The following is a 72,089-nucleotide window of genomic DNA, read 5'->3' as shown; positions in this document are numbered from 1 at the left end:
CTGGGGACTCGAACCTAGAATCTCTGGTTCAGGGTTCAAGAATTCGAGCTTAGAATAATTGTTATAGTTGGGTTTATTCATTATCTGATTTTGTTACATGATTTGGGCCTAATGTGCTAACTGATTACTTTTACCGCTTTGATATTCCGTGAACTGTATATAAATTATTGCGAAATCTCTCTTCTCTCTGAGCCTTCTAAATCATGAAGAAGTGTGCACTTCGTGTGACTTCTTTTCTGTTAGAGTCATATCCCAAATTTAGAACGAGGTTCGGACAAGTTGCAAAGCTGGTGAAGCTTCTGTATTCCCGGTATGCTGCCCCCCCTGGCTCGAGCTGTCCGCTCGGGTAAGCCAGGTCTAGAACAATAAACCCAGGTTTTGAACCTAGTACAACAAGACCTCATGTCGGATCCCTAGTAGGAACGTTTGTTTGCATCATGTGCATTTAACTTTGGAGACTCAACACAGGGGTTGGGTCTGTCTAGGACAAGTATACCAAAAATGAAAAAGACCATCCTGATGCATCTTATGTGCTACATGTTGCATTTAGTCAAGGGTAAAAGGGTCATTTGGCGGACCAATGATAACTGAGGGTAAATGAAGAAATGAAAAAAAAGAAAAAAAAAGCAAAAAAAAACAAAGAAAAAAGAAAAAAAGAGAAGGGGAAGTGTGAGAATAATGTAAGTAGGGTCTAGTTAGGTTTTTTGTTACATTTTTAAGAAAAAAGACAAAAACAAACATGAAAAATTCAAAAAAAAAATTGCACTTTTTCATCATTTTTCAAAAATCAAAAATCAAAACAAAAAGAGAAAAAAAGAAAATCCAAAAAGATTTTGCATGTTTCGTCATTTTTCAAGATAAGCAAGAAAAAATGTGATTTCTATGAATTAGTGGTTTTTTTATTATTCTCGCTCGTATCCAATTTGCCCAAACTACGCGAACCTGATTCTCGTCTCTCGGGGCGGGATACGTAGGCAACCCACATAGGGTCCGGTCTTCCTAGTAAATCTTAGGTTCTTGGCTTTGCGGGGTCTTAGCCAAATTTTGCACTTCTTGCCACCTTTTGGCCAAATAAGCCATTTTGCAAAAATAGCCTCAATCGTGTCTTGCATGTGTCTTAGGGAATGTTATTGTCTCACATAGTGTTGGTTTAAAGTTTTCTCATACAGGTGTGGATTTATTTACCGAAGTTTGAGCATGACAGACACCCTGTGACCATCCGGTCAGGATCGCTCAGGCAGGAGTTGCTTAAGAAGATTTGTTTTATTTTTATGTTTTGAGTCGGTTCTTCATTTTATGTCGTCTTTTACTTTCTAGTTTTGTACAGTAATGTCAAGCCTTTTGTTATTGTATTTTCTGCTTTATATTTGAAAAAATATGCTGTAACTCAAAATCCAAAAAAAAAAAAAGAAATGTTGCATTTTATATTTCGTTATAAATTTTCTTTAGAATACTAATTCTAGAAATGAAAAAATGTTGAGGTTTTTTTTTCTTTTTTCTTAAGCAATTAATATCTAGGACTTAAAATGAATTGTTTTTATTCAAAAGAGAATTTTCTTTTAGTACTTCTTTAAAAGCTTTCTTTAAGGTGTTAATTCCAAAATCCAAAAAGATTCTCTTTGAGGTGTTTCTTTGGGAAATTAGTAAAAAAAAAAAAAAATCTTTTATTAGAACTTTAGGATATTGTACATGAAAAAAAATACTTTATCTTTTGTTTATCATTAGAATTTCTTTTTAGGTAATCAAAATTGAAATCCAAAAATATTTTGTTTTATTTTGTTTATTGCTTGTTTCGAAATCTTGCGTCAGGATATCAAATGAAGATTCAAAATGTTTTTCTGTGCTTTTATTCCTTAGATTTCCTTCACAAAAAAAAAGAGAAAGAATCAAAAAATATTTTTCTCTTTTAGGGTTTTTCCTTGATAATTTCTCATAGAATATCTGTTTAAAAAAAAAAGAGAATGAAAATGTTAGTTTGTTCACTTTATTCCCGATCTTCCAGAACTACGCAAAGATCTGATTCATGCGGCGTCATGATACGTAGGCAACCTACATAGGGTTCGATCGAATTATTATTATTATTTATTAAAAGAAAAAAAGAAAGAAAAAAAAAGAAAAAAAAAAGAGAAAAAAAAAAAGAAAGAAAAAAAGATGAAATTATGGGATGTGAGAAATGAGAGAAGGAAAAGAGTGATGGTTAAAAAAATAGGAGAAGAGGAAGGAAAATGAGCAAGCTAAGAAGTGTTAGAAAAGAAAATAGAAGATTCAAATGGAGAAATTGGGATGATGCCAAGTGACCTTATGACCCTCGAAGTCATTCTATAACCATTAATTGTTGCTAGGCGCATTGCACGCAATGTAATATTTTTTGCTGTTAAATGCTCTAACACTAACGGGATGACCCCATTTCGTTCTTTTGATATCTTCAAACAGAAAGGTGGTTGGTTTGTGGTTCTCGAAGTAGTAACTCCTCTCCACAACATAAAGTCAAAAGGCAATGGCAGACAACAACAAAACTGAGTTGGTTGATACAAGTGCCCAAAGGCAATTGGTCGAACAGGACAATGGGTTGGTTGAAGAGGTAAAGATGCTAAGACAACACATGACGGACATGTATCAGGCCTGAATGACTGGGAAGGCACTACCCCCGCCACCACCTAGCTTTCTAAATGCTGCCCTTACCCAAACACCGGTCACAGTGCCAGATGATACCCCATACTCTCCAGATTCACCCGCTTACCATGGCTTTTCCAACCACCCCAGTAGCTCCGTTACTCATCTTCCAATTATCTTTCCCAAAAATTGCCCTCCTGACTTATCCATCATCCCTAACAATGAACACCCACTCAAAGCTCATGATGCCCAATATTACCCCTCAGAGGTTGCCCACAAGGTTCCCAACTCATACAAGCAGGTCCCTCGGGATAAGTTTCATATTGAAAATGAAAGGTTCACAGGAAGAGAAGGGAAAGATGGGATACTCAGGAGGCTGAAAGGCATAGAACAATCCTTGAAAAACAAACAAGGAAGGGAAGACCAAGGTAGCATGACTTACAAAGAACTGTCTGTGTCCCCTGACGTTCGCCTGCCCGCGGGGTACAAAGTGCCAAAATTTAACTTGTATGATGGGTGTGGAGATTCGGTAGCCCACCTGAGGGTCTATTGCGGTGAAATGAGAAGCGTTGGAGAGAAAGATAACCTGTTGATGGCATATTTCAGTAAGAGCCCGACTGGGGCAGCTTTGGACTGGTATATTCGTCAAGATGTTGGTAAGTGGCTTACATTGGTGACATGGCTCAAGATTTTGTTCGATACTTTCAGTACAGATCAGGCGTTACCCCAGACCACTCCTCCCTATCTAGAATGGAAAAGAAGCCGGAGGAAAGCTTTAGAGAGTTTGGGCTCAGATGGAGGGAACAGGCTTCTCGAGTCAATACCCCAATTGGTGAAGAAGAAATGGTTGAGCTTTTCCTACGAGCCCAAGGGCCCACCTACTTCAGTCATTTGATCCCGGCCTTGGGAAAGCCTTTCAAAGATGTGTTAAAAATGGGGGAGCTAGTAGAAGAGGGAATCAAGTCAGGCAAAATCATGAGTTGTTCGAAAGACATTCAGAACATCCCAGTAAGCTTGGGTGGAAGAAAGAGAAACAGAAAAAATGATCCGATGGGCTTTCCCGATCAACACTTCCAACCTCGACTTCATCCTCGTGGATATCCCTGTGAACCAGATGATCCTCCCCAATACCACTTCTCTCCACAGAACTCCCAAAGCCGTACGTCATTTTCCCAGTACCCAGCTCCACGAAATGCCTATCCACCCCCATGAGCCTACCTAAAACCCCCTGGATCAGGTTTCCGGCCCAATCAAGCATTTAAGAATGAGAGGTTGCTGAAAAAAGAAAAAGGCTTTCACCCCTATTGGAGAATCATATGCCAGTTTATTCCAAAAGTTGAAGCAATTGGACATGTTGAAGTCGATTCATATAAAAATGCCAAACCCTCTGTCAAAGAAGTTGGATTTTTCTTAAAGGTGCGCATATTGCTCAGATGCCCCGGGGCATGACATAGAGAAGTGTTGGAATTTGAATAAAGCAATTCAGAAGCTTATTGATGCAGGTGACATTGTCGTGCAAAATCCAGATGCAGCAGGCACTAGCCAAAGTCCATCGCCTGTTCATAATGAGACGCATATGGTGAGTATGATTTGTTTTGAAAAAGAATATGAGAATTCTTCTGAGATCCTCGAAGGTCCACGCGCTGTAAAGTTTTCAGTGCTCTCAGAGGTTGATCTTAAGAATGAGCCAGCAAAGGGAACCCAAAAGCAATTTGTTAAGAGCAATGTGATGGAAGTTTGTGAAGGTCCTAGTAATGTTGATGCAGAATTCAGTGGCTAAGATGCCGAGCTTGGCAATTGGAAAGATGCTCCTGTCTTGGTTAGCCAGGGAGGAGTTTTGGTGGTTTATTTTGTTGTCATTTCTGTTGTCCGGGTTATTTCAGAGTTGTAATCCAGACATTGTCTCGTCGCTCAAACTCTTCTATCCTTTTATCTTGCCTAGTTTGTTTAGTCATAGTAGCCCGTCTAGTGTTGTCTAGGTTTGTTCTAGGTTTGTGACCCCAATTTAGTTTGTTTGTTTTGTTCAAACCCTTTCACCATCTGTCTAATGCAATTTTCTGTTTTCTGTAATTTCTAGTCATTTTCATTTAGTTCTATTTTCTTTTTATAGTTCTTTTCCTGATTGACTCTAGTGACATGACATGCACGCGTAATTCTCGGCCTGGTTTTAAAAGTTAGTTTAATCACGAAGCAATGAAACAATGTTAAAGATGTAGGGACATTTGAGGGAAATAAGTAAAGGCATTTTGAGATCACTTCAAGCCCGAATTATGTGAAACTGGGGCAGATAGAGCATAAAGAAACCTTATTGAAATATATCATGCCGCATCGGATTGAAGCTAAAGGCAAGTTTGCCCAAATTGACAGGAGCCGTTCGTGGTAATGAGAGTGAGAGTGTTGTCCAATGGTGCTTTGTGTGTAACAAATGTAGAAGGCGAATGTGTGGATATGGTCATCAAGTCTGGCGCAATCAAAAGATGTTACGAATGTTTTCTTTGGTTTGTTTAATTGGGTTGTTTGTACTTGGCATGTTTTGAAGATTGGAATGACGAAGGCATTTTGTTCTGCTATCTAAACACCTTATCCTTCGTTACCCCTTTGAGCTTTGTTTATTTTCTTTCATACCCCTCTTTCGGGATCAGTAACAAAGATCAGAAACACAAGCGTGAAAGATAAGTAAAGGAAAAGGAGAAAAGAATAGAACGAAAAGGGAGAGAAGAAAAATGAAAATTGAACAAAAAAAAGAAGAGAAAAGAAGAAAAGGAAAAAAAGAGGAAAAAGAAGAAAGAAAAAACAACAAAACAACAAAAAGAGAAAAAGGAAGAAAGAAAAGAAAAGAAAAGAAGAAAAAGAAAAGAAAAATCACAACAATAGAGCAATTCCTATGTCATGAACTACGTTCGACCTGATTCCTTTTAAGGATACGTAGGCATCCTCACGGTTCGGTCCCATCAAAATAAAATCCAAAAATCCCCAAGCAAGAAACTGAGGCAGAAGTTGTGGTTGTTGTGAGAAATCTGATTCCGAAAGTTGTAATTTTAACACATTTTTGAATTGTTTTGAGCCTTTTATACCCTTTCTTTCTAACCCCATCCAAAAGCCCACGTTGCGGTCCAAAGAAAGACCTTCTGATCAGTCTTCGAGAAATGCCAAGTCAAGCAGGTAAAAGTAATTCATGTCAGGGGCAACACTCTGATTCAAGCAGAAAAATCAAAAATGAGAGAGTCTTATTGGTGAAAACCTTCACGGGCACCGTAAGGCGACGGGAGCTGAGAGAAATAAAAAATGAGAGTCTTATGGTGGAAACCCTCGCGGGCACCGTAAGGTGACAGTAAGTTGAGAGAAAGAACAAAATGAGAGAGGCTTGATGGTAAAAACCCTTCGGGCACTACAAGTCGAATAAGGATTGTGAATCAGATTGGATAATCGGAGCATTGAAGCCCAGTTTCATGGTTTAAGGGGGTATAACAGGAGTTGAACATCAGACTTGCTCAACAGAATAGGCCACAGGTGCATGTCATGGTCATTAGAGTTAGTGTCCACATCTGATAGGTTTCTACTTTGTAGTTTTCTTGTTAGGAATCATCTCTTTCCTTTGTCCTTTACTCTTGTTTACTTCCTCTTCCTGAGTCTGTTTGGTCAAAATAAGTGAGAAATGATTTCAAAATTCGCCACCAGCTTCCCAATTGCACAAAACGGGATCTAGCCAGCACATCAGTGTCATAAGTCAAGAAAGAACAACAAGCGCACTGAGTTGGTAACAATAAACATGCTTTGGGGTCCATCAGAAACACAAAGATTTGGTATATTTCAATTCGTGAACAGTACAACAGATAGAGGATGTTGGGTGAACGGGTCAAAGGTATTCTCTGTGATAAGACAAAAAAAGTGGTTAACCAGTGACAAGCGAGGTCTTCCAAGCAGAAATCAAAGTTATCGTGACAAGTGAGGGAACAGTAGACTTCAAGGACAAGGCCAGTGATTTAAGTCAGGAAAAAACAGCATGCCCACTGAGTGGATAGAAATTAACGTGCTTTGGAATTCATGAGAAACACAAAGGTGCAGTACACGTCAACACAAGAGCACGATGCAACAGGTGGAGGGTGTTAGGTGGACTGATCAAAGGTATTTTCGGTGAAACACAAAGGTTAGTAAATGTCAGTTCATGAGCAATGGAACAGATAAAGGGAATTGGGTCTGAAGGGAGAAGGGGTATTTTCTGTGATAAAGATGACAGAGAAAGTGGGTAGTCCATAAGCAAGCAAGGTTCTCGAGTGGAAATCAATTATCATGGGAAGTGAAGGAGCAATCGCCCTCAAAGTCAAGGCCACAAACCAACCACCATATTTTCAAACTGACAAGATATTTCTTTGATTTGAAACAAGGGTAGAAAATTTCAGTTGTTCCGAAAAAACCCTCCGTGGAGAAAGGAAGTCACCAAACAGGTTTGATTTTTGATTTTTAGGACCCTCCTGAAAAATGGGACCTAGTTTAAAGTTCAAAAATAGCATAATCTAGCATAAATGTATCCCAAAGGAATATAAGCTGGCTTAGAAGTTTGCATGTTCGAAATAGGATTCAATTAGGAGTTTCTAGGGCCCTCCTGAATAATGGGACTTAGCTTTAAGATTTCGATTAAATAATAACATTTAGCGTAAATTCTGCTGTAGGGTAGTATAATTCAGCCATGAAAGTTGTCACCCTTAAGATAAAATTGGACCTTTGATTTTTAGGATCCTCATGGATAATGGGGAGTAGTTTAAGACCCTTTTAGATAACAGGATTTAGCGGAAGTAATACCTTTACAAGATACAACTTAGATTTATAATTGTTGTTTACTTAAGAGTTGTCAGGACTCTCCTGGATAATGGGATGTAGTTTTAAAACTTGCCTGGATAGCAAAACTTAGCATAAGTCACACCTTTAGAAGATATAACTTAGATTTAAAATTGTCATTTAATTAAGAGTTGTCAGGACCCCCCTGGATAATGGGACCTAGCTTTCAAATTCTTAGTAATATTTGGTAATATGATTCAGTTTAACACTCACATATGTGCCCAGTTACCAAACTGGGGCAGAAAATTTTCTTTGTTTTGTCTATTTTTATTTTTCTTGTTGAAATCAGTTACCTACTTGGAGAATAGGGAGAAGCAGTTCAAGTCTAGCAGTCAGGAGCCCGCCTGAAGAGAAGGGAATATATTTTAAGTTAAAGTTAGGAGCCCGCCTGGAGAGCAGGGAATACTTTAAAGCACAACAGTCAGGAGCCCGCCTGGAGAACAAGGGAGTACAATTTAAGTTTTAGCTTTCAAATTCTTTGTTTTGTCTATTTTTGAAGTCAGGAGCCCGCCTAGAGAGCAGGGAATACTTTCAAGTTGAAGTCAGGAGCCCGCCTGGAGAGCAGGGAATACTTTCAAGCGCAGCAGTTAGGAGCCCGCCTGGAGAACAAGGGAGTACAATTTAAGTTTTAGCTTTCAAATTCTTTGTTTTGTCTATTTTTGAAGTCTGGAGCCTACCTGGAGAGCAGGGAATACTTTCAAGTTGAAGTCAGGAGCCCGTCTGGAAAGCAGGGAATACATTCAAGCGTAGCAGTCAGGAGCCCGCCTGGAGAACAAAGGAGTACAATTTAAGCTTTAGCTTTCAAATTCTTTGTTTTATCTATTTTGCTGAAGTCAGGAGCCTGCCTAAAGAGCAGGGAATACATTTTAAGTCAGCAGTCAGGAGCCTGCCTGGAGAGTAGGGAATACATTTCAAGTCAGCAGTCAGGAGCCCTCCTGGAAAGCAGGGAATACATTTCAAGTTTAGTAGTCAGGAGCCCGCCTGGAGAGCAGGGAATACATTTCAAGTCAGTAGTTAGGAGCCCGCCTGGAGAGCAGGGAATACATTTCAAGTCAGCAATCAGGAGCCCACCTGGAGAACAAGGGAGTACGATTCAAGTTTTAGCTTTCAAGTTCTTATTGATATTTGGTAATGTGATTCATTTTACACTTACATATGTGCCCAGATACCCAAACGAGGGCAGAAAATTTTCTTTGTTTTGTCTATTTTGTTGAAATCGGGCGCCCACCTGGAGAGCAAGGGAATACATTTCAAGTGTAGCAGTCAGGAGCCCGCCTGGAGAGCATGGGAATATAATTCAAGTTCAGTAGTCAGGCGCCCACCTGGAGAGCAAGGGAATACAATTCGAGTTCAACAATCAGGCGTCCACCTGAAGAAAAGGAAAAGCATCTCAAATTGCAATTCAAGTCAGCAACCAAAGAAGCTCGCGACAAGAATGCGAGTCAATAGTTCGAGGTGATCAACAGAAGTTAGTCACAATAAAGAAAAAAAGAAAGGCAAGAAGTGAATCCAAATACAGAAGTTGATGGAAGACGTGAACTGCTTAAGACACGACTGAAGTCACAAGCATGGTGTGGTGTCCAGGTTTGGTCCGAAAAGCTGAGGAAGAATGAATTAGCACCTGCAACTAGCAAGCGTCAAGGTTCAAATCCAAAGTCTGCATGAAGAACCATTCAAGACTCGAGATCAAGCTTCAGAAGACTTATAGATAGGAATCTTGTAACTCATAGTTGACAGGCTTAGCTAGTCTTTCTTATTTTTGATTTTTGATGTAATAACAGGACCACGGACCGGAACCTCGACAAAACGGCACCTCGACCAGCTCTCCACCTCGGCATACTCCATCATTTCACTAACCTCTGAACTACACGGAGCCTGATTCCTTTATAGCCAAGGATATGTAGGCAGCTCAGACACTAGGGCTCGGTCACACTCTCCTTTCTCTTAGTTTTAGTCTCTCCAAATAAGGGTCGGGTCAAAAACCTGTCTAGTCAGTCTTTGTCTGAAAACTCTGCGCGTTTCTAGTCAAAGAGGGGCAACTGTAGACATGTGATTTTTGACCCTCCCCAAGATATTTTATATATTAGCGTAAAATATTTAATTTAGGCATAATATAGATATTTTAAGTAATTTTGACTCTTTTACTTTATTTTATTATAAGAAAACAAAAATTACAAAAATAGGTTCATTAATATTTTGTAGTCATTTTTAATCTTAAAAAAAATACAAAAAATAGTATCATATTTTTATTTTAATATGATATTTGAAAATACCAAAAATAGATTTGTTTTAATGGTTAGTTTTATTTTAATAATTATTTGAATAGTAGGATTAATTAATAAATGGGCTCGTATTTTTAATCTCGGAAAGAATAGAACTTAGGCCCGAGCAACCCATTTTTAGGCCTAATTTTGGACCTAGCCCATAATTTTCAAGCCCATAATTCCTAGGCCCATACCCCTTAACCTAAAAACTCTACCAAAAACCTAGACTCTACAATATAAAAACAAGGCTAAGACTAAAAAGAAAGGGAGGAACGCTAAAAAAACGAAAACAAAAGCTGCGCAGCTTTGACAGGACCCCCCCCCCGCGCGCGCGCGATATTGCTTAAATCCCCCCCTCTTTCGTCATTTTCCCAGCGAACCAGACGACCGACCCCCGTCCCCATTCTTCATATTCTCCGACGCCTGAGCGTAGCAGCCATAGCCATCGTGCTTTTGCTTCTTCCCATTAACAACGAACCAGCCGACCCTTCTTCATCCTCTCCTTCAGTATATAGTACCCCATCTCCGTCGTCAACCACCGGTCGACCACCCCATAAACATGGCCTCGACCCTTCTGCCATCTCCTTCGCTTGAGCTGTTGTTTCGCCGGAATTGATCACCGGCAAGTGACAACACCAACCAGCGACCAAAAAACTTAAACCAGTCGTTGTTCATCGGAAACCAGATGCACGACGTCACCGGCGACCACCATTGAAGCCGGCGAACACACACACACACTGCTACCGTTCCACCCTCCCACATCTGCCACTACCATAACTGGCCGGAAATGCAGCAAAAACAGTGACAGAAATGTGAGAAGTTTCCAGTCATCGTCCCGTTCGAGGTCGTCGAGTCAGTGTTTTGTCCGAGCTACTGTCAGATTCGAGTTCTTCCGGCGAAACTCGGTCAGTTCGTTGCTTGCCGAGGGTCTGTTCATGCTCAGCCATCATGTTGTATTCTTTTTGTAACCCGTTGAAAGATCTTTAATATATTGAGAGGCTTCAAAGGTCCGTTGTTTTCTTCTTTATCGTTTTGCTTGGATGGTTAAATTCCTATAATATGTTTTGTTTGAAATTAAATGGTGTTATTAATGTTGTTCATGTTGTTGATTCATTAGTGGCATTAAAATGCAGCATCCGTAGAGTTTAATCAATCATGACAGGCTTGGATTTTTTTGGAATAATATGAATGCTCATCGTTAAGTCCTGATGCATTTTAGTTTTCTTCTACCCTGTTGGTTCTCACGTTTTAGACTTGGTTCTTCTTCATGGATGGAATGATAATACTTGAGTCAAAATAATAGTTGGACCATTATTTGCTAATTTACGTGGGTTGTATGGTCACTTGGTCTAATTTAATTGAATAAGTAGTTGTACTGCATTTCTGGGCCACGGCCTGTTAGTCAAGGCAGTAGAGATGTTTGTTTGTCTTTAAAAATTAGAAATTGGATTAGATAGGAGTACCCGTAGGTGACTTTAGTTGAGTACAATATTTTAAAATAGTTGGCGGCGTGTCATGTTAAATAAGCTTAGCTATGGCCCTCGAATAATAAAATCCTTTGAAATTAGAAATCGAGATTTACCATTTAGCGAATTTTTATGGCCCTCGCAAAGTTAACAACGCGTTAGTTGTTTTAGGCGCGTTATTTTTAATAATATTACCTTCCTAAACTCCGGTGCGCATTTATGTGGCCCAAATCCAAATCTCGACAATGTTATATAAAATGTGTTGAGAACTGCGGGTGCATTTATGTGACGCGGTTCAAAACGCGTTTTATGTGACGTTGAATTTTTCTTAAAATCAAATGAAAGCGGTTTAAAGTTAAAATTGCACATAGGTTCAAAAATGTTTAAAATCAGATAATTAAGCCAATTATAACAGTTGAGCGACCGTGCTAGAACCACAGAATCCGGGAATGCCTAACACCTTCTCCCGGGTTAACAGAACTCCTTACTCGGATTTCTGGTTCGCGGACTGTAATATAGAGTCATTCTTTCCTCTTCAGAATTTGAATCAGTGACTTGGGACACCATAAAATTATCCCAAGTGGCGACTCTGAATTTTTTAAAACAATAAATCTCGTTTCGATTGTCTTTTAATTGGAAAAACTCCTTTATTTATACCCTTCCGGGGTGTAAGGAAAAAAGGAGGTGTGACACCAACCAAATCGCATGGCGAGCTAACTCGAAGAACCTCATCTCATACTGCGTCACAGTCATCTCTCCCTGACGCAACCACTCAAACTACCTGCGCAACTCCTCTCTACGAGACTGCGGCATATATTTCTCCAAAAAGAGAACGAAGAATTACTGCCAGGTAAGGGGTGTTGCATCAACAAGCCTATGCCTCTCAAAAGCCCCCCACCAAGTTAATGCAGCTCCAGAAAACTGATAAGTAGTGAAAGCGACCCCGCTGGTCTCTAGAATACCCGCTATACGAAGCATCCTCTAACACTTATCCAAGAAACCCTGGGAATCCTCGCCCTCTGCACCACTGAAAGTCGGAGGCTAAAGTCTACCAAACCTCTCCAACCTACGCTGCTCGTCCTCTAGCATGGCAGGAGCTACATAGTCCTGAGCAACTGCAACCGGTTGGGTTGGATGCGCCCCCGGTGTCTGAAATCCCTGCACGACAAACTCAGGTGTGTGAGTGGTGGAATTCTGAGTGCCTCCCCCGGCCTGAGAAGTAGTTGCGGCTGTAGTAAGTGAGACCGCCTGAGCTAGGCCAGTGCATATTGACAGAATCTGAGCCAAGGCCTCTTAAAGGCCCGAAATCATAATAGGCACAGCTGGTGCCTGAGCTGGTGTTGCTGGAGCATCCACAACTGGGACCTAATCCTGAATTGGGGGGCTGGTAGATCTACAGGTGCTGCCCTAGCTGTTGTACGGGCCACACCCCTGCCCCTACCGCGACCATGACCGCGTCCTCAGCCTCTAGTGGCCATAGCTGGTGGTACTGGTGGTCATCCATCCTGATCGGTAGCGCGTGTCCTCACCATCTGTGAGAGAATAGAATAACAGAACTTTATTACTCGGATCAACAGATTCACACAACAAGAATTTCAAGAATGTGAAGTTTTTCTAAAAGGTTTTGCAGCCTCTCGAGGATAAATACGGACGCCTCTACACCGATCCGCGAGACTCTACTAAACCTGTTCATGACTCGTGATACCTATGTAACCTAGGCTCTGATACCAACTTGTCACGACCCTAAACCCAGACCCGGTCATGATGGCGTCTCTCGTGAAGACAAGCCAACCGACACAACACCCAATTCTTTTTAAGCAATTAAAATAATACAAATTAAGTCTTTAACATAATAATAATCCCAAAATAAGCAGTGAAACAGTACAGTTTGCGGGAATAAAACTAACACATCCCGACATCGGGGTGTCACAAGTCATGAGTATCTACTAACCAATTAAAATCGAAAGAATCTACAAAGTCTATTACAGAACTAAAACAAGAGAAAATAAGATAGAGGGAGAAGCATTAGGCTGCGAACGCCGAGCAGCTACCTAGTGAATCTCCGAAATCTGCTGTAAGCTCTCAACCCTCGCAAGCAGGACCTAAAGCGCCTGAATGTACACACAGAGTGTAGGGAGTAAAGTGAGTACCTCAACTCAGTGAGTAATAATAATAAATGAAGACTGAGCGATAAGAAATCACGTAAAGGCACATCAATATGCTATAAAGAAGTAGTATAAAGCCAGTAAAAGCAATGAAACAGTGAAAACATGTAAAGTCACCTTAGTTCAATTTAAGCTTCTTTTAAAATACCTTTTTAACAGTGAAACAAGTAAATGACAGGTAGCTAGAAAGGATAAACACATAATGAACTGCCCCTCGGGCACAATACCGACAGAATCAGCCCTTCGGGCAACACATGGAACAACACTAGCCCCTCGGGCTATATCTCATATCACAATGGGTACCCGCGCTCACTGGGGGTGTGTTGACTCCAGGAGGGACCCCTTACGGCCCAAGTGCAATATCAAGTCATCTCGTGGCATAATCCATAGCTCTCGGCCTCATATTAACAAGCCACCTCGTGTCGTACAATTTTAGGCCCTCAGCCTCATAATCATAAATCAGTGTATCCTCACAATACATGCCCTCGGCCTTACTCAGTCAGAATCTCATAATCCACTCGGGCAACAGTAAAACATGATGCTCAACTCAAATTATCGTTTAGAATATCATTTAATGTGTTAAAACAGAGTAAACAAGGCTGAGTTATGAAAACAGTACAATATAGCATGACTGAGTATAAGTGTAAAGTTAAAACAATGAGGAAATATCAGTAAAAATTCCCTAAGGGTCCAAATAGTTGGCATGAGGCCCAAATATGGCATTCAACCCAAAATATGATGATAACAAATAATTTTCAGTCAAATACGCGGTAAAACAGTCATTCGGGATGGAATAAGTCATAATCCCCAACGATGCACGACCCCACGCTCGTCATCTAGCATGTGCGTCATCTCAATATAGCACAACGATGTAAAATCCGGGGTTTCATACCCTCAGGACAACATTTACAATCATTACTCACCACTATCCGGTCCAACTCTAGCCCGCGATGCCTTTGCCCCTTGAATCAGCCTCCACTCACGTCGAATCTATCCATAATCAGAATCACGACATCAAAATATGCTAAGGGAACGAAGCCCATGCAAAAATAATCAAGTTATAGCATAAATCCCAAAATTAACCAAAACCCGATCCCCGGGCCCACGTCTCGAAATTCGATAAAATTTATATTAATAGATTTTTTATCCCCCCACGATTTTTTATCTCCCCACAATTTCATACATATCAAAAGTCCCAAAATTCGACCACAAATGGCCCCTCAAATCCTCAAGTCAAATTCTCCAATACCAAGCCCTAATTTCCCAATTTTTAACCCTTAATTTCCATTAATTACAGCTCTAATCCGTGAAATAATACCATAGGATCGATTATTAGACTCAAAAATCTTACCTCCAGACGATATCCCTTGATTCCCTCTTCAAATTCTCCCAAAAAGCTCCAAAACCGACTTGAAATGGTGAAGAACAACTCAAATACTGCGAAGGAATGCTTTTATACCTTCTGGCCCAGGCTTTTCGCACCTGCGGTCTAGATCCAGCTCCTGCGAAACTGGTTCTGCGGTCCCAAGCGCCGCATCTGCAGTCCTCACTTAAGTGGCCAAAATCCGCATCTGAGATGCATAATTCGCACTTGCGCCATCGCAAGTGCGGTCCCTCAACCGCTTCTACGGTTTCTGCCTTCCTAGGCTCTTTCCGCTTATGCGAATCCAATCTCGCTTTTGCGAGACCGCACATGTGGTCCCCTAGCCGCATGTGCTATTATGACAACAATGGAACATCTTCAGCTGCCAAAACCAACTTCCAAACTTTCTGCCAATCATCCGAAATCACCCCGAGACCCCCGGGACCTCAACCAAAAGCACAAACACATCATATACCACCATCCAAATATATAGCAATCTTCAAAATACCTCAAACAACATTGAATCAATCAAAACACATCGGATTCAAGTCTAAGTTTTCAAAATCTTCCGAATTACGCTTTTGATCAAAAAGTATAGCAAACCACATTCGAATGACCTGAAATTTTGCACACTCATCCCAAATGACACAACGGGCCTACTGCAACTCCCTCAATTCCATTCTGACCCCTATATCAAAATCTCACCTATCAACCGGAAAATGCTAAAATACCAATTTCGCCAATTCAAGCCTAAATCTACTCCGGACCTCCAAAACAAATTCCGATCACTCTCATAAGTCCCAAATCATCTCCCGAAGCTATCCGAACCATCGGAACTCATATCCGATCCCTCTAACACATAAGTCAATATCCGATTGATTTTTCCAACTTAAGCTTCCTCAAAAGAGACTAAGTATCTCAAACCTAACCAAAACCTTTCCGAACCCGAGCCAACCAACCCAATCACACATTCAACCGATAAACAAAGTAATAAGAAGAAGAAATGGGGAAATAAAGTTGTAACTCATCAGACGACTGGTCGGGTCGTCACAGGTACTTGGACTTACCTATTAACAAATAAATCAAATGTCTTCATAGTTTTGAAATCCTACCTAGCTATGGTAGATAGACAATTTCACACAAAAGTCAAAACAATAAGATCAGATAATGCCTTTGAATTAGGAAGTGGGAATATGCAGTCAGAATTTTTTCAGTCTCAAGGAATCCTCCATCAAACAACTTGTGTCTCCACTCCACAACAAAATGGTATAGTGGAGAGGAAATACAAGCATATGTTAGAAACCTCAAGACCCTTGCTATTTCAATCACACTTACCTATATCATATTGGGGAGATTGTCTTTTAACAGCCACATATTTAATTAATAGATTTCCTTCAAAGGTATTGAGCCTAAAGACACCTTATGAAATACTATTCAAAACCAAGCCTAATTACTCTAACTTAAAGTGCTTTGGTTGTTTATGTTTTGCTTCCACTATTTCAAACCACAGAACCAAATTTGTGCCTAGGGCATTGCCTTGTGTTTTCTTAGGATATCCACATGGAAAGAAAGGTTATAAAGTACTTAATCTTCAAAGTTTCAAGACTTTTGTTTCTAGAGATGTTATATTCCATGAAGAATTTTTTCCTTTAAATTCTGATTGTTCTGATAAGTCATTTTTACCTGTTGCCTCTCTTCCCAAACCAGGTAGCCCTATACGTGATCCCACCATCTCTGTCTCCCCTTCTATTAGCCAACACAGTCATATTACTCCTTCTACCACTAATCTCCATTCTCCTAGTAAAATGCCTGTTCAAAGTCCAGTTTTCTCTCACAATCTTTCCCCTATATCTAGTTCACATTCCAGTCCATCCATTCCCCTGTTTTCTTCCCTAGGATCTGAGCCTATGATAGACACTCTTATCAGGAGATCTTCAAGACCCCACATAGCACCAACCTACCTCAAAGACTATATTTGCAATGTCATCCAACTCACAGATGTAAGTAGTACTTGCTTTCTAGCCCTAGTCACACCTAAGTCTATCTCTTTTAATGAATTGTGTTGTTCTAATCAACATATGCTCAACATTCTATCAAATATCCAAGAACCTATTAATTATGCTCATGCTACACATCACCTGGGATGGTAGGCTGCCATGGACAAGGAAATTGAAGCACTTGAGCTTAATAAAACATGGGATGTGGTAACATTGCTAGCGGGGAGGAAGGCTTTACCGTGCAAATGGGTTTACAAGGTTAAGCAACTATCAGATGGAAGTATAGAAAGACTGAAAGCAAGGTTGGTCATCAGGTGTGATATTTAGAAAGAAGGAATAGATTACAATAAAACCTTTTCCCCCGTAGTCAAAATGACCACCATCATATGCATTTTAGCTACAGCAGTAAAGAAAGGATAGGGACTCTACCAATTAGATGTCAATAATGCCTTTTTACATGGCGACCTGAGTGAGGAAGTATACATGAAGTTCCCACCTGGGATTATGCCTCATTCTCCTAATCATGTCTGTAAATTGAGGAAATCACTCTATAGACTTCGTTAGGCTTCGAGACAATGGTATGCAAGACTCACCAGTGCTCTTAATTTCAAGGGGTTCACTCATTCTCTAAATGATTATTCCATATTCTTCAAAAAGATAGAATCTTCTATACCTATAGTGGCAGTGTATGTGGACGACATCTTATTAACAGGAAATAACAATGAAGAGTTACATGCTTTAAAAGCTTTTCTCAACCAGGAATTTAAAATTAAGGATCTTGGCAACTTACATTTCTTCCTAGGCATGGAAGTAATTCGTGAACCTCGAGGTCTGATTCTTTCTCAAAGGAAATTCACATTGGATCTTCTACATGAATTTCATGTCCTAAATTCTTCACCTGTTTCCTCTCCTCTTGACCCAACTATACGGTTGCTTGCACATTCTGGGGAGCCTTTGAATGATCGTACTCTATATCGTTATCTCCTTGGCAAGTTGAACTATCTCATACACACTCGACCTGATTTGTCATTCACCGTCCAACATCTCACCCAATATATGCAGGACCCAAGGAAACCACATCTTGAAGCAGGTATTTGAGTCCTCCGATATCTTTTAAATGGCCCAGGTCTTGGGCTTTTTATGTCGCATTCATCTTCATTTCAGCTCTTAGCCTTTTGCGATTCTGATTGGGGGACTTGTCCGGACTCGAGAAAATCAGTTAGTGGTTTTTACATTTCCCTCGGTTCTTCTCCCATCTCATGGAAATCAAAAAAACAGACCTCTATCTCTCTTAGCTCTATCGAAGTAGAGTATCGCTCTATGAGGCGTGTAGTCGTTGAACTAACTTGGTTGGTTCGTCTATTTGATGATCTATCTATACCCATCTCATTACCAGTGCCTATTCATTCCGATAGCCAAGCCGCAATTCACATCGCAAAGAACCCCGTCTTCCACGAACGGACCAAGCATGTCGAAATTGACTGTCATTTTGCGCGACAACAATTCCTTGCCGGCTTGATTTCACTCTCTTTTGTCCGATCCTCTTCTCAGCTTGCAGATCTCTTTACCAAATCATTCCCAGGTCCTACTCATCTTGATTTATTGTGCAAGTTGGGGGTACTTTCATCCGCTCCAACTTGAGGGGGGTGTTGGTGTAGATGATAATGCTTATGAAAGAAAGGAAGAAAGCTATTGTCTTTCCCATGGTGATATGCACGAAGCAAGAAGAAGACACTCATGTGGCTAGGTTGTGTCCGAAAGAATTGGTCAGGCTTAAGTTTATTAGAGAATTGGGCCTTGCATTTTGGGTCACTAGTTTTGGGCAGCTAGACCGATACAAATTATACAGCTGAAGGCCTACACTTCTAGAAGCATGCAAATACAGCATAGATACACCCTGTAATTAGAATTCTTTATCCAAATATATTTATCCAATAAATCGTTATACAGTAGCATATAAAATAGTGCCACTTGACATAATTTGTTATAGGGTAGATTCCTTTTCTCTTGTATAAATATGGATACTGTACAGAATGTTACAACACAATCAATATACAAAGAAAATTTTCACAAAGTTTCTTCAATTCTGTCATATGTTTAGTTCTTCAATACTTGATAACTTGAACACGTACTTTTGATGGATTATAACCTTCGGGTGAATGCTTGACATTTTAACACGTTATACACACTTTTGGTGTTGCTTTCTTTTATGACAAGAGAGGTTGCTCTAATGGTAAGCAACCTCCACTTCCAATCAAGAGGTTGTGAGTTCGAGTCTTCCCAAGAGCAAGGTGAGAAGTTCTCACTATCCTCCCCAGATCCCACTAAGTGGTATTATACTGGGTTGGTGTTGTTTTCTTTTATATAGGACATCTCAAGTTTTCTATACTCAGTTTTTATATAATTTTTTCTTGATGAGATCACTAGATAACCTAATAAATAATTTGCTATTATATGTTAAATTTTACTATTATTGTAAACAAAAAACTACACAATTAATGAATATAACTTAAATTCAAATTATATTTGTACAGACATGAGAGAATCGTAGTAACTATAGGCTAGTTAGCCGGGTGAGCCTTACCCTTGTGGAATTCATGGACCGTAACGAGCTCTCCAACATGATACTAGTATTTTAGAGTGAAATAATTTTTCTTGTGGCCACAATCTTTTAACAATTTTTGAAAGCTTTTTATTATTAAAATTCAAATTATAATAGATCTTTGTGTATTTAAATATAAAATTTAAAAATATAAAAGAATTGGATGTCAAAAAAATCCGAAAATTAGATACATTGATTACTATATTCTGAATAATATTATATCTTAACGAAAGGGACTATTTCACAAAATGAAGCATCTTTCCAAACAAATAGTATTATAGTACTACATTTTTCCTTTCCCTATTTGTCTACATAATCACCACCAAACTAAAAGTTACTTCACCAACCTTCCAATTCCCCTCCTAATAAAATGGATCCAAAATCAAAATTTAACGAGTTAGATATTTCAAACTCATCTTATTTTTAAATTATGAGTTCGAATTTAATAAATTTCTTGAAGAAAAAAAAATACTGAATTCCAAGTTATTAGCTTAGAGCTACATGTGTGCCTCAGATAATTACTTGCAAGCAACAAGCAGCAACCTCTTTTCTTGAACGCAACAAACCAACTTTCCCATTTCAAAAAGACAAAAACTTAATCCCAAATATCCTTTCTCCAACATCAAAAATTCAAAACCATATTCATATTGGAAAAGGAGAAAAGGATGACGGGAGACATGCAAAACCAGTCTTACCTCCTATTGAGTATTTGATTACAATATATCTATTCTAAATTCATTAAATACTTGTCCCTTCTTCGCTTTAAAAATATTAGGTTCAATAAAATTCATTGCTAAAGGCCAGAACAGCTTATGTGCCTTACAGTTAGCTGCAGAGGGTATTCTTGAATATTACTACTCCTATTATTTTAGTAATAATAATATATTCAATCGTGCCTATCCATACTTCCTTAGCTGATACATTCATACGTCAGTTTTAACCATAGAGAACCATATCGTTATCTGATCCAAACTTCTGACTTTTTCTATTTTCCGAATCCCTATGTTTCTACTAATATCCATCTCTGCCATTGCAGTGATATATTAATTTTAGTGTTTGTTTTCACCTTCTTGATTTATTGTCCCCTCTCTGTTTTCCATATATTGAAGGAAAAAACATTAACTTTATGAAAATTTGTTGTTTTGCTGGTTGATTCCTACAACCCCTTTTGACATTGATTTTGTGGGATCCAAAAAAATTGAATCTTGATGTAAAAATTTGATCTTTCTATTTCTTTTTACATGGAAATTTGATTTCTGGGGGTATTAAGGATTCTTTTGTCGGTTGATTTGGTGCTTTTTTGCCAAGTTCTTGTCGGTCTCTGAGCTGATTTTTCATAATTTCACAAAAAGAGAAAGGCTAAAACAGAAAGGTTTGGAGTTTCTTTCTTTGACTTTCAGAAATTGAGGTATTTTCTTTGATCTAATTCTTGTTAATATCTGGTTCAATCTGATTCCCTTGAATCCTGTGAATAAACTTTGTTTCCCTATTGTCACAAAATTATATCCTTTTCACTTTCCTTGACTCTCAGAAGTTAGTACAATCTTTGTTCTGCTAAATCTTGTGAATAACCTTTAGCTTAGAGTTTTAGGTATGTGTATATTGGGTTCTCTTAACATTTAGCCGAGAAACCTTCTCTAGGATTAGTCCCCCTTTTCATTGAGATGGATATAAGTAATGAGGCTACTATTGACTTCTTTTCAATTGGACCTACTACGATATTGGGTCGAACAATCGCCTTTAGAGTGTTGTTCTGCAAATCAATTTCACAGTTGAGGCATCACCTGTTTCATTTCTTGATATATTACTTGTACAAGTTCAAGAATGGTTTGTCATACTACTTGACACCCTTAATTTCGTGGTTGCACCCTCGTAATCCACAAGGGATATTGGCATTGGTGACGCTTCTCGCCTTCTTGTTGAGGCGATACACGAATGTAAAAATCAAGGCTGAGATGGCCTATAGGAGGAAGTTTTGGAGGAATATGATGAGATCTGCATTGACTTATGAGGAGTGGGCTCATGCTGCCAAGATGCTAGATAAAGAGACCCCTAAAATGAATGAGGCAGATCTTTATGATGTAGAATTAGTTCGAAATAAACTCCAAGAGCTTCGACATCGTAGGCAAGAGGGTTCTCTGAGGGATATCATATTCTGTATGAGAGCTGACCTTGTTAGGAATCTTGGTAATATGTGCAATCCAGAACTTCACAAGGGAAGGCTTCATGTGCCTAGACTGATTAAGGATTATATTGATGAGGTTTCAACTCAGTTGAGAATGGTATGCGACTCTGATTCGGAGGAGCTTCTCTTGGAAGAGAAACTTGCTTTCATGCATGAAACAAGACATGCCTTTGGTAGGACAGCTTTGCTTTTAAGTGGAGGTGCTTCTTTAGGAGCTTTCCATGTGGGCGTGGTGAAAACACTTGTAGAACACAAGCTGATGCCACGGATAATTGCTGGTTCAAGTGTCGGCTCGATTATGTGCTCCATAGTTGCAACTCGATCTTGGCCTGAGCTCCAGAGTTTTTTCGAGGACTCCTGGCACTCTTTGCAATTTTTCGATCAGTTGGGTGGGATTTTTACTATTTTCAAGAGGGTCATGACCCAGGGTGCTGTACATGAAATCAGACAGCTGCAGGTGCTGTTACGTAATCTCACGAATAATCTTACTTTCCAAGAAGCCTATGACATGACTGGTAGAGTTCTGGGGATTACTGTTTGCTCGCCTAGGAAACATGAACCTCCTAGATGCTTGAACTACTTGACTTCACCTCATGTTGTTATATGGAGTGCTGTTACCGCTTCTTGTGCCTTTCCTGGTCTCTTCGAAGCTCAAGAACTTATGGCAAAGGATAGAAGTGGAGATCTTGTTCCATATCACCCACCATTTCATTTGGGTCCTGATGCCACTTCTAGTGCATCTTCTCGTCGTTGGAGGGATGGTAGCTTGGAGGTTGATTTGCCAATGATGCAGCTAAAGGAGCTCTTCAATGTCAATCACTTCATTGTGAGCCAGGCGAATCCGCACATCGCTCCACTGCTGAGGATCAAAGAGTTTGTAAGAGCTTATGGAGGCAACTTTGCTGCCAAGGTATGGACTTTTGTTTTCTTTGATATGATCTTGATCTCTTTGCTTTCAGTTGATGTTGATGCTTCCTCTAAGTCTTGTACATGTATTTGTGTCACTGCAACAAAATTTTAGAGCACTTTAAAATGCTTTCGGTCGTTGTTATATCTTGAGTTAGTTTTAACTAGTACTAATCTATTCTGTAAATATAGGTAGGGGCGGTATAGCTCAGGCCTAACTTCAGTAAGCCTTATTCTGTCATTTTTTCAATAAGGAGTTAGACTTCAAGCGTATGCTGATAAGGAGCTAGTCTTATTCCCTCATTAAGCTTCTTCAAGCATCTTCACTTGTTTGAACATTTGAACTAGGCTCTTTAGTTCAACCGAAGTTGCTAAAGGGACTAACTTGAAGGAATCGTATGCTGAATAATTTCTGTAGTTGTCACATACATCGCCGAGTAGCACTATGGGCACCTATGTGATTTTCTCCTTTATAGAGATATTGAATAGGCTTCGTATAAGTCATAGCGGTCAGTTTTCTAAGCAAGAATCTTTTTGATAGAAAATTCATTTAGCAGTTTGCAGCTCATAGTGGTTTTGAAAATATAATCAAGCAGGATTCATCTGTTGATGCTCTTTACTATATTTTAGGTGCTAGAGTAACGGAGTTAGTCTGTGAACCTATATATATAGCCTTTTTAAATGTACCCAACGTAATTGCCGGTGTTCCATGGACTCAGTTTCAGTTCTACGATTTAGAGTTTAGACACATCAAATGCTTAGGCTCTATAGATCTCGTTGGTGGTTGTAACTAAGAATTGCTAGTTCATAACTTACCCTTGCATGCTCCTAGTTTTGCTGCTATGTTTTTGTGGAGACAAAAGACTTAAGCAGAGACATTGTAACATCAAGTATTTGGCCATGCAGCTTGCTCAACTTACGGAAATGGAGGTGAAGCATAGATGCAATCAGGTATTAGAACTTGGTTTTCCCTTGGGAGGATTGGCAAAGCTTTTTGCTCAAGAATGGGAGGGTGACGTAACAGTTGTAATGCCTGCCACTCTAGCTCAGGTATGTCCACTATGAGCAATTTCTCTTTTTGCAAATAAGAAAAAAAGTTCTGTTTCGATGGCTATAAATGTGAATATGAAGCCCATTGAACTTACAGAGTAACAAATACTTCAATTCGTGTTGTTGATGCGTTTTGTGATTGCTATGCTGTTGAATGGAATAGGAAATAATTGCCTTGATGGAACTGAAAACACTGTAGTAAAAATGCTAAGTCCTGGGTGAATTTGATTCTGTCTAAAAGTTGCTTTCCGTTCCCAATTTGTGGAAATCTAGATGAGAATTGTCAAATCATGTTAAGTTCATAAGAATATTTTTGTCTTTTTCAAAATAAGTTCTACTATGAAGAACTGTAGGTTGGCTTGACATCTAACCTTTTCGCCAAATTTTGTTTGTGATACAGTACTCAAAAATCATACAGAATCCCTCTACTCTGGAGCTGCAAAAGGCAGCAAATCAAGGAAGAAGGTGCACTTGGGAAAAACTCTCAGCCATGAAAGCAAACTGTGGAATTGAGCTTGCACTTGATGAATGTGTTGCTATACTGAACCACATGCGTAGACTGAAAAGGAGTGCTGAGAGAGCGGCTGCTGCTTCACATGGCTTGGCAAGCACTGTCAGATTTAACGCTTCCAGAAGAATTCCTTCTTGGAACTGCATTGCACGAGAGAATTCAACAGGCTCCCTTGAAGATTTTCTTGCGGATGTTGCTGCTTCACATCATCAAGGAGGCAGTGGTTCGGGGGCGCATGTTAACCGTAATTGGCGAACACACCGGAATGCACATGATGGTAGTGACAGTGAGCCGGAAAATGTGGACCTTAATTCTTGGACAAGATCGGGTGGTCCTTTGATGAGGACAACATCAGCTGATAAGTTTATTGACTTTGTCCAGAACTTGGAAATTGGTTCGCGATTGAACAAAGGATTGACTATTGACCTCAACAATATTGTTCCTCAGATGGCAGGCAGGGACCATTTCTCCCCGAGCCCAAGGGTAACAACACCTGATAGAAGTTCAGATACAGAATTTGATCAAAGAGATTTTAGTTATAAGGTCCCTGCGAGTAGTTCAAGCATTATGGTAGGTGAAGGTGACCTTCTGCAGCCTGAAAGGACTAACAGCGGTATTGTCTTCAATGTGGTAAGGAAAGGAGACTTGACCCCATCGAACAGAAGCCTTGATTCAGAAAATAATAGTTCCGTGCAGGACGCAGTTGCTGAGTGCGTGCAACTTGAAAGTCCAGAAAAGGAGATGGATATTAGCTCAGTATCCGAGGATGGTGAGAATGATGTTGGGCAAGGAAGTAGGGTCAATGAAGTTGATTGTAGTGAAAATCGTTCATCAATCGGTGATGGCAACGATAAGCAAGTTATTGATACTTGAGAGTTTAGCTTTGATTATTCTACACAGGCCATTCAAATTCTTTTTTATACTCAATGGAGCTTCTTTCAGAGCTAACACACTCAGAATTGGGGTTGTAAGTAGTGCAAGTAGCAAATCTGTAATAATTGTTTAGTGTAAGTCATCACCCTTCTGCTAGTTCAAAGTGGCTCAGTTCAATTCTAATTCAGAACTTCGATAATTCATGTTATTTTTGCCTCCTTCCCTGTCTTCTTTGATTGTAGTATTGATCTCATGGTTTGCCTGTTCACTTATAAGTATTAGGCAGGAGGGAAGAAAAAAGAGAGATGACTTGACTTTTATTTGTTTATAGATATGCTATACATATAAACTACAAAATTGAGAATCTAACAAGAAGTCTGTGTTTCCCCCGAAAACAATTCTAAAACAATTGGAAAAGTACTTCTGCAATTTTTTCTGCGGACAAACTGAAGACAAAAAGAAATATCACGGATCTCTGGGAGGAAATTATGTTATCCTACGGAGTAAGGAGGTGCAGGTTTTAAAAGACTAGAAGATATATGCAAAGCTTTTAGTGCTAAAAGATGGTGGAGGTTTAGAGGAGATGATAACTAATGGTCACTCTTCCTAAAAGCAAAATATTATCAAAGAAGCCACCCTATGACAAGGATAGTACAATCAGAACATTCTGAGAGATCTTACTATGATAAGAAATAGTGTGGAATCACAGATACTATGGAAAATAAATGAAGCCAAAATATCCTTTTGGATGGATAATTGGACTGGTGAGGGACCATTGGCAACTCGTATGAACTTTGAAGGCAGATCAGGAAATCTAATGGTTGAAGATTGTATTATCAATAATAACTGGGACATGGATTTTAGTAACAACATAGTGCCAAATTACTTGGCACAGGTCATATTTAAAACCCCCATCGGAGATAGAAACATAAAGGATCAACAAGTATGACACCTTACCACTTCAAGAGCTTTCTCATGTAGTTCCGCTTAATATCTTCTTTGACAAAAAAAAAATGAAAAGTTGCAACTATGGAAAAAGTTGGAGAAAAGACATCCCTTTCAAGATGCCTTTTGTGTTATGAAAGCTGGTTAAAAGAAAAGTTTCTCTTGATGAAATTATTAGGGATTTTGGACAAGTTATTGTACCAAATTGTAGCTGTTGCAATCAACCCGAGGATGAAACTATTAAACATGTCTTTATCACTAGTGATATAGCTACTAATATATGGAATTTTTTTGCAGGTCATATGGGTGTCCATATGGGAGGTCGGAATGTAATCTCTATGATGCATACCTGGAATGGCACAAAGTGTAGGAATTCCCAACAGAGGCTGCTAGTTCAATCAGTCCCAATATTCATCTTCTGGGAATTATGGAAAACAAGATGCTCTGCCAGAAAAGAATAATATCTACATCTAGAATAATCAGCGAAGTTCTATTCCATACGAAAATTCTAATGAAGAAGAGAGGAATTGTCTTTGACTTTTCATGGGACTGGCAAAAGATTTGCAAGGAGATGGAGGTTATCACTGTTAATCTTATTTGTAGAATTGTAAATTGGAACAAACCTCCTAATTTTTGGTTGAGGATAAATAGTGATGGTAGCAACAATGGCACAAACAAGACATCAGGATTAAGAGGAGTTGTTAGGAATAGACATGGAGAGCTAATTCAGGCATTTGCTAAAGCTCTAATGTTCTGCACTAACAACTGTGCCGAAGTTGAAGCAGCTTCCTTTGGTGTAAATTGATGTATACTTATGAACAAGGAACATGTTATCCTAGAATTAAGTTCACAATTTCTGGTGTATATGTTACTAGGAAAGATCAGTATTCCATATATTCTTGAATATGCAGTCCAATTAATGAAAAAAGATATAATGAAGTAGAATATCAGGATTCAATATTGTTATAGAGAAACTAACCAAGTAGCTGATATGTTAGCTAAACATGGTGCAGCTTTAAGAACAATTCAACTCCCCAGATATCTATTACAAGAAGGAGGATATGCCAGCAGAGGCCAGAGGTCCATACACTTTAGACAAAGCAATCTTTAAAAATCAGGAAAGCTAAACATAGTTCCATATATATTTCCTCTTGCTTCTTAATGTATATGATGTTACAGTATAACGGGACGATCTTTTCCCATACTAATTTTTTGATACATAATGTAACCCTAGCTGTAGTATTAACACCCGGACCAAAATTTCTTGGCTGCTACTGGTACAGGGACAATGGTGCAGTCTTTTTCTGAGATTTGAGGAGGTAAGGTCTCATATCCCCTCCTTCATATGTTTAATTTTTGGATATAAATATATGAGGTAGGGGTCAATGCCAAACCCTCTAGCACCTACAGATCAATATAGCCTGAGGTGAAACTGGCTTCAATAATAAAAAAGAAAAAAAAATAGTTAAGGTCAGTATCTCTGGAGTTTTATATGGAAAAATTGATGAGTTAAGAGAATGGTCAATATTGATATGAATCTGTTGCTTTGTTACCAACTCTCGTTTCCTTTCTTCTTTAATTTTATTTTGGTACTACGTATGCTAGATTTTTGCGGACATTGGAGCTGGATCTGGTGGCTGTGTCTTGGAGAAAATGTTGCCATGGTTGTGTATGTTCGACTGGACACAGCACGTTTAATATTTTGAGTTGTATGAATATGCTGATCAATATATAATCTGAGGAAAATCAGTCTTGTACCCAAGGGCGGCCCGACTAATTTTGTGGTCTAAAACTAAACTTTATGAGGGGCCTTAATAGTTTAATTTTTTTTATTATTTATTTGAAGTCTATTTTTTTTTAGCTTTTTATCTAAAATCACAAGGTAGGGGTAAAGTCCGTATACACACTATCCTCGGCAGACCCCATGGTATGGGATAATACTGGGTATATTGTTGTATTTTTTTAACTTTTCTTAGATACAAAGTTATTGATAATTTTCTTATAATCGATAACTCCTAATAAATTTTTCTCAATTGACAATATAGCTAATCCATTTAATCTTTCTTGTGAGTTGTGACATTGTTGTTCTTAGGTAAGATTTTATCAATTTTAATTCTGAAAACTTCTTTTCGTTAAAGCAACGGTAACATGAGTTATGAACATTATTTGATGTTAGGCTAGAAACCCGTGTTTTAGCCGTAGTATTACATGCCAATGACTGCATTTTTTACGTGCGTTTGAGTTCAAATGATAGTGAATTGCACTTAGTACGTATTTTATGCCTTGCAGGAAGTGATCCTGAGCTCAAAAGTTAATTTGGAGCTAAATTGATCAATTTGGAGCTTTGAAGTCTGAGTAAAAGCCCAATACATTAAGCTGAGATCATGTTCGGAGGTCGTGTACCAAGTCCGGATGTTAAAAGAGGACGAAATAAGTTCACTCTGAGAAAATTACACTGCCGAGCCGCATGGAGCGCCGCAAGGCGCGGCGCAGCAGTGTAAAATGCTGCCTGATGCGAAAAGTTGAGGCTGCTGATAAAATGCACTAACGCGCCACATGGTGCGGTGCAGCCTGCGGCGCGGCTGTTCAACTTTTACAGAGCGAAGTCTTAGTTCGCACAGGAAAGGGTTTTTTCGTCTACGCCCGACCCTACTTGGTATAAATACATGTAAAAACGCTATTTTGAGAGGTTAGACATACTTTTGACATATTTTAGACCTAAGGAGGAGGTTGGACAGATTTGAGACACAGATTGGACCTAAGGAGGCAGAGACACAATAGGAGCAAGGCGTGGAATTCTTCTACGAGTTTTTCCTTCCTCTTCCTATTTTTCATTGTTGGTTATGACTTTTAGTATTGTAGTTTTACATACTATTATGAATAGCTAATTTGTTATCTAAGGTTTTGATGGAACCTTTTATAGGATAAATTCTTGTTATGTTTTTATATAATTGAGCCGTAGTATAATCTCTATTTGTTCAACTACGTTCTTGTTGTAGTTAATTGATAGGATCCTCAATTAGTTGTGCCTATTTAGTATGTATTACTCGGAAGAGAGTGCATATTTAGGTAGTTGTTGAACAACATCACTCCCGACGTATGTGAGGAATCAATAACCAAGGGTTTAAAGGTGGGATTAGGGATAACGAAACCTTGGGTGCGATCTAAGTGGGTTGTAATTAAAGCCAGCTAGCGTAACTCGGGAGAGTATGTCTAGTAAATTGTCGTAATTAATCGGAAAGAGAATTACAACACGCAGAGTGCTCATGATCGGTAAAGAATACTTAGGCAAAATTATAAAAGACATAGCGGGAAGAATTCCGACAATTGGAAAAATCATAACTCTAGACCTCCTTAATCTTTTCTCTAACCCTTAGTATCTTTAGTTGTTAATTTACTATTTTAATTTGTTAGTTAATTAGTTAAACACAAAAATCTAAATATCTATAAGTTAGGAATTGTTCAAGCTTGTCTCTTGGTAATAGTGAACAATTGTAGTTAAACCTTAGTTCTCTGTGGGATTCGACTCCGGACTTGTAAACCGGATTATATTTGCAACGACCGCTTAGTCCTTTTTATAAGGCATAATTGGGCGTAATCAAATTTTAGCGCCATTGCCGGGGAACTAACGGTGTAGTTGTAGGTGAACATATTGCTAGGTTTCAAGTTTGAACTTTTATTTTATTTTTTAGTATTTGATTTTTTTAATTTTTTTTATTTTAATTTTATTTGAGAAACATGGCATCATGGAATTATGGGAATTTTGATGTTGGTAATTCTCTTTTTAATCCTCCTTATGCATATTGTGAAGGAAACCTCCCAGGGCAAAATTATCAAAATATTCCCAAGAACGAGTTTTGTGCACCAACTCAATCTTATGCGCGGAATGTGTGTGATATGTGTGGTGGTCAAGATGGTCACTTTCACGGTTGTGCTTATATTTCTTACCTTCCCCCAACCCCTTACTTTGATGGTTCTTCTTTTTCTGGTGAAGTTAATAGGAACAAAGAACCCAAGGAAGCTGACCTAAAGAAGATCGAAGATATGTTAAAGTGCATTTTGGAATAACATAGTAAATTACAACTGCAGATAGAAAGGCAGGAGGAAACTATTCACAACTTGAACGTTCACATGAGTCAACTGGTTGAAGATTTTAATGCTCAACAAGTCAATATTGTGAATAGTATCCAAGAAGAGCGTGAATTAGATACAATAATTGAGGATCTAGAGGAGAAGACCAGAGTAAAACACCAACAATCAATCGAACTAGATTTTGAGTATGCTGATGTCATAGAAGAGATACTAGAGTCAACCAAGGATATTGAGGATACATACTTAGTTGACTCTATTGTCATTAGTGTTGAGAATGTAGACAGTCCCAATGTTTATGTAGTTGAGCGCATTGGTCCACACTCCAAGCATTTTTCCACATTGTGTTTGGATGATGATATGGAAATAGAGTCGTCCGAACCACTTGAGGAGTCAAGGAATGAGGAACAAGGTGCCTACATTCTGGAATGCTTCTTGCCAGAAAGTCGTGAATACACATCTCATCCAAAGGTCAAGAAGTGCAGAATACTACATTATTTTATTGGGCCAGTCAGATTCATTCTACCACCCCAGGAGCATGATCACAAAGCAGAATCAAAACTTGGGGTCCAATTCATAAGTTCAAAGTAGAGGCAGAAAATGATTCACGTCGTGTCGCGACGTTAAATTAAGCGCTTGTTGGGAGGCAACCCAGCTTTATTGCTTTCTTTTATTATTATTATTTTTTTATTAATTTTTTAATTGTATTATTTTTGTAGTGTCTATTTTTTATTTTTTAGGCGCTTGAAAAGCAAAGCTATTGAAAGGATGCAACAACAAACCAGATGGTTGGAATTAAGTGTGAGGTACCCGCACGAAGGACCAAGTCGGGGAGAAGTCTGAGTAACCTATGAGCTGCTAGTGCTTCGTCCTTTGGCCTACCAGGGAGTTTCTTTTACCCTCTTATTAGTATGGTGTGCATTGGGGACAATGCACAATTTTAAGTGTGGGGTGAGGAGAGTGTCTGGGTGACTTTCTATGATATTTTAGTTATGTTAGTTTAATTGAATATTTTTTTTAAAATAGTAAAGATTGGACTTTTCCCGACAATGGATATTCTAAAAAAAATTCTTGAGGGATTTAAGTCTAAAAAAATAAAATAATTTTCTTTTTGTTAGGTAGTGTAGCAATTACCTCTTGGTTTTTCTTTAAACCACGGTTCTTTTTCAAGAGTTTTGTTTGAACCGCGTGTAGTGAGTTTTTTTAGGAATATGAGTCATTGTGTTGTGCTTTGAATTGAAGCAATATCTCTTGACTTTGTTATGCCTTGAGAATAGTGAGTACTTTGGCTGTTACGCTTAGACTCAATTTTTGACTTTTGTATAAGTACCTTAAATTGTATGATTTTAACTTTGCTTAACTGCTTTGACTAGAGTGTCTTGATGAATCCAATCCTAAGTGAGTTATGTGTCGTGTGTGTGTTATTCTGTTCATTGCATTTGATGCCTAGAACTTGCCCTGTGTGTTTGCAAATCTAAATAGTAGTTTTGTTCAGTCTTGGAAGTTATATAGGCATTTCTTTGTTGAGCCAGATATGTATATTTTACGCACCTAATTGTTATGTATCGTAGTTACCCCATTTGAGCCTGTAATCTTGTGTCTTTGGCAACCACATTACAAGCCTTACCCATTTGTTTGAATTAATTATTTATTTGAATCTTTTAACCTCTCATGAGCACTTGAATTGTTATTAACTATGTAAAAGTTAAAGTGTGGGGGTGGTAGGTTTGGCTTTTGAGTGGAACTAATGAAATAAGGAGAAAGGTTCCTATTTTGAAAAAGTAAGAGCCACATGAATAAAAAGAGAAAGAGAAAAGGAAAAAAATAGTTGTATTGCTGTAAAAAAAATATTCTTTGATAGTGGTGACTCTTGATATAATTGTGCTTAAATAATTTGGGAGTTGATGTATATTGATGTGAAGGTGGAGTTTGGTTTGACATAAGTATGATGTTTGAATGTTAAAGTATATGTATTAAAGTGCTTAGGGAGGTGTAGTCACTCTTATATCTAAATATATCCAACCCGTCCCGTAGCCTACATTACAGCCAAATAAAGTCCTACTTGATCCTAAACTAAATAAGCTCGATTAGTAGAGTAGTACACTACGGGCAAGCCTATGGTGCATCTTTTGTGGCATATGAATATTATTTCTGAGAGTGAGTGAATTCTTTCTAGCTTGAGTTCCTAAGTGCTCTTAAATTTTATTGTGTGAAACTACTCTCTTTTGTTGTGTGAGGGCACTTGATTCATGAAGGAAAGGTAATGTCAATGATCTCTACGTTAGAGTAAGTGGGTGAGTTGTGAATAATGCGTGGTACTTGTGAGTCAAATCTTGAGGTGAAGATGTTACGCTTTTGTGCTTAGTCTATTTTAAATATTCTTGGTATGATGAGTTAGGAGAATTGTTTAAAAAGGTCGTGTCTATATAAAGTGTAGTTTGATTGCTCGAGGACGAGCAATGGTTTAAGTGTGGGGTGTTGATGTTAGGCTAGAAACCTGTATTTTAGCCGTAGTATTACATGCCAATGACTACATTTTTTACGTGCGTTTGAGTTCAAATGATAGTGAATTGCACTTAGTACGTGTTTTATGCCTTGCAGGAAGTGATCCTGAGCTCAAAAGTTAATTTGGAGCTAAATTGATCAATTTGGAGCTTTGAAGTCTGAGTAAAATCCCAATACATTAAGCTGGGATTGTGTTCGGAGGTCGTGTACCAAGTCCGGATGTTAAAAGAGGACGAAATAAGTTCACTCTAAGAAAATTACACTACCGCGCCGCATGGGGCGCCGCACGGCGCGGCGCAGCAGTGTAAAATGCTGCCTGATGCGAAAAGTTGAGGCTGCTGATAAAATGCACTAACGCGCCGCATGGTGCGGCACATCCTGCGGCGCGGCTGTTCAACTTTTACAGAGTGAAGTCCTAGTTCGCACAAGAAAGGGTTTTTTCGTTTGAGCCCGACCCTACTTGGTATAAATACATGTCAAAATGCTATTTTGAGAGATTGGACATACTTTTGACATATTTTAGACCTAAGGAGGAGGTTGGACAGATTTGAGACACAGATTGGACCTAAGGAGGCAGAGACACAATAGGAGCAAGGCGTGGAATTCTTCTACAAGTTTTTCCTTCCTCCTCCTAATTTTCATTGTTGGTTATGACTTTTAGTATTGTAGTTTTACATACTATTATGAATAGCTAATTTTTTATCTAGGGTTTTGATGGAACCTTTTGTAGGATAAATTTTTGTTATGTTTTTATATAATTGAGTCGTAGTATAATCTCTATTTATTCAACTACGTTCTTGTTATAGTTAATTGATAGGATCCTTTATTAGCTGTGCCTATTTAGTATGTATTACTCGGGAGAGAGTACATATTTAGGTAGTTGTTGAACAAAATCACTCCCGACGTATGTGAGGAATCAATAACCAAGGGTTTAAAGGTGGGATTAGGGATAACGAAACCTTGGGCGCGATCTAAGTGAGTTGTAATTAAAGCCAGCTAGCGTAACTCGGGAGAGTATGTGTAGTAAATTGTCGTAATTACTCGGAAGAGAATTACAACACGTAGAGCGCTCATGATCGGTAAAGAATACTTAGGAAAAATTATAAAAGACATAGCGGGAAGAATTCCGACAATTGGAAAAATCATAACTCTAGACCTCCTTAATCTTTTCTCAACCCTTAGTATCTTTAGTTGTTAATTTACAATTTTAATTTGTTAGTTAATTAGTTAAACACAAAAATCTAAATATCTATAAGTTAGGAATTGTTCAAACTTGTCTTCTTGGTAATAGTGAACAGCTGTAGCTAAACTTTAGTTCTTTGTGGGATTCGACTCCGGACTTGTAAACCGGATTATATTTGCAACGACCGCTTAGCCCTTTTTATAAGGCATAGTTGGGCGTAATCATTATTCCATAAGCAATTTAGGCATTTGGAAAAAATTAATTCTTTTTTATTCGATTAAGTGTATCAATTAAACTATTATCTTCTAAATGTACTATTTTCCTTAATACTTTTAATTCAGAAAATAAATCTAAACCATCAATATCGAATTGATTATTATGCTTTAAGGAACATTCAAGATTAATGCAATATTTTTTAAAATTTTCAACATCTAATGATCTTAGTTTTTATTGATAGAAAATCAAAAATATTTTCATATGCTTTGAATTGTTCAAATTTATTTTGAAGTGAAAAAATAGTCTTGTCTATTATGTATAAAATTAATCAACTCTAAAGGACTCTTCGAAAGATTTTGAGATTTTATTATCAACATTCGCATCAAATTGTTACTTTCTGTATATCACACGTTTCTTACGAAATTCAGGTTCGATATTTATTTTAAGTGCAATTTCCTTGGTAAAAATCATAGCAATTGCAAATCCTTCTTCTCTATATTTGTTAAAGAAAGAAATCAAACATTTTCACTTTACGGAAATACATAGTCTATTAGGTGTAACAAAAAATAGGACCCTCACAAATATAGAGTCTAAAGCGATTTCTTTACTTGCTTTATGGAATGACCGCCCCTGCTTGTACCTGTTATGAGCACGTGATTTTTGCTTCACGGAAATTACTCCAAAAGAAATCAAAAAAAAAACAAAACAAGTTACCTTTGGGTACAATTTTGAGAATTTACGTGACATTTTGGTAATTGTTTTGTCCGTAAATGTTTACCTTGTTGTAGTTAATTAAAAAATACAAAAATACAGGTCACATGCATATTTAGGATTTAATTGTGCATTTAGGAATTAATTAAACCATAATTTGGTTTTCAAGGGGAAAATCACAAAAATATGCATTTTTATTCTATCTGTCGTCATTGTGTGATTTTATTTTAACTAAACGTTTTAATTTGTGTGTTAATTATTGTTGAATGTTAATTAATATTTGTGTAGTTTAATTTTGGTTTTAATTTAATTAGGAATTTTTGTTTAAATTAAAAGAATGAAAAGGGAAGAAAATACCGGATTTGGGCCAAAAATTCAATTGAAAATCAGGCCCAATCCATTACATTGACCCAGTCCACGACCTGGGCTTCCAAACGACGTCGTTTAGGTGTATTTGATCTGAGCCGTTCATCTCACTTCATCTAACGGCTCCAGGCTTTCCCAGATACCCGACCCATTTCACCCAAAGACCGACCCAGTCTCCACGCGAGACCAAACGACGTCGTCCCCTTAAGTGAAAAGATCAAGGCCGTTGATCATCAATGATCCAACGGCCGAAATTCAGCTCCCCCGTCCCGTATATAAACCCTTATCTCTCACCCCACGCCTCCGTAACCAAACACCCCCTTGCACCCCTTCGTCTCTATCAACTCAGAGACGAAACCAATCAGCAAACCCTAGCCGTCGTTGAACCCCTAAGCCTGAAACCCGGCAGAAACGATGCCGGTGACCACCAAATTAACACCCCTAGTGCACCTTGACCCCTGGACACGAATCTACAAACCGTTTGGCTCGAATCAACCTACATCGTCTCGAATCTTCATCTGAAGATTCGAGCCAAACCTCAACCTATACTAACCGACCCCAAATTCACACCAGTTATTCCCCCGACCTCCCTCGTGACCAACCCAAGCCTGGTTTGGTTCGAATCGAACCAGAAAAGCTCGAACCCCTAATCTGAGCCCCAAGAACCCTAGAAATCCAAGAACCAGGAATTTGTTCAAATTAGCAGAGGGTGTGGGGTCTAATAGACCTTAGTCGAAGTGTTCTCCGTTGAGAACACTTGATTAAGGTCCATTCGACCTCAAAAAGGTCGAGTCTGAGTTCGGACCTGGGTCATCTAGTTTACTTGAGGTATTCTTTTTCCCTTTCTGTTTGTTCTAGTTTTTGTTTGTTTTGTTATTCGTTTGTGTGGTTAGAATGATTTTATTTCCAATTTCTGTGCTTTGTTGTTCTTCTTCTCCAAATCAGACCTTTATTTGGTCGAAATTTTCGCATGTTCGTTGTTAAGTGTATGTGTTAAACTATATAATCGATTGGAATGAGTTTGGTCGATTAATTAGTTTCCAGGGTAATTCCCTGTTTTGTCAGTACAACTTGAATCACCTGTGTGTACTGTTCAATTTTGATCATTAGCTATTGACTATATATGTTGTAATTCATATAGTCAATTGGATAAATGTCGTTAATTAGTTTTAACAGGTTGGGATATTAGAAACCTGCAAATTGTTCAGTTTTAATGGTCTGTCAGTTTAATACTAATATACCACTAAGCTAATGAATAAAATAGGGATCAATAGTGGGAGTGATAATATGTTAAGTGCCTTTAGTGGCTGGAAATCAGAAATAACATGGGGTTTAATTTTAAAAATAGAAATGGCCAGTTAAAAGACTGGCATGTTTTTGAATTAACTAGTGAAAAAGGTACTACTTGAGTTGGCTTAGTGACTTTACTAGTGGGAAATCAGTAACAGCATGGGTTTAATGATAAAAAGGTAGAAATGCACATGACGAGGGAATAAAATAGGCTGAAAGTGAAATGTTTGAATAAAAGAATGGCCAATTCTAGTCTTTAAATATACTGGATTTTGGACAAGAAAGGGGGGGAGGGAGTGGACTGAATTTTGAAAAATCAGAATTTGAGAGCAAAAAAAAAGAAAAAGAGGCTGAACTTTTACTTTAATAATATCAGGCTGCTTTTCTTTGAGTGTTGTTCAAAAATCAGTAAACTACTGTTGTCTTGTACCTGTCTCTCTTCTGCTTTGACTGTGATTGCATTTTGGTGTTGCTAGGTTTCAATCGGTTACTGGGTTATTCTACTGATCATTTACTGGATTCTGCTGGTTTTGCTGTGTTGCTGAACCTGTTGTTCCTGTGTATTTACACTACTGCTACTTCTACTGATCTTCATCTTCTTTCCTTGCTTTCCAAATACCAGGTACACAAACTGATACACTGGTACATCTTGTAAGCTACTTGAAGCATGAATGCAAAAAAAGATTTGAAGCTGTAGTTTAATGTAGTCTTTTCTTTCTTTTATTGTCTGTACTTAGAACATTCTATGCGCTGCCCATGTAAACTCTGGTTATATACTGAATCTCGGTTGTATATATGTTCGCTAGTTGCCTTCACTAGAATCAGGTAGTTGTTGGTTATGTATAACATGGGCATTATCCTATAGCAATTTAAGTTGTAAACTTCTTCCCCGTAGGCTTTTAGTTTAAAAGGACTAATAGTGTAGTTGTAACATTCTGCTAGTTCAATTTGTTCGATTAAACAGCATGTTCCAAATACACATCAGGCCTTAGGTTGATTACTCAATAGTTCAAACTATTTTAGTTAACAACTTGCTCATCTAAATTCGTAAAAAACGGGTTTCATTAGGTATCACTTTCATTTCGGATTCTTAAAGTTTGAACATGTGTAGAATCATTTAGCTAAGCCCAACATCTTAATAAGGATGGCACAGGTCCAGTTTTACCCCTTATACATTGGACCTGGGCCCACAATTGTTAACCGACTGCCCTTATTGTATCGTTTTTAGATTTAACGACTCACTTTCGAAACTCAACTATAATAACTCGTGAGCATGTAAATAAGTTAGAACTCTTTTTCTTTCATTATAGAGACGAACGAAATAGAAAACATAGTCACTATAAGTCAATCCTTTAAAAATAAAAATGAGGCGTGCCTTGCCAAACAAAAATGCACAAGCTGCGGGGCCCTCTATACGTGTTTGTAAAGTTGCTTAGACTCCGGGACGGGCCGTTTAGCAAAGTTTCACGGCCTTGCCCAAAATAACGATACGCCAATCGCTTAGGGCGCGTCTTTAATAAAATTACTTCCCTAAGTATGGGTGTGCATTTATGCAACCCAAATCCAAATCTCAACAGAGTCGAAACGTATCTATGACCACGGGTACATTGATTGTGACGAGGTTCGAGATACGTTTTCACGACGTTGCAATTCTATTAAAAAATAATAATAAAAGCGGTTTAAACTTAATAAAAGCACACAAGTTATAACATGTATTAAAATCATATATTTAGCCATTATAACAATTTAAGCGACCGTGCTAGAACCACGGGATCCATGGGTGCCTAACACCTTCCCTCGGGTCAACAGAATTCCTTACTTAGAATTTCTGGTTCGCAAACTTCATTTGGAAAGTCGAAAATTTCCTCGATTTGGGATTCAAGATAAACCGGTGACTTGGGACACCAAAAGCCAAACCTTTCCCAAGTGGCAACTCTGAAATAAATAAATAATCCCATTTTTGAATAATGTCACTTAAATTGGAAAAACTCTCTCACGCATTTATCCTTCGGGGTAGGCATGCAAAAAGGAGGTGTGACAGCTCTAGCGACTCTGCTAGGGAGCGAACCCAGAATCTCTAGTTCAGGGTTCAAGAATTCGAGCTTAGAATAATTGTTATATTTGGCTTTATTATCTGATCTTTATTACATGTTTGGGCATAACGTGCTAAATGTTGCCTTTTACCGCTTTGATATTATCTGAACTATATATAAACTGTGCTGAAACCCTCCTCTTCTCATCTTCGGGAATGTGCTTGCTGGTCGAGACTCCCTATTCTGTTAGTATCATACCCTGAAATAAGAAAGAGGTCGTACAAGTTACAAAGCCGGACGATCTCGCGGGTCCCCGGTACGTAGCCCCCTCCTCGACTCGAGTTGTCCGCTCGGGTACACAGTCTAGAACAAATACCCAGGTTACAAACCTAGAATAACTCAGCTTCATGTCGGATCCCTAGTAGGAACGTTTGTTTGCATCATGTGCATTTGACTTTGGAGGCTCAACACAGGGGTTGGGTCTGTCTAGGACAGATGTACCAAAATGACAAAAGACCATCCTGATGCATCCAACTTGCTACTTGTGCATTTGTTTGTTTCGAACTTGCATGCTGACCGGCTTTTGAATGTCTTGAGGAAAGGGATATAGAGGTAGTTAATCGCCTGCTTTAAAAAAAATCAACGTCCAAATAGTGTCGAAACTCTGCCGAATTTTTGAAAAAAAAAGAGTTTTGTTTATGAAAAATGGTTTTGTTTGCCAATGGAAAAAGAGTCTTGTTTTTCAAAAGAAGTTTGTTTTATCTGCCCAAACTAAGCCGGTTTGATTCTCACAGGGTGTGAGATACGTAGGCAACCCTCATCGGGTCCAACCTCCCCTTTTTCAGAAATAGCCAAAATGTCAGAATTTTAATTTCATCATAAATGAGTCGGGTGATGCCACTTTTGTCAAATGTAGCCGAATGTTCCGGAAAGGGACGCGTCGGAAGGCTGACTTTGCATAAATAACCGCTTTTGGTCATTTTTTGAATTTTGACCAATTTGCCCAACAGCCTTAGAATCCTCGTCCCCGAGGCTCTGTGAGGCCGTGTTCCCAATGTCGGGCCACTATTTTGAAAAAAAAAGAGTCATAAATAAATCAAGTGATGCTGTTTTTGTCAAAAACAACCAAATGTTCCCGAAAGGGACGGTGGAAGGCTGACTTTGCATAAACGGCCACTTTCAATCATCCTTTAGAGTTTTGATCGGTTGACCCTCACAGCCTTAAAATCGTCATCCCCGAAGTGCTGAAAGGCCGTGTTCAAAAGATCGGATCTTTCTTTCTAAAATATAGTCAAATCATTTTGAGTCAAATAATTTTTGCTTAAATCACCTTAATAAATGTGCAGGATGAGCACAATGCAAAATGAACACTTTTCGATAATGACTAAAGTCTCTGTCAAGTTGCGGCTATGGTGGGATGATCTAGGTGGTGAAGGGCAAGATGAGGTCAAGAAATATCTGAAAGGTCTCACGGGTTTATTGGAAATCCAGCCTCAAGGAGATATCATAAGAGCTTTGGTCACCTACTGGGACCCGGCACACAATGTCTTCCACTTCTCCGATTTTGAACTCACCCCGACTTTGGAGGAAATAGCCGGGTACATCGGAAATGCTGAAGTTCCATTAAGGCAAAAATACTTGGTCGCCCCAAGAGCTGTCACTGTGCATCGGTTTCTAGATTCATTAAAGATACCCAGGACGGTCCATAACCCAGATTTGGCCGTAGGTTTCTGTAGTCCGCGCTTCATATACGACAGATATGGTCATGTAGGAGGATTCAACAATTCGGGTAACAAGTTATGCAGCAAAGGTAACCGTCAGAAGTGGGATGAGCATAGACGAGTGGCTTTCATGATAACATTTTTGGGCCTTTTGGTGTTTCCAAGGAAAGACGGAAACATTGATCTGAAAATATCCGGGGTCGTCAGTACTTTGCTCACTCAAAATGAAAGCACTCTCGTGCCTATGGTAGTATCTGATATCTTTCGAGCTCTCACAGCCTGCAAAGCCAGAGGGAATTTTTTCGAGGGGTGTAATTTGCTGCTACAAATATGGATGACTGAACATCTCTGCCACCGTTCCGAGCTTTTGAGTTATGGTTCCTCGAAGAAGACTTGCATAGAAGAGTTTTACACGAGAATCAAGGAGGTCGGTCTACCCGAGGGAGTTACGGCATGGACGTCATTCTTTCAAACTCTCACCGCTAGCCAAATACAGTGGACACTGGGATGGTTGCCTGTTGATGAGATCATATATATGCCGGCAGCTAGGACCCACTTTCTATTGATGGGACTTAAGAGCATTCAGCCTTACGCGCCCTATCGAGTTTTGAGACAACTCGGGAGATGCCAGATAGTGCCACACAAGGAAGATCTTAGTGCTCAAGCAATTGAGATTAGCCCTGACGGACAATTTCCTGAAGCAAAAGTCCGCCAGATCTGGAATGAATGCCAATGTTTAAAAGCAGATACTTGCGTGCAGGATCGGGCCAAAGGTGAAGTAGCACCAGGGTACCTTGTGTGGTACAAAAGAGAACTTGAGCACAAAAGGCCGGCTAAAAGACCCCATATCCTGAATTTTGCCGAGTCATCACAGGAGCAATGGGATTGGTTAGCAAAAGAAAAAGGCTATCGGGCTGAAATCAGCAAGCTGAAACAACAAATTGAAGGTCTAAAATTTGAGAACAACGTGCAAGTTGCTACTGATCTGGGAGAAAAGAACAGGTTGGCCCGGAAAACGAGGCGCTTAGGGCCCAAATCCAGCAAATAAGGATAGCCACTGATAACCAACAAAGGAGCCGGTCGGATGAGCGACTGATAAAAGGTTTAAAAATGGAAATTAGTGAGTGCCGAAGTGAGTTGGAGAATTTTGAGAATACCATAGCAGGACTCGAGGCACACTGGGCAAAAATAACAGAGGAGCGCAACTGGTACCTGCAGCAGTTGAAAAGGGATCACGAGCAAACCATTGCCAATTTGAAGAGAAAGGTGGCCACTCTTGAGGACAAAGCGGCTAAGCAAGCCCGAACCTTTGAAGCTGAAAATAGACATTGCTATGATTTACTGGCCCAGATGGAAGTAGAAATTCAGCAGTGGCAGAATCAACATCTCCAGAATTCTCGGGTTTTGAAGGCCCGTAATGATCAAATAGAGCGCCTACTCATAGAAAAGGGGCAAACCAGGGATAAGATTAAGACCATTGCACATGCCATCATTAGGAGGTGTCTACGGTGCGAAGATATGACCCGCACTACCTTCTTCTCGGTAGTGATGATTTATGTCAAGCGAACCATGTATGAGCTAGAACAACTTGAAAGGGACCTCGCACCTAAGCCCGCAGCGAGGCCGAACGATGCCCCGCGGGCTCCAATTTTTAAAGCTTTAATGTATTTATAGGTCGAGTCTGTATTTTCCGTCTTGGCGTCTTTTGTTTGTCTTTTCGCATCAGGGTGTATCAGTAGTTTTTGAGTTTGTATTTATTTCAAGTCTGTTATTCTCCCTTTTTCAAAAATGTTTAGTTTGTAATAGAATGTTTTAGTAATAAAAAAATGTTTCTTTATTTTTGCACTTGTTTGTCACAAACTACGCTTGGTCTGATTCACGCGGGGCCGTGATACGTAGGCAATCTTCGTAAGATTCGACCGGAACCTTAAATAAGAAGAAAGGTTGTAAACCCAAAATAATAATAATAATGATAAAAATATATATATATATATAACAAATAAATAAATAATATAAATAAAGGGGAGCATAAAGAGAAGCTGGAATGACGCATGCCATCGATGTAAACATGTAAAAATTCATTTAACTGTATAGGTGCATCACACCCCAACGTGAGATTACCTGTCTGTTATTTGTTTCAAACTAACCGTTTGCTTGCTGCTAAGTCCAGGTTTTTAGAAAGGTGGTTTGGTTTTGTGGAGGTCTGGTCTCACATTCATACTTTACGAGGTCGAAAGGAAGTGTTCAGTTGCCCGTCACTGAGTCGAGAGGAAATATTCACACTTACTTCACGAGATCAAAGGGAAGTGTAGAGATGTCTTCAGAAATTCCTTTGCCAACGATTCCTATTTCCGAAGAGAGTTCAATCTCGGCCATCCCAACTTCTGAATCAGCAACTGCTAAAGAAAACAGAATCTTGTGGCTTCGCATGTTGGAAATGTTGGATGATTGGAACAATGGAAAAGAGCCGCCGAGTGTAATCCCTGGATTCCCCGAGCTGTTCTCTAGGACAAGTGGGACTTCCAACGTCCCCATAAGTTATCCAACTACCCTATTCGGGTATCCTACCATTTCAGCCCACTCCGCTGGATCACCCTCCGATTCTTATCCCCGGGTGTCAACGACAGATGTGGCTACAAACATATTCACTGCACCGCCCTGTCCAATTGCGGCACAACCCGCTATACACAGGCCTAATTTTGACTCTTCCTCATTCACATTTCAAGCACCATCCTTCTCGCTGGAACCAACTCGGTTTACCACCAATGCTCACCCTCAGTAGCCTCAATGCGAGCTTACGCCTGGGCAAGACCGAAATCCCAAAGCTCCTGAACAAGATGAAAAGGCGAGAAGAATGAGGAGCCTCGAGCAGAGCTTAAAAAATATGCAAGGCTTAAGCGGGCAGAAGAGTGTCTCCTATACTGATCTGTGCATGTTCCCTCACGTGCACCTGCCCGTAGGGTTCAAAACACCGAAGTTTGAGAAATATGATGGGCATGGCGATCCCATTGCTCACCTCAAAAATTATTGCAACCAATTGCGTAGGGCTGTCGGCAAAGAAGAATTGTTGATGGCATACTTCGGAGAAAGCTTGGTGGGCATAGCCTCAGAGTGGTATATGGATCAGGACATATCTCGATGGCACATTTGGGACGATCTTGCCAGAGATTTTGTAAGGCAGTTTCAGTATAATATTGACATCGCGCCAGACAGGAATTCTTTGTCAAACTTGAAGAAGAAACCCTCAGAAAGCTTCAGAGAATACGCTATTAAATGGCACGGGCAAGCATCAAGGGTAAAATCTCCCATGGATGAAATAGAAATGGTCACTACTTTCCTCCAGGCTCAAGAATCAGATTACTTCCAAAACATGATGTCGGCCATTGGAAAACCTTTCGCAGAAGCGATTAAGATCAGGGAAATGGTAGAGAATGGCTTGAAAACGGGTAGAATCTTGAGTCAGGCGGCCATAAGGGTGACCTCCCAAGCCATCCAAGGCGGGTCCGGAGGAATGGCAAGAGGGAAGAAAAAGGAAGAGACATCCATGGCGGCGTCAGAAGCAAGAGAATATCGTAATCCCAGGCCCCGTTTTCCAAAAAAAACCCACAACATTACTACCCCCACCAGGATATGGCCTATGCTTCTCAACCTTACATGGTCATGAATGCTCAACCTTACGGCCGACCACCGCAACAAGCCAATCGGAGCCAAGCTCCACCTCCCAGAAATCAGCCTCCTTACCGAAACCACTATAATCCACAACTACCCTAGAATAACTTTCGTCCTCAAGAACCACCCAGAAGACAAACTTTCACACCCATTGGTGAACCGTATTCTGCCCTATTCCCAAAACTGGTCCAGATGGGTTTCCTGCAACCAGTCCCTCAGACAAGGTAAAATCCAGCATCACCTACTTATAGAGCCGGTGTCAGGTGTGCTTATCATTCGGGAGCAGAAGGGCATGATACCAATGATTGTTGGACTTTAAAAAGGGCGGTAGAGAACTTAATAGAATAGGGAAAGATAGTATTAAAGGACGAGGAGGTCCCAAATGTGACCAACAATCCGTTGCCCGCTCACAATAATGGGCCATTGATTGGGATGATCTGTGAGGTCAGGGAGTTTGATCCTGCCCTGAAAGCTATAATCGCCATTGTCGATGTAGAGAGAAAGCCTAAAGCAGCCCCGAAGCAAGAGAAAGGGGAAAAGAAGACTAATACTGTCAAGGCTGAGCTCGAAAAGAAGGCTGAGACAAAGATAGAGACGATAGTGCCTTCGAAGAATGAGGTTCTCTATATTCCACGAGGTCGATCAGAGAAGCCACGAAGATTCGAAATGAAAAGGGGAATACCGATGTACGTGTTGAAAGGGGACTATGTGGTCCGGGGGACGATTAAACTGCCTCGGCTGAATGAGCCAGCGGTTATCGGACGCGTGCCACAGAAGCCAATGACAGACCCGTCTACGGTACCATGGAATTATCAACAAACATTGGTTACATACAAAGGAAAAGAAATCACGGGGGAACTTCTAGAAAATACTTCTGTTGGAAAATATTCAGACATTCAAGAAGTGAACAATGCCACACGGAAGCGCTTCCCACCCAAGAAGCTTGTAAGCGCTTAAGAAGTAGAGGCTTTCTTCCAGAAGATGAATATGCCTGACTATGAAGTGGTGGATCAGTTGCGCAAATACCCTGAACAAGTGTCTATGCTATCTTTGCTAATGAGGTCCGCCGAACATCAGAAGATCCTGCTCAAAACCTTGAATGAAGCGTATGTGTCGGCTGAGACTTCAGTTGAACAACTTGAAAGAATGACGGAAAGGTTCTTTGCGGTTAATCAAGTTTCTTTTAGCAAGAACGATTTCCCTCCGGAGGGAGCATCTCACAACAAGGCTTTACATCTGACAGTCAGTGTAAATACTACTACGTCAAGCGAGTAATGTTGGATGGGGGTTCGGGTGTTGACATTTGTCCGCTCTCCACGCTGCAAAGAATGGAAATTGGGACCGGAAAGATTCGCCCCAATAATGTTTGTGTAAGAGCTTTTGATGGCATCAAGAGGGAAACCCTCGGAGAAATAGACCTGATATTAACTATTGGGCCGGTGGAGTTCGAAGTAACTTTCCAGGTACTGGATATGGACACATCTTACAACTTTCTCCTCGGAAGACCTTGGATTCATGTTGCAGGGGCTATACCCTCCACTCTCCACCAAATGGTGAAGTTTGAATATGAAGATCGGGAAATTGTGGTCCACGGAGAAGACGAACAGTCTATTTATCGGGACACATCCATCCCATATCTTGAAGCAAGAGAAGGGAGTGAGCACACAGTTTATCAGGCTTTTGAAGGTGTGCTGGCGGAGCAGTATGAAGAAGGGAGCCCTTGCCCCCCAACCTTTCTTGTCCAACGCTTCAATCATGGTTGCTATAGAAATGATCTGACGGGGATTCAAACCGGGAGAAGGACTTGGAAAATCGTTGCAAGGAATAACTGAACCTATCACCTTGCCTTCCACTAAGAAACTCTTTGGGATAGGCTTCCACCCTACTCCAAAAGATGAAGATTGGGCAAAGAAGAGAAAAAATGAGGGATGGAAGTTGCCTCAACCATTGCCACATTTGTACGAAACTTTCGTCATACCAAAGTACACTGAAGAAGAAGATGATGAGCCCTTTACGGCCGAAAAAATTGAGGAAATATACGGGGTGATGAGAGAAATGCTTTACGAAACCCACATGGTTCAGCTGGGAGAAGGCACAAGCACCGCTGAGGTGCTATACATGGGGCCAAATGCTAAGCTTCAAAATTGGGAGGCTACACCGTTCCCAGTCAGGAGGAGTCCGGGTAGACTTGTCATGCCACCTTTCCTGCATCACGAGTTATCCCAGGGTGTAACTCGGATGTTTTTCTTTAGTTTCCTGTTTTAATTTCCTAAAATATAAACCCTGTTATCTTCCCAATTCCAAGGAATAAAATCAGTATTTCATCATTTTTTTCTTTATTCTTTCTGATTTTTGCTATTTTTCTTTTATCTTTTCCTTTCAGTTATAATAATGCGGCTTTAAATAATATGACATGCTTGCGGACTTCACGCCCAGATCCAAACGAGCTGTCTAATTGTGAAATAATGAACCAAGAACCGGAATATGACGAAGAAGAGGCTTTTAGGGAAATAAATCCAGAATTGGAACACTTTGAGAATAAACCTAAGCCAAATTTGAATGACACCGAACCGGTTAATTTGGGAACTCCTGAAGAAATCTGAGAAACCAAAATAAGCATTCACACAGATGAGAAAACGCGAGATGCAATAATTCAACTCCTCTTTGAATTTAAAGATGTTTGCTTGGTTATACGATGACATGCCAGGATTAGGTGTTGATTTAGTGGTGCATAAATTTCCAATTTACCCTGATTGTCCTCCAGTTCAACAGAAGCAGAGGAAGTTCAAGACTGATATCAGTGATAAGATCAAAGAAGAAATCACAAAGCAGTTGAAAACAGGAGTAATTTGGGTAGTCCAGTATACTATGTGGTTGGCTAATGTAGTTCATGTACCGAAGAAAGATGGGAAAACTCGGGTGTGTATGGATTATCGAGATTTGAATAGGGCAAGTCCCAAAGACAATTTCCCGTTGCCCAACATCCACATCCTTGCTGATAATTGTGCCAAACATGAGATACAGTCTTTCGTAGATTGTTACGCTGGATATCATCAGGTGTTGATGGATGAAGAAGATGCCAAGAAAACCGCCTTCACTACACCTTGGGTTACTTACTATTATCGGGTTATGCCATTCGGTTTAAAGAATGCCGGGGCAATTTACATGAGAGCTATGACTGCCATTTTTCATAATATGATGCATCAAGAGATAGAGGTGTATGTAGACGACGTGATAGTCAAGTCTAGGACTTAGGACGATCATGTTCGAGACTTGAGAAAATTTTTTGAGAGGCTGAGAAAGTACGACCTGAAGCTGAATCCGGCTAAGTGCGCCTTCGGAATCCCATCGGGCAAGCTTCTGGGTTTCATAGTAAGCAGGAGAGGTATCGAGTTAGATCCAACAAAGATAAAATCTATGCGAGATCTATCTCCTCCAAGAACGAAGAAAGACGTGATGAGTCTATTGGGCAGGTTAAACTATATCAGTCGATTCATTGCCCAACTAACTAGCACATGTGAGCCCATATTCAAGCTATTGAGGAAGGATGCAGCAATCAAATGGACGGCTGAGTGTCAAGAGGCATTTGACAAGATCAAAGAATATCTTTCAAATTCTCCAGTTTTGGTCCCGCCAGAGCCAGAGATACCCCCGTTCTTGTATCTGACGATCTTGGAAAATTCTTTCGGTTGTGTCCTCGGACAACATGACATAACTGGAAAGAAAGAGCAGGCGATCTATTACTTAAGCAAGAAGTTCACCGGTTATGAGGTCAAGTACACTTTGTTGGAAAGAACGTGTTGTGCTTTGACGTGGGTCGCTCAAAAATTGAAACATTATCTCCAAACTCATACTACTTACCTCATAACCAGGTTGGATCCTTTGAATTACATATTCCAGAAACCGATGCCTACTGGGAGATTAGCAAAGTGGCAAATCTTGCTTACTGAATTCGACATAGTCTATGTCACTCGCACGGCAATGAAATCCCAGGCGTTAGAAGATCATTTGGCTGAGAACCCGATTGATGATGAGTACCAACCTTTGAGAACTTACTTCCCAGATGAAGAAGTAAATTCAGTTGAGGCAAAATCTGAAGACACTCATGCTTGAAAAATGTTCTTTGATAGAGCGGTAAACGCAAAAGGTGTTGGAATTGGGGCAATTTTGATCTCACATACTGGTCAGCCCTATCCAACCACATCTCGGCTTCGGTTCTTCTGTACAAACAACACCGCCGAGTATGAAGCTTGCATTATGGGTATAAACATGGCAATCGACCAAAATGTCGAAGAGTTGTTGATTATGGGAGACTCAGATCTGATTATCTGGCAAGCCCAAGGAGAATGGGAAACCCGAGATGTTAAGCTTATCCCTTACAAAAAGCATGTGGAAGACCTCAGCAAGTGATTCAAGTCAATAGAGTTCAGGTACATTCCTCGTTGTCACAACGAATTAGCCAACGCACTTGCTACTTTGGCCTCAATGCTGCCATATCCCGGCAATGCTCACATAGATCCCTTGGAAATTCAAATCCGGGAAAGGCATGGTTATTGTAATACAATTGAAGCAGCACCAAATACCCAACCATGGTACCATGACATCAAAAAGTTTCTGAAAACTCAAGAATACCCCGAGCAAGCCAGTGGAGACCAAAAGAGAACCATTAGGCGGCACGCGAGTGGTTTCTTTTTGAGTGGGGATGTCTTATACAAGAGAACTCCGGACCTCAATTTGTTAAGATGTGTTGACACAGAAGAGGCTGGAAGAATTATGCATGAGGTACACGCGGGAGTATGCGGGCCCCACATGAATGGGTATGTTTTAGCAAAGAAAATCCTTCGAGCGGGTTATTACTGGATGACCATGAAAAAGGCCTGTTTAGTTTTGTTCGGAAGTGTCATCAGTGTCAGGTGCACGGTGATTTGATTCATGTACCTCCCACAGAACTGCATCCCATGTCTGCACCTTAGCCATTTGTTGCCTGGGGCATGGACGTCATTGGGCCAATCGAGCCAAAAGCCTCAAATGGACACAGATTCATACTAGTTGCTATTGACTACTTCACAAAATGGGTCGAAGCTGTCACTCTCAAATCGGTCACTAAGAAAGCTGTGGTGGATTTTGTACATTCAAATCTTATCTGTCGTTTCGGTATTCCTGCAACTATCATCACAGATAATGCGGCAAACCTGAATAGTCACTTGATGGAGGATGTATGCGAACAGTTCAAAAAACGCATAGGAACTCCACTCCTTATCGGCCCAAAGCCAATGGCGCTGTTGAAGCGGAAAACAAAAACATCAAGAAGATTTTGAGAAAGACAATCCACAGTTCCAGACAGTGGCATGAACAGTTACCTTTTTCCTTGCTGGGATATCGCACTACAATGCGCACATCAGTAGGCGCAACCCCATACTTGTTGGTTTATGGGACCGAGGCTGTGATACCGGCAGAGGTAGAAATTCCTTCGCTCCAGACCATTGTCGAAGCAGAGATTGAAGATAACGAGTGGGTTAAGACTCGATTGGAGCAGTTGACCTTAATTGACGAAAAACGAATGGCTGCGGTCTGTCACGGGCAGTTGTACCAACAAAGAATGGCCCGTGCTTACAACAAGAAAGTGCGACCCAGGAATTTTGAAGTAGGTCAACTAGTGTTAAGGCGCATTCTTCCACATCACCAAGAAGCGAAAGGAAAATTTGCTCCTAATTGGAAAGGTGTGTACATCATCAGGAAGATATTGCCAGGAGGAGCATTATATCTGGGTGATATTGAAGGAAATGATCCTGAAACAGCTGTGAATGCGGATGCAGTCAAAAGGTACTATGTCTGAGTTTACTTCGGTGATGTCTTGGCACATTTGAGATGATGAAGGCTTTTATTCCCGCTACCCAGACACTATCAACTTTTTTTTACAAACCTTTTGAGCCGGTTACATTTCTTTGGCTAACCTCTATGGAATCCAAAAACACCATTGAACCCAAAAAAAATGATTTGCCTGAACTACGTCTGACTTGATTCCGAAAGGATACGTAGGCAGTCTCTCTCTGGGGTTCAGTCACACCAAAACAAAAATCCAATTTTCCCTGAAGTTGAAACTGGGGCAGATGTTTTAATGGTTCAACCACGGGCACACCAAATGGTTCCGAAGTTGTAATTTTCATCCACAATTCTTTTTACCAAAAACCAAGTACAAGTCCTTCGGATCAATTTCCAAAGGCGGGGGAAACAAAGAAATATCATGATTGGAAGCTGATGCATTCTAAAATTGAGAGAAATAAAATGAGAGAGTCTTGTCGGTGAAAACCTTCGGGCACCATGAGGCGACGAGAGTAGAGAAACCAAGAATGAGAGAGTCCGTTAAGTGAAAACCCGCAAAAAGTACTATCAGGCGACGGTGAGAAGAGAAATGAGAGAGGTCGACTAGCGAAAACCCGCAAAAGGCGCTGTCGGCCGAAAAGATGATTTCACCACAGAAAGTTCTGGCAAGGTTCCCTGGTTGGGAAACATAGATCCGTTTTGGTTCATAAGGAAATGCAAGTTCGTGAGGTTCGGCCTCCAGTCCAAAAAGCATGTCATGTCAGTTTGAAGCCAGCATGCACCTCAGATAAGTCCTTATTTTCCCCCGAAAGGGATGCTTCTCTTTTAAATTCGTTTTTTCGCTCTTTGTTTACCTTTCCTTGAATCCCTTTCGGCTTAACCCTAAATTCCAAAATGTGTTAGAAAGAAAAGGTGGCAGGACCGGTTTCACAGAGCTCCGTCTGGCAAGAGGTGAAGAAAATACCCAGCCTCAGTGGTGCGTCAGTCCAATCCCGACTGATCATGATGTTTGATTACCTCCAAAGTAACGGCATTGGAAAAAAAAGAAAGTCAAAGGCAAAGGTCTGGAAAGCGGAATGAGAACCAAAGCCTTACACGGGCGAGTCATTATGAAATCCTGAAATCTGAGTCTTATCAGTTTGAAAGGGGGTCGCCTTTGAAGCCAATCAATGACGAAGTTTCTCAACATAAATGTGGCCGGAACCAAGCAATTGGAATGATCAAGGCCACCGAACAAACCACCGTTTTCAAACTGACAATTGTTCTTTGTTTGGAAAATTAAAACATGTGCAATCCAAAGCAACCGTGCAATAAGCAGGTGCAACCAAAAGGGAAAAGAAATGCACAAGTGCAAGAAACAGCTTTGCAGCAAGGAATCAACCCAAAAGGGAAGTCTCCTCCAAATTCTTTCCTGCATTTTTTTTACTAAAAAATGAATTGAAAGAAAATAGATAAGAAAAAAAAGGGTAGTTTAGAAGCCCCAAAATCAATCTTGTACGCATTTTGCCAACATTAGGGCTCCAATCCCTGAGTTAAGATTTTAGACATAGGGCCTTCGTTCCCTAGTCGCATTTTGCCAACATTAGGGCTCCAATCCCTAAGTTGAGATTTAGACATAGGGCCTACATTCCCTAGTCACCTTTACCAAAATTAGGGCTCTAATCCCTAAGTTGAGATTTTAGACATAGGGCTCCATTCCCTAGTCGCCTTTACCAATATTAGGGCTCCAATCCCTAAGTTGAGATTTAGACATAGGGTCTCCATTTCCTAGTCGCCTTTACCAATATTAGGGCTCCAATCCCTAAGTTTGAGATTTAGACATAGGGCCTCCATTCCCTAGTCGCCTCTACCAATATTAGGGCTCCAATCCCTAAGTTGAGATTTTAGACATAGGGCCTCCATTCCCTAGTCGCCTTTATCAATATTAGGGTTCCAATCCCTAAGTTGAGATTTTAGACATAGGGCCTCCATTCCCTAGTCGCCTTTCCCAATATTAGGGCTCCAATCCCTAAGTTGAGATTTTAGACATAGGGCCTCCATTCCCTAGTCACATTTGCCAACATTAGGGCTCCAATCCCTAAGTTGAGATTTTAGACATAGGGCCTCCATTCCGTAGTCGCCTTTACTAAAATTAGGGCTCCAATCCCTGAGTTGAGATTTTAGACATAGGGCCTCCATTCCCTAGTCGCCTTTACCAATATTAGGGCTCCAATCCCTAAGTTGAGATTTTAGACATAGGGCCTCCATTCCCTAGTCGCCTTTACCAATATTGGGGCTCCAATCCCTAAGTTGAGATTTTAGACATAGGGCCTCCATTCCCTAGTCGTCTTTAGCCGACATAAGGGCTTCAATCCCTGAGTTGAGTGATTTTCTTTTAGTCGACATTAGGGCTCCAATCCTTGAGTTGAGCAAGTTTCCTTTAGCCGACATTAGGGCTCCAATCCCTGAGTTGAGCGATTTTTCTTTAGCCGACATTAGGGCTCCAATCCCTGAGTTGAGATTTTAGACATAGGGCTCCATTCCCTAGTCGCCTTTACCAATATTAGGGCTCCAATCCCTAAGTTGAGATTTAGACATAGGGTCTCCATTTCCTAGTCGCCTTTACCAATATTAGGGCTCCAATCCCTAAGTTTGAGATTTAGACATAGGGCCTCCATTCCCTAGTCGCCTCTACCAATATTAGGGCTCCAATCCCTAAGTTGAGATTTTAGACATAGGGCCTCCATTCCCTAGTCGCCTTTACCAATATTAGGGTTCCAATCCCTAAGTTGAGATTTTAGACATAGGGCCTCCATTCCCTAGTCGCCTTTCCCAATATTAGGGCTCCAATCCCTAAGTTGAGATTTTAGACATAGGGCCTCCATTCCCTAGTCACATTTGCCAACATTAGGGCTCCAATCCCTAAGTTGAGATTTTAGACATAGGGCCTCCATTCCGTAGTCGCCTTTACCAAAATTAGGGCTCCAATCCCTGAGTTGAGATTTTAGACATAGGGCCTCCATTCCCTAGTCGCCTTTACCAATATTAGGGCTCCAATCCCTAAGTTGAGATTTTAGACATAGGGCCTCCATTCCCTAGTCGCCTTTACCAATATTGGGGCTCCAATCCCTAAGTTGAGATTTTAGACATAGGGCCTCCATTCCCTAGTCGTCTTTAGCCGACATTAGGGCTCCAATCCCTGAGTTGAGTGATTTTCTTTTAGTCGACATTAGGGCTCCAATCCTTGAGTTGAGCAAGTTTCCTTTAGCCGACATTAGGGCTCCAATCCCTGAGTTGAGCGATTTTTCTTTAGCCGACATTAGGGCTCCAATCCCTGAGTTGAGATTTTAGACATAGGGCCTTCGTTCCCTAGTCGCATTTTGCCATCATTAGGGCTCCAATCCCTAAGTTGAGATTTAGACATAGGGCCTCCATTCCCTAGTCGCCTTTACCAAAATTAGGGCTCCAATCCCTAAGTTGAGATTTTAGACATAGGGCCTCCATTCCCTAGTCGCCTTTACCAATATTAGGGCTCCAATCCCTAAGTTGAGATTTAGACATAGGGTCTCCATTTCCTAGTCGCCTTTACCAATATTAGGGCTCCAATCCCTAAGTTTGAGATTTAGACATAGGGCCTCCATTCCCTAGTCGCCTCTACCAATATTAGGGCTCCAATCCCTAAGTTGAGATTTTAGACATAGGGCCTCCATTCCCTAGTCGCCTTTACCAATATTAGGGTTCCAATCCCTAAGTTGAGATTTTAGACATAGGGCCTCCATTCCCTAGTCGCCTTTCCCAATATTAGGGCTCCAATCCCTAAGTTGAGATTTTAGACATAGGGCCTCCATTCCCTAGTCACATTTGCCAACATTAGGGCTCCAATCCCTGAGTTGAGATTTTAGACATAGGGCCTCCATTCCGTAGTCGCCTTTACCAATATTAGGGCTCCAATCCCTGAGTTGAGATTTTAGATATAGGGCCTCCATTCCCTTGTCGCCTTTACCAATATTAGGGCTTTAATCCCTAAGTTGAGATTTTAGACATAGGGCCTACATTCCCTAGTCGCCTTTACCAATATTGGGGCTCCAATCCCTATGTTGAGATTTTAGACATAGGGCCTCCATTCCCTAGTCGTCTTTAGCCGACATTAGGGCTCCAATCCCTGAGTTGAGCGATTTTCTTTTAGCCGACATTAGGGCTCCAATCCCTGAGTTGAGCAAGTTTCCTTTAGCCGACATTAGGGCTCCAATCCCTGAGTTGAGCGATTTTTCTTTAGCCGACATTAGGGCTCCAATCCCTGAGTTGAGCGATTTTTCTTTAGCCGACATTAGGGCTCCAATACCTGAGTTGAGCGATTTTCTTTAGCCGACATTAGGGCTCCAATCCCTGAGTTGAGCAATTTTCCTTTAGCCGACATTAGGGCTCCAATCCCTGAGTTGAGCGATTTTCTTTTAGCCGATATTAGGGCTCCAATCCCTGAGTTAAGCAATTTTTATTTAGCCGACATTAGGGCTCCAATCCCTGAGTTGAGCAATTTTCCTTTAGCCGACATTAGGGCTCCAATCCCTGAATTGAGCGATTTTTCTTTAGCCGACATTAGGGCTCCAATCCCAGAGTTGAGCGGTTTTTCCCTTTTTATCCAATATTAGGGCTCCAATCCCTGAGTTGAGCATTTTGCCTTTTGCAAACATTAGGGCTCCAATCCCTGAGTTGCGCCTTTTGGACTTGAGGTTTCCAATCCTCTCATCAATTCTGTAGATTTTTATGGCAATTAACTCACGAAATTTTCCTAGTGAAACTGGGGCAGAAAAATTTTGTTCGTTTGTTTGTTTTGTTGTCTGAGCAAGTTTGACCTCGAGGCACAGGGATCGAGATGACCTACGGGTTGAGTCTCAATCCAGAATAAAGAAAGGAAGAAAAGAACAAAAAAGAAGATGAGCCCAAATACTGGAGCAAACAAGTGCAGATCGCTCAAAATTTGATTGAAGTCATGAGCTCCGCCAATCCCACTTCACTCAATGCTGCAGAAATAAACAAGCGCCTACAACTTGTGAGCATCAAGATTCATATCGAAGTCTACAAGCAGAATCAGCTAAGACTCAAGATCAATTTGCGAAAGAATTATAGATAGGAATCTTGTAACTAGTAGTTGATAGGCATAGCTAGCTTAGCTTTGATTTTTCTTTTTAATGTAATAAGGAGGTCGGTGAGCAGTAGCAGCAGCAGCAACAACAGTAACAGTAAAGTCGCAGCGTCATAGTAGTCCCAGCTACCAAAACTTCCCGATCTACATTGACCTGATTCCTGTTTAGCCCAGGATATGTAGAAAACCTCTGAAGCAAAGGTTCGGTCAAATCTTTCAAAAAAATGCTTCACACGGAGTATTCCAACGGGCAAAAATCGCTCGTATCCGCTCACTTTATCTTTGCACGAAAACTCTTTGCATTTTCGGACAAAGAGGGGCAGCTGTGAGCACGTGATTTTTGCTTCACGGAAATTACTCCAAAAGAAATCGAAAAAAAAACAAAACAAGTTACCTTTGGGTACAATTTTGAGAATTTACGTGATATTTTGGAAATTGTTTTGTCCGTAAATGTTTACCTTATTGTAGTTAATTAAAAAAATACAAAAATACAGGTCGCATGCATATTTAGGATTTAATTGTGCATTTAGGAATTAATTAAACCATAATTTGGTTTTCAAGGGGAAAATCACAAAAAAATGCATTTTTATTCTATCTGTCGTCATTGTGTGATTTTATTTTAACTAAACGTTTTAATTTGTGTGTTAATTATTGTTGAATGTTAATTAATATTTGTGTAGTTTAATTTTGGTTTTAATTTAAGTAGGAATTTTTGTTTAAATTAAAAGAATGAAAAGGGAAGAAAATACCGGATTTGGGCCAAAAATTCAATTGAAAATCAGGCCCAATCCATTACATTGACCCAGTCCACGACCTGGGCTTCCAAACGACGTCGTTTAGGTGTATTTGATCTGAGCCGTTCATCTCACTTCATCTAACGGCTCCAGGCTTTCCCAGATACCCGACCCATTTCACCCAAAGACCGACCCAGTCTCCACGCGAGACCAAACGACGTCGTCCCCTTAAGTGAAAAGATCAAGGTCGTTGATCATCAATGATCCAACGGCCGAAATTCAGCTCCCCCATCCCGTATATAAACCCTCATCTCTCACCCCACGCCTCCGTAACCAAACACCCCCCTGCACCCCTTCGTCTCTATCAACTTAGAGACGAAACCAATCAGCAAACCCTAGCCGCCGTTGAACCCCAAAGCCTGAAACCCGGCGGAAACGATGCCGGTGACCACCAAATTAACACCCCTAGTGCACCTTGACCCCCTGGACACGAATCTACAAACCGTTTGGCTCTAATCAACCTACATCGTCTCGAATCTTCATCTGAAGATTCGAGCCAAACCTCAACCTATACTAACCGACCCCAAATTCACACCAGTTATTCCTCCGACCTCCCTCGTGACCAAACCAAGCCTGGTTTGGTTCGAATCGAACCAGAAAAGCTCGAACCCCTAATCTGAGCCCCAAGAACCCTAGAAATCCAAGAACCAGGAATTTGTTCAAATTAGCAGAGGGTGTGGGGTCTAATAGACCTTAGTCGAAGTGTTCTCCATTGAGAACACTTGATTAAGGTCCATTAGACCTCAAAAAGGTCGAGTCTGAGTTCGGACCTGGGTCATCTAGTTTACTTGAGGTATTCTTTTTCCCTTTCTGTTTGTCCTATTTTTTATTTGTTTTGTTATTCGTTTGTGTGGTTAGAATGATTTTATTTCCAATTTCTGTGCTTTGTTCTTCTTCTTCTCCAAATCAGACCTTTTATTTGGTCGAAATTTTCGTCTGTTCGTTGTTAAGTGTATGTGTTAAACTATATAATCGATTGGAATGAGTTTGGTCGATTAATTAGTTTCCAGGATAATTCCCTGTTTTGTCAGTACAACTTGAATCACCGGTGTGTACTGTTCGATTCTGATCATTAGCTATTGATATATATGTTGTAATTCATATAGTCAATTGGATAAATGTCGTCAATTAATTTTAACAGGTTGGGATGTTAGAAACCTGCAAATTGTTCAGTTTTAATGGTCTGTCAGTTTAATACTAATATACCACTAAGCTAATGAATAAAATAGGGATCAATAGTGGGAGTGATAATATGTTAAGTGCCTTTAGTGGCTGGAAATCAGAAATAGCATGGGGTTTAATTTTAAAAATAGAAATGGCCAGTTAAAAGACTGACAAGTTTTTGAATTAACTAGTGAAAAAGGTACTACTTGAGTTGGCTTAGTGACTTTACTAGTGGAAAATCAGTAACAGCATGGGTTTAATGATAAAAAGGTAGAAATGCACATGACGAGGGAATAAAACAGGCTGAAAGTGAAATGTTTGAATAAAAGAATGGCCAATTCTAGTCTTTAAATAGACTGGATTTTGGACAAGAAAGGGGGGGAGGGAGTGGACTGAATTTTGAAAAATCAGAATTTGAGAGCAAAAAAAAAGAAAAAGAGGCTGAACTTTTACTTTAATAATATCAGGCTGCTTTTCTTTGAGTGTTGTTCAAAAATCAGTAAACTACTGTTGTCTTGTACCTGTCTCTCTTCTGCTTTGACTGTGATTGCATTTTGGTGTTGCTGGATTTCAATCGGTTACTGGGTTATTCTACTGATCATTTACTGGATTCTGCTGGTTTTGTTGTGTTGTTGAACCTGTTGTTGCTGTGTATTTACACTACTGCTGCTTCTACTGATCTTCATCTTCTTTCCTTGCTTTTCAAATACCAGGTACACAAACTGATACACTGGTAAATCTTGTAAGCTGCTCGAAGCATGAATGCAAAAATGGGAAAGATTTGAAGCTGAAGTTTAATGTAGTCTTTTCTTTCTTTTACTGTCTGTACTTAGAACATTCTATGCGTTGCCCATGTAAACTCTGGTTATATACTGAATCTCGGTTGTATATATGTTCGCTAGTTGCCTTCACTAGAATCAGGTAGTTGTTGGTTATGTATAACATGGGCACTATCCTATAGCAGTTTAAGTTGTAAACTTCTTCCCCGTAGGCTTTTAGTTTAAAAGGACTAATAGTGTAGTTGTAACATTCTGCTAGTTCAATTTGTTCGATTAAACAGCATGTTCCAAATACACATCAGGCCTTAGGTTGATTACTCAATAGTTCAAACTATTTTAGTTAACAACTTGCTCATCTAAATTCGTAAAAAACGGGTTTCATTAGGTATCACTTTCTTTTCGGATTCTTTAAGTTTGAACATGTGTAGAATCATTTAGCTAAGCCCAACATCTGAATAAGGATGGCACAGGTCCAGTTTTACCCCTTATACATTGGACCTGGGCCCATAATTGTTAACCGACTGCCCTTATTGTATCGTTTTCAGATTTAACGACTCATTTTCGAAACTCAACTATAATAACTCGTGAGCATGTAAATAAGTTAGAACTCTTTTTCTTTCATTATAGAGACGAACGAAATAGAAAACATAGTCACTATAGGTCAATCCTTTTATAATAAAAATGAGGCGTGTCTTGCCAAACAAAAATGCACAAGCGTCTTTAATAAAATTACTTCCCTAAGTATGGGTGTGCATTTATGCAACCCAAATCCAAATCTCAACAGAGTCGAAACGTGTCTATGACCACGGGTACATTGATTGTGACGAGGTTCGAGATACGTTTTCACGACGTTGCAATTCTATTAAAAATAATAATAAAAGCGATTTAAACTTAATAAAAGCACACAAGTTATAACATGTATTAAAATCAGATATTTAACCATTATAACAATTTAAGCGACCGTGCTAGAACCACGGGATCCGTGGGTGCCTAACACCTTCCCTCGGGTCAACAGAATTCCTTACTTAGAATTTCTGGTTCGCAGACTTCATTTGGAAAGTCGAAAATTTCCTCGATTTGGAATTCAAGATAAACCGGTGACTTGGGACACCAAAAGCCAAACTTTTCCCAAGTGGCGACTCTGAAATAAATAAATAATTCCATTTTCGAATAATGTCACTTAAATTGAAAAAACTCCCTCACGCATTTATCCTTCGGGGTAGGCGCGCAAAAAGAAGGTGTGACACCTGCTTGTACCTTGGGGTGTTAACTCAACATCATATTTTCGGGTTCAACACCAGATTTTCCGGACTATACATGCAAAAACAAGTATAAATATACTTAAACATATAGATATTAGAACCCACTGAATCTTTAACTCAAAATTCATAACGTCAAAATTCTGGATGTCTCTGCATTTGGAAGAGTTGCATGGAGTCCGGAATCAAAATATGATTCTTTTGGACTCAAAAAACTAAAATATATAATAAAAATAATTAGTGAATCATTATATATATAAAGCCCTTTCAAAAGAGCTATATATATAAAGATTTAACATAAGGCGCTATGTACCAACCAATAATTCTTCTGGTGGTAAAGACTTGATGTCAAAATGACAGTCTTAGGATTTTCTCAGCCGTGTAGTCCTCGGGAATTCCAACTAAAGTGTAAAAGATGAGAGCATTGATGGGCGTGCTATGTGTTCCCACTTCTGATTTTAGGAGTCGTTCGGTAGTAGGATGTATTAAGAAAAATATTTTATATAGTATTAGCTTTAGTATTATTAATATTTTATTTGATAGCTCTTTTCATTTCAATTTATTTGAACCTATTTGACTAGTTACAAAGATTAAAAAAAAGGATTTTTAAACTTGTGCTATAAAATGAGGCACATATATATTTTGTGTGGTTATAAATCATTGCAGGATGATAAAGTGTTTTCAAATATGAAAATAGATCATTCTTTTTGGCACAGATTAAAATCAATTTATGTGAACTTGTTTTCTTTTTAATCCGTACCAAAAAGAATGATTTATTTCCATACTTGAAAATAATTTATCATTATGCAATGATTTATAACCACACAAAATATATGTGTGCCTCATTTTACAGCACAAGTTCAAAATTTCAACTTATGTGAACTTATTTTTGTTTGGCTCAAAAGATATTAAAACTTTTTTGAACAAATATTAGCAAAAGATATCAAAAGATATTATCATAATGATAATTGTATATGGGACGAGGGAAATATTAGCAATCTTATTAAGATTCAACATTGCATTCCACATCGATTGATGAGGAAAGAGAATTACAATTGTTTTTTTTTTTCGCGTACAAGGATGGAGCTCTTATCTTATTTTCCTTCATCAGCAAAGATGGAGAAGCTCCCCTGTAAGCCTTCCTTGGCTATATATAGTTGAAATCCCTTTACCCTTAGAGTGACTTGATGCACTCTGGTCAATGGTGCGTCCTGGACGTATAACTTTAGACGTTGTTCTTTTGTATTTGTCGGATATCTCGGAGGAGAAATGGAATGGACTTTATCAACTTTCGCTACCCGATTGCTAAAAAGGGGGTAATGGACGGTCAGGTCATGATGGTCAGATTTTGACCAATACAATTTTCTTTTTAATTCGTGCCAAAAAGAATGATCTATTTCCATATTTGAAAATAATTTATCATTATGCAATGATTTATAACCACACAAAATATATGTGTGCCTCATTAAAACAATTTATCATTATGCAATAATTTATAACCACACAAAATATATGTGTGCCTCATTTTACAACACAAGTTGCCAATTTTAATTTATGTGAACTTATTTTCTTTTTAATCCGTGCCAAAAAGAATGATTTATTTTCATATTTGAAAATAATTTATCATAATGCAATAATTTATAACCACAAAATATATGTGTACCTCATTTTACAGCATAAATTTAAAAGTTTTTTTTTAATCTTTGTAACTAATCAAAAAGGTTCACGTAATTTAAAACGAAGAGAATACCAAACAAAATATTAATATACTAAAGCTAATACTATATAAAATATTTTTCTTAATACATCCTACTACCGAACGACTCCTTAAATCAGAAGTGGGAACATCAGGGCCATCAATGCTCTCGTCTTTTACACTTTCGTTGGAATTCCCGAGGTTTACACGGTTGAGAAAATCCTAAGACTGTCATTTTGACATCAAGTCTTTACCACCGGAAGAATTACTGGTGGGTATATAGCCCCTTATGTTAAGTTTATGTATATAGCGCCCTTTTAAAAGGATGCTTTATATGTATAGCGCCTTTTAAAATGACGCTATATTTTATGGTATAGGGCCTTTTAAAAGAGCATTATATATATAGTGGTCATTAAATTTTTTTTCACACATTTTAATTTTTAAAGTCTAAAAGAATCATAATTCCGGACTCGAGTTGCATATGCAGATTGTCTGCCATTAAGGTGGTTTAAGCCTTGGCCTGGGGATTTCCAGTTGTAAAGTAATGTGACTTTATATATGCCTTAAAATCTGATATGAGGCCCCACTTTGCTGATCATTTTAAAGTACTTATAGCTTAATAGCATATTTAACAGATCAAAGTAAAATCTAATATGACTCTATAGACATGATCTGAAATATGTTTTCCAATCAGAAAAAATGAAATATTAAAGAAAATTGCTGGTTAAGAATTAAAGAAACATCCGATCATGAAGCAGCCAAGAAGCACTATGAAGAAAGTCCAATTCCATCAAAAATAGGTCAAAAATAGGTCAAAAATAGCTCCATAGCACACAAAACAAGAAACCTCCACTACAAAGTTGTATAATTCCCATATGATATAATGTAAAATATTAATTCAACCAGAAACAATTCATACGTCTAGAAACGTACCAAAAAAAAATTATCTCGTGGGCACAAAAATAGCTTGTGACTTATTAGGACATGTTTCGACAATACAAATGAAGATGTTGTTGTTAGCATTATTGTACGTAATTTTGATTTAGTGGTCCAAAAGCAAACAATTAATTTCATGTAGTCAAAAAAAGGTTGAAATGAGCTGTCTGTCTGATAGTGAGCTGCTAGTGTACTTAGACAAGTGAATATCAAAAGAGATAGACTATTGTCTAAACACTCCTCTGACATGAATTCAAGTTAAAAATAAGATATTAATACCTGAGTGATAAAATGGTTAAAAGAAAATAGTTAACGATCCATATTAATCGTTAAAAAATGGGTTGGATAATGATCATTTTAAAAACATGTCAACTATGGATAAAAATCATATTATCCATTTAGAAAATAGATAACCAATGGGTAACAAATGGATAATCAATGGATCTAACTTTTACATTTATAAAGCCTCAAATTGGGGGTTCCTCAAGTTAGGGAGACTAAGAATTCTCCCAAAAATGATCATATGCAAGAAGTCATGGATAATATGGTTACTCATATTATCCGCCGGTTAACCCATTTTTTATCCGTATTAAATATGGATCGAGTCGAATAATTTATCCGTTTTTTCATTACCCATTTTCGATCCAAACCATATCCGACCCGATCCGTCCGTTTGCCACAATTATTAACACCTAATCTTTCTTGGTGGCCGGCCCGTAACTACACATGGAAGCATATTAGAAGATCCTATCTTATTCAAAAGAAGCAGCACAAAATATATATATATATAGAGAGAGAAAAAAGGTAGAGACATGGTACACAATAGCCACTACGTACAGATCAACCAAATGAATAATTACATGCGCCTGTACATGTTTCTTATAAACTTTATCACTCAGCTATGATGTCAACATTTTGACTTTATTACTTAGTTATACTAAATAAAACATTTTGATACATATATAAGTTGTCTTCTTTTTCTTTATGCCAAAAGAATTAGTAGTAGATGCATACCAAAGGAAAATATAAGTTCTACGAAATAACTATAACATCGATAATGTTATATGTAGTAAATATTGACACTACCGTCTAACATATTTACAAAATGAGTGTTGCGATTTAAAATGAATATGCAGTTATACAAGATTAAGAAATGATAATATTACTCAAAACATGTATTATATAGCATTAAGGATGGAAAGAGAAAAGCTTTCGTTTCAGATGATTTAATTTTGGCTATATCCTACATTGACCTACAATTGTTCATAAGTGTGAAATTATAATGATTGAAGGTGTTAAAAATGAATGAACAACAACAATTTAGTAAAATTTCACTAGTGGGGTCTGGGGAGGGTAGTGTATACATAGATCTTACCCCTACCCCGAAGGAGTAGAGAGGCTATTTTCGAAAGACCCTCTGCTCAAAAAGATAAAAAAGATAAAAGAAGACAATATCAGTAACACCACAGAAATAATATGAAAAATAGGAACAACATGAACTCAAGAAGAAGGATACAAAGCAAAAGTGAAGTAGTATCCCTATCAAACTAGTCTCACAAAGTTATGGCATAAGGCAAGACTCAACTACCTCCTAACCAACAACCCTAATACTTGACCTCCACATGTTCCTATCAAGTGTCATGTCCTCGGAAATCTGAAGCATCACCATATCCTGCCTAATCACCTCCCATCAATATTTATTAGGCCGCTCTCTACCTCTTCTCGTGCCCTCCACAACCATCCGTTCGCACCTCCTTACCGGAGCATCTGAGCTTCTCCTCTGAACATACTTGAATCATCTGAGCCTTGCTTTACGCATCTTGTCATTAATGGAAATCATCCGGGCTTTTTCTTGAATTCATGTTGTTCCTATTTATCATATTATTTCTGGGGGTTTAAAAAGAATGATATAAAATCACAAGGTAAAATTGGGTCACTTTTGACAGTAAAACAGTGTGCTAATCCATTTCGGCGTGCCAATTATCTGTTGGCAGAAAAGCCGAAAGGTCCCCAATTTCTTTAGCTTTTCCAAAATAGCAGAAGCATGCGCCCTCTAAAAGGTCCTTTTTCTTTTGTTTTTTTTATCTTCCTCCCCGCCAATCTTTTACTGACAACACTTTATCCTAGGATTATTAGAGTGGTCAAGTGTCATGCCCCGTCACATCATCATGGCATTTTTATCATATGAAAGGGTTACATAAATTAGGGAAAAAAATTTGGCGGAATATTCTAGAAATATGGAGAATTTTCTTGGAAATGTTCTAGATATTTATGTATTTGTAGGAAGGTTCTAGAGAAATATGGAGGTTTCCTTAGGAAAACCCTAGAACCCTATAAAATTGTTAGGAAAATCCTTCGAAGAATCTAGTTGTATAGCATGTTCTAGAGAAGGGACTTAGTTGTAAATATGGAAGACTTATAGAACAATTATTATTTACATACTAGCCCCAAGGTGATTAGTATAAATAGGGGCATTCATTTGTAATTCATCAACCAAGCTAAACTATCAAGTTCTCTCTAATACAAAAGCTTCCTTTGGTAATTCTCATGTGTTTTAATATTTTTTAGCGATCTTGAGTATAGTAAGGCTGACTTGGCATAGCAAGAACGTGAACAAGTTGTGCAAGATAGTGAGCGAGTTGTCAAGTGCCGCACGTACGTTTAGTTAACGACTAAGGACATGACAACGTGGTATCAGAGCAAAGGTTGAAACTACGGGAATGGCGAACATCAGAGAAGTTAACGCTGCCAACACCCAAGCCAACGTCATCCAGGATGTTGCTGGCAAGAGCGGCTGTAACAAAAAGAGAAATACCACCAACAAGAGTCAGGAGGTGCCACCCGAGGTTGTGCCAAACGAGAGGCTTACATCCTAAAAACCATCTGCCACTGAGGCGAGCGAGGATGAAGTGGAGATCCGACGTCTCGCTCGGTAAAGAGTGAGTGATGAAGGTGAATGTGGGGATGGATGCCGTCGAGATCTTTGGCCAACGCTTGGGGAAGGTGGAAGGCACCCTTAGAGTTCTTGAGGGACACACTCTTGAAGAAATTGAGAGCATCCGAAATGACTTGCAGGGGCATACGCAGGTCGAGATGGAGCTAAGGAAAACCATCACTACCTTGGAGTGCAGACTTATGGAGGCATTGAGCATTATCAATACCATGAAGGCAAAGATAGAGTCGCTCGAGGAGCATGCTGACGCTAGCGTGACTGAGGCAAACAGTAATGTTGTTGTGACGAGGGAGACCAAGATCGAGGCTCCCAAACCGCCAATGTTCAAAGGTGTTCGTGATGCACAAGAAGTAGAGAACTTCCTTTGGCACTTGAAGAACTACTTCAAGCATGGCAATGTGAGAGACGACGAGGCCAAGATCAACACTGTTGTGTTGTATCTCTCAGAGATTGCTGCACTGTGGTGGCGTCGAAAGTGTGCTGACATGGAAAAGGGGCTACGCAACATCGAGACATGGGAGCAGTTCAAGAAGGAGTTGAAAAAGCAATTCTACCCGATGAATGTGGTGTATCAGGCTAGGCGGAAGCTAAGGGAGCTTCGACAGACGGTCACAATTCGGGAGTATATGCACGAGCTCACTACCTTAATGTTGCAAATCCCGTCATTATCCGAGGGAGATTCACTCTTTCACTTCATGGATGGGTTGCAAAATTGGGCAAAACAGAAGTTAAGAAGACATCAAATAGCCAATGTGGACGAGGCCATAGCGGTAGCCGAGTCACTTGTTGACTTCAAGATGGAGTCTGCCAAGTCCAGAGAAGGCAATGTCGAGAGGAGTGAGGGAGATCATGACAAGGACAATGGGAAAGGCATAGCCGATATATACAAAGGTAATGGCAAGGGGCCATCATATAATGGACAGGGGTCCAAAATAAACGGCAAGGGGCCGGAAAACAATAGCGAGTACATGCCTAAAGGAGGGTGCTACTTTTGTAAAGGATCACATCGGGCAAGTGAATGCCCAGAGTTGGGTAAGCTTGCAACAATGATCGGAAATTTTGCTCAGGGACACAAGGGTGACACACGAGAGACCGCCTGCATTGGAGGGATGCACTTGAAATCTAAGCCGAAAGTAGGGGACTTCGAAGCCTATCTTGGCGCCATGCAAATAGAACATGTTGGTAGCAATAAAAGTTGGGCGGACATAGTTGAAGAGGATGGTAAGTTACAAAATGATGGCACACTATCAAACTTAGATGATGCACCAAGCAAAGGGGTCAAGTTTGCTAGCAAGGATGGGACCACGGAGGGCAGCCAAATAGGGAGTGAAAGCATAGACCCGATGCTTGAGAAGCTTCTGGACTTGGTTGAGTCATGGGAAGATTTAGACCAAGAGAAAGGGGAGGCATCAGATGGGCGGAGGATCGAGGCCATTATTGCTAGCCATTCAAAGTACAAACGGCATAAGAAGAGATGTGACCAGTACCTTGTGAAATGGGAAGGAGAACCGCTTCATAGGGCATCATGGCTAATGGACAAAGATCTTCGGCGACGCCAAGGCGAGGTGCACGCATACGTGTCGATACTTTGTGCCGAGGGTGGCACAAAATTAAGTGGGGGAGAGTGTCATGACCCGCCACATCATCATGCCATGTAGGTGCCACTTGGCATATATTTTTGCCATATGGAAGGGCTACATAAGTTAGGGAAAAGATCTTGGTGGAATATTCTAGAACTATGGAAAATTTCCTTGGAAATGTTCTAGATATTTATGCATTTGTAGGAAGGTTCTAGAGAAATATAGAAGTTTCCTTAGGAAGACCCTAGAACCCTATAGAATTGTTAGGAAAGTCCTTAGAAGAATCTAGCTGTGTAAAATATTCTAGAGAAGGGACTTAGTTGTAAATATGGAAGGACTTGTAGAACAATTATTATTTACATACTAGCCCCTAGGTGATTAGTATAAATAGGGGGCATTCATTTATAATTCATCACCAAGCTAAACTATCAAGTTCTCTCTAATACAAAAGCTTCCTTTGACAATTCTCATGTGTTCTAATATTTTTTAGCGATCTTGAGTGTAGTAAGGCTGACTTGGCATAGCAAGAACCTGAGCAAGTTGTGCAAGATCGTGAGCGAGTTGTCAAGTACCGCACGTGCGCTCAGTTAACGACTAAGGACATGACAGGTCAACTACGGAAAGATTCACGAGAAATCTTAAAAATAACCTAAGTTGAGATAACAATTTATCTTAAGAACGGTAATTTTTCAACTATCAAACTAGTATATAATGTTTAGACTTATTTATATAAGATCACTCGACTAAATACACAAATAAGAAATTAGGTGGAAATTCTGAGGTGCACTAAAAGGGTAGCTAAAACAATTGCTGGAGTTATTTTATGATTTCTATCTAGTCCCATTGATGATGGATGGACTTTTCTTTAATAATATGCATAATTAAAGGATTGCTTTCTAGAGTGAATAAGGATTATTTGGATTAAGAGCCCGTTTGGATTGATTTATTTTAAGTGCTTTTAAGTCAAAATAAGTTTTAAGTTATTTTGTGGTGTTTGAATAAAGTAAAAAAGTATTTTTAAACACTTTTAAAGCTAAAATGACAAAAATAAGTCACAAGCCAAAAGTTAGAATTCCTAACTACTAACTTTTGGCTTAAAAGTGGCTTACAACAAGCTCATCCAAACGGGCTATTTAATTTAGGAAATTTTACATCCTATAGAAAAGCTTAGTACCCTATTTATTTTAAATAAATATCATTTTAAAAAATTATATTATATAGCTACCTTTTACCCTTTATAACAAAATATCTAATTATAGTTATATCCTATACTTAAGGTACCATATACGCTAATTAATATTTTTCTCTCTCCCCTTTCAGATTTTCTCTCACATAATCACGGTAAATTTCACAAACCACATTCTCTCTCTTTTTGCATACACTTTACTCTCTTCTCCCAGAAAATCACGATTGTTGCCTCTGTTCGTTAACGAGTTAACGCACAAACTTGCTGACTTTTCTCGAGTTTTTAACAAATGTAGCAACAACAGAGAAAGAAGAGACGGTAAATATCAAGTTGCTTTAACTATGTGAGATTACCTTAGGGTTTCTGAAATGAAAATTGTTATCTGATTGGTTTGTCGGTAACACATCGAAAGGCTTTAATAAAAGCAACAACTAGGGGTGGGCATAAAATCCGAAAAACCGAATTCTGATCCGGACCGAATTAATTCGATATTTCGATTTCGGTTTTTTCGGTATTTCGGTCTAATTCGGTATAACATTTTCGGTATTTCGGTATTACGGTACGGTCCTCGGTATTAGGATCTTGAAATTTCGGTATACCGAAATACCGAATTTGTAAAGAATTTTATGTTGGACCTATACTGCCCAGCCCAACCCAATATGTAATACATCTAATTCTCCACAGTCCACACTGCTCTAGTACCCAGCGCCCCAGCCGGCCAGCCCAACCCAACCCAATAAGGCCTAACAGAAACCTCTTTAGTCTTTCACTACAGGGAATTAGGGATTAGGGAATTAGAAGGGAGAAACAGAAACGGAGAAACCTAACCTAAGAGAATAGAGATCGGCTACGTTGACTGTGAGAGAGAACTCAGAGAAGTGAGAACTGGACCGGCGGTGAGATCGGGTTCGAAGCATACTTGTCTATGGCCTGAGGAAATGCCTTTGTCCCTGCTATGGAGATGACAAAATGGTTTGACACCAACTAGTAAGTGACACACCAAAATGGAATAGATATTGTTCCACATTTCCAGTACTTGTTGGTCCAGTTTCATACTTGTGCATCTTCCATGTATGTGCTGCTAATTAAATGATACTTTTTAAGCAAACTTTTATGTTATGATATGACGACCTTCATCTTACAAGACTCAAGAGTTTATGAATATTGATATTTATTTACTTCTTCTGCATAAGTATCATCCTTCCATGTATGTGCTGCTAATTTAAACCAAAGTTACAGTTTGCTTCTTTATTTATCTTCTTGGAAATAGTTCTTTTTCCCAATATTTTTTTTTGTGAAAACTTAGTCAACCCGTTTACAGCTCGTTGGAGAAAGAAAAGAAGATGGGTTAATTAGAAATATTTGTTGCATCTGTTGGTTAGACTGCTGCTGCATCTGTTGGTTAAGACTGTTGCATCTGCATTTTGGTTAAATTACTGAAATGCAACAATCTGAATGGGTCTTGGTTAAACCGAAATCGTACCGAAACCATACCGAACCAAAATAAGAAATATCGAACCGTACCGAAATAATTTGGTACGGTATTTGGTATACACAATCGATAAACCGAATACCGAAATACCGAACCGAAATTCTTAAATACCGAACCGAAATACCGAATGCCCACCCCTAGCAACAACCGTCTCCATTCAGGGTTTTTGCTCGACGGCGGATTCGTCGGATATTAGGGTTTGTTCTTGAACAAAGACGACGGATTTTGGGGTTGAGCAACTTATTTTTCTGTTAATATATTTCAATGTATTTTCAACGAATCACACTGTATTTTCATGTATTCATTGTCTTTTTTCATTGTAATTCAATGTATTTCGTTATATTCCATGTATTTCATTGTATTCTGATGATAGGATATAATTATATATTTTAGTCGATTATTACACTCTAATTTACTGCACTTTAGTTGAGTTTGCGCTTTAATCGCTAGTGTTTTATGCCTTGTAGGTGTGATTCTGAGCTATATAGATGTTATGTAATGAATTTAAGTGGTTTGGAGCTTTGAAGTCTGAGTAATAGCTCAAGGAATTAATCTGGGATCGCGTTCGGGGATCAACGGATGATAAAACAACAAAACGAAAACTCGAAGAGGCATATTATGCATTGTCTAGTAAAATAGACATAACGTTTTACTCAGAACTCCATTTGAGCTCCACAATATATGGTTGGAAAGCTAACTCAAAGGGATACAACTTTTATGTTTTACGTTTTTCCAAATTCCAAACGGAACAGGGTCAAAAACCGTGACCGCGGCAGAACCGCGGCAGAGGGCAGTCGCGGACAACTGAGGAATCTGAGAGGGTGTTTGGCCGCGGTTCCGGCGCGACCGCGGTGGAACCGCAGCAGGATACGTAAATTTTAGGGACCAAAGTGCAAAACACGGGATTTTAAGCCCTAAACCCTATATTAAACCAAGGAAGCCGACCAAGAATTGGGGAGGATATATTTTTGACATAGATTTGACCTAAGGAGGCAGAGACACAATAGGAGCAAGGCTTGGGAATTCTTCTACAAGTTTTTTCTTTCCTCTTCCTATTTTTCATTGTTGGTTATGACTTTTAGTATTGTAGTTTTACATACTATTATGAATAGCTAATTTGTTATCTAGAGTTTTGATAGAACCTTTTGTAGGATAAATTCTTGTTATGTTTTTATATAATTGAGCCGTAGTATAATCTCTATTTGTTCAACTACGTTCTTATTGTAGTTAATTGAAGAGCTCTCAATTAGCTGTGCCTATTTAGTATGCATAACTCGGGAGAGAGTGCATATTTAGGTAATTGTTGAACAACACCACTCCCAGAGTATATGAGGGATCAATAACCGAGGGTTTAAAGGCGGGATTAGGGATAACGAAGCCTTGGGTGCGATCTGAAGTGAGCTGTATCAAAAGCCAGCTAGCGTAGCTCGGGAGAGTGCGTCTAGTAAATTGTCGTGATTACTCGGGAGAGATTTACGGTAATAAGAGTGCTCATGATCGGTAGAGAATACTTTTGCCCAATATGAGAATTACTCCCAAAAAATTCAAAAATAAAATGATTTTTCTTTGGTGTGCAATTTTGTGATATTTTTGTGATATTTTGAATAATTATTTGTATTTGTCTGTGCATGTTTATTTGCTAAATTAATAAAAAATACAAAAATATGTCGCATTTTGCATGTAGGATTTAATTCTACAATTGTTAGTAATTAAATTTGTTTTACAAAAATTAAAAATTACAAAAATAGGCATCGTTTGCATTTTTAGCATTTAATGTCCAAATATACAATTTTATGCTTAATTATTACTTAATTGTGCGTTAATTGTTATTTGGAGTTAATTTGCGCTTTTATAACTTAATTTAGTTCTTAATAATAGTTTAAGTATTTTTATAATTTAGTTTTAGAGAAATAAAAGAAGAAAAGTGAGCGAAAATATAAAGAAAGTCGGAATTAGGCCTCTTCTTCGATTTTAAGCCATAGGCCCAAAAATGGCCCAATCTTCCCTACGAACCAGTCCATTTCGAACTGGGTCGACCCAGTCCATAACCCAACACCCCTATCTTACAAAACAAAAAAAACAAAAAAAAAGAGAAAACCCTAAAATGCTAACCCATCCGCCACCCCCCACTTTTGCTTCTTCTTCTCCAAGTTTCTCCAAAGTTCATCCATGGCTGCCCCCCCCCCCCACAAACCCCAGCCTGCAACGTCGACCACCCTCCCCCACGAACGCCCCCTCACCCCGTCACTCACGCACACACGCACCAACAACTCCATAGTTGCCCTCCTCCATCAAGCTTCGTCATCGTCGAGTTTGAGCTCATCCATGGCTTCCCCTACTGCGTTCAGCTACTTCTCCTTCTTGCTGCGTTCAGCTTCTTCTTCTTCTTCGTGTTTTCATCGTCATCCATGTCGATGCTGCTTCTGTTTCAACCAAACGCGATCGAACTGTTGCTGCTCGCGCAACTGCGTTTCAGCAACCTCATCGACGCGCCGCTGCTGCATCTTCCATCTCCTCGACCAGCTGCTGCCATCCGCCATAGCTGCTGCCGCGATGTTGTTGCTGCTCGTCGCAGCAGCTCCCTACTGCTTCATGCCTCTCCATCATCTTCGTCTTCGTCGTTGTTTTTGAATCGGTTAGTTGGTTTATGTTTCAAATTTTGTCCATATTTTTTGTTCGTTGTTTTTCGGATCCAAAATCGATAAATGATTCAATTCTTGTTTTGTTTGTCCGTCGCTGAAATAATTTTAGTTTGTTCATGTGTTTTGTTGATTTTAATTTTCAGATTCAAATGGTAAATTAATTAATTTGTTTTTCATGTTTATTTCATGTTTGTATTATTGTTTAAGTGAATATTTGTTAGTTTAATATTAGTTAGATACAAATTGAAGTTTAATTAATTGTTTCTTCAATTTGTTTCATGTATTTTATGTATTTTCCGGAAATTGTTAATATTGTTAAGTTCAAGTTTAAATTCATAATTGTTTCTTCTTAGGTTTTGTTTTGTCATTTGCCTAAAAGAATTTAGTTGTAATAAGGGAAGTATGTTGGTTTTAATCATTTGAATCCGTCGTTTTTATTTTTAGATTTAATTCATGTTCATATTATGTTTGTTTGATCTTGAATCCGAAATGTGTATAGTTTGATTTCTTGTTTACCATTTATGATTATTTCTTGAATTTATTTCTTGAATTTGTCTCATAAAGTTTAATATAGGAATTGTTGGTTGTAATGTTGTTAGAATTGATTTTAAGTTCAATATGATTGAATTTAGAAATCTAAATATACTTGTTTGTTGTTGTTGAATCCGAAAATAGGATTGTTTGTTGCTAAAATATTGTTCAATCAAATTTTAGTTGTTCTTTGTTGTTCAATTTGTGTTCATGTGATTTGTTGTTGAAATGTTGTTGAAATCATGTTCATGTGCTTTGTTGTTGAAATGTTGAAGAAATCATGTTCATGAAATTTGTTGTTTGAACATTGTTAGAAATTAATCATATTGCATATATTTTGGTTAAGTTTGATTAATTGATGTGTTATAGCTGATGGGTAGTTTGGTAATTTATAGTACTTTCGGGGGGTAAAATAGTAATTTGCAATAGGGTCGGAGGTGTATTTTAGGAATTGTACATTTTGTAATTGTTTATTTGAAGCATGTGGGACAAAATAAAATGGGGTGGGTTGTGATATGGTTATTTAATATAAAGGGGGGACAAGACAAAATTTGGTGGGGGGAATCTTGCATT

General features: G+C 39.2%; 3 protein-coding genes across 4 annotated transcripts; all 3 read left to right on the top strand.

Annotated features, from left to right (window-relative positions):
- Window positions 1-19,877: 19,877 nt before the first annotated feature.
- LOC104246754 (triacylglycerol lipase SDP1-like) lies at window positions 19,878-26,614 on the top strand. Of its 2 annotated transcripts, XR_011404236.1 has the most exons (4): window positions 19,878-22,401; window positions 23,304-23,447; window positions 23,848-24,965; window positions 26,074-26,614. XR_011404236.1 is itself a non-coding variant. In XM_009802629.2 (3 exons), the coding sequence occupies exons 1-3, from the start codon at window positions 20,971-20,973 to the stop codon at window positions 24,829-24,831; spliced, it is 2,559 nt and encodes an 852-aa protein (XP_009800931.2). In that variant the 5' UTR covers window positions 19,878-20,970; the 3' UTR covers window positions 24,832-25,039. The 2 variants fall into 2 exon arrangements, 1 of the variants encoding a protein (XP_009800931.2); XM_009802629.2 differs by lacking the exon at window positions 26,074-26,614 and having other exon boundaries at window positions 23,848-25,039.
- Window positions 26,615-42,774: 16,160 nt separating this feature from the next.
- On the top strand, window positions 42,775-43,554 carry LOC138883399 (uncharacterized). Its single transcript, XM_070164082.1, has one exon. It carries the CDS (start codon window positions 42,775-42,777, stop codon window positions 43,552-43,554), a length of 780 nt encoding a protein of 259 aa, XP_070020183.1.
- Window positions 43,555-44,833: 1,279 nt separating this feature from the next.
- Window positions 44,834-47,672, top strand: LOC138883398 (uncharacterized). Its single transcript, XM_070164081.1, has 4 exons — window positions 44,834-45,317; window positions 45,433-45,668; window positions 46,617-46,777; window positions 47,432-47,672. The coding sequence occupies exons 1-4, from the start codon at window positions 44,834-44,836 to the stop codon at window positions 47,670-47,672; spliced, it is 1,122 nt and encodes a 373-aa protein (XP_070020182.1).
- Window positions 47,673-72,089: the final 24,417 nt, after the last annotated feature.

Source organism: Nicotiana sylvestris, chromosome 12, assembly GCF_000393655.2.
Source record: "Nicotiana sylvestris chromosome 12, ASM39365v2, whole genome shotgun sequence".
NCBI classification, from domain to species: domain Eukaryota; kingdom Viridiplantae; phylum Streptophyta; class Magnoliopsida; order Solanales; family Solanaceae; genus Nicotiana; species Nicotiana sylvestris.
This window is presented reverse-complemented; position numbering and strand designations above follow the sequence as displayed.

Excerpts from the sequence above, each read along its gene's own strand:
- LOC104246754 (XM_009802629.2), top strand. The coding sequence starts at position 20,971 with ATGGATATAAGTAATGAGGCTACTATTGACTTCTTTTCAATTGGACCT. Across the intron at positions 22,402-23,303 it reads GAGGCAACTTTGCTGCCAAG|CTTGCTCAACTTACGGAAAT; the intron begins GTATGGACTTTT and ends TTGGCCATGCAG. Across the intron at positions 23,448-23,847 it reads TGCCTGCCACTCTAGCTCAG|TACTCAAAAATCATACAGAA; the intron begins GTATGTCCACTA and ends TTTGTGATACAG.
- LOC138883399 (XM_070164082.1), top strand. The coding sequence starts at position 42,775 with ATGCAAGGCTTAAGCGGGCAGAAGAGTGTCTCCTATACTGATCTGTGC.
- LOC138883398 (XM_070164081.1), top strand. The coding sequence starts at position 44,834 with ATGTTGGATGGGGGTTCGGGTGTTGACATTTGTCCGCTCTCCACGCTG. Across the intron at positions 45,669-46,616 it reads AAGGCACAAGCACCGCTGAG|GTGTTGATGGATGAAGAAGA; the intron begins GTGCTATACATG and ends GGATATCATCAG. Across the intron at positions 46,778-47,431 it reads ATGCATCAAGAGATAGAGGT|GTTGGATCCTTTGAATTACA; the intron begins GTATGTAGACGA and ends CCTCATAACCAG.